Here is a 63,305-nt window from a genome sequence, read left to right as displayed (position 1 = left end):
TAGATGTGCTCGGTACCGTCGCTGCTGCCGGTAGATGTGCTCGTTACCGTCTATATCCTCCGCGGTTTGAACCAGGTCCTCACGCCGCCATTTTAAACTCATACATCCGCATGGGTTCGCGCCCCCACCTCCTCGGACATGCGCAGAGAGAGAGCGGTCTCACTGTGGGAGTTGTAGTTTCAACCAACTAACCAACATTTATTTATTTATAAATTATAGCTTAATCTCACACTGACGCATTTGCATACATTAATAAAACCTTAAATATATTTATATATTTTATATTTCTGTCTAAAATAAAATTAATTCTAAAAATACTACAAGAAAAAAATTACTGTATATACACATAATTATATAGACCCTTTAATGACCCACGTCACGAATGACGTCACAGCTTTAGCTGGAGGCAAAAGAGGAAGCCCGCGGCCGGACAGAAAGGCGAAAGACTGAGGGACTAGGCTCTATCAACTTTTCTAAAATGTCGTCCTGCTGTGTTTTTGGATGCCAGAATAGGAGGAATGACATTGGCGAACGCAAATTAAAGTTTTATAGGATTCCACCGAACACTCGTGCTCAGAGGGAACGAAGACAGTTGTGGTTAAATGCACTGAGGCGAAAAGACTGGACAGAGACGATCAGCTGCAGTCAATTCCAGCCATTTTCAGTACAAAAAATCGCTAATATTCTATTTGTAAATAAAAAAATATTCAATTCAATTCAATTCAGCTTTATTCCAGACACTGGGTCCAAATACACACACCATAAGAACAAGGACACAACAAGACACAAAAAAATACAATCAAAAACAATAACCCGTTAAATATGACGAGAAATACAGGGAATATTGGACGCGCATCGCGAGGTGCATTTCCTTGAAAACGACCGATTCATGGATTATATACCGACTTCAAGACATGTTTTGGACAAAATAGTTTACTGGCTTGTTTTGTCTGGATGTCCAAGGTTGGATTATGGCCGTTTTTGTGGAATATTTTCATCCGTGTGTAATAATGAACCCGGTAATGTGAGTCGCGCTGTGTACGTTAAAGCCGTGTATAGAGAAAGGATGGATGGATATTCGTTGTTTGTCGGACAAATGTGTTTTTCTCACCCGCTGTGGTAATCACACCTGAAAGTGGTTTATACCGGCGGTTTCATGAGAATCTAAGCTTTCCATCGGCGTATAATGTTTATATAATCACGTTTGCAGCCTTCGGACATTCTTTAAATTCCTATGCAAATTAGTAAGTGTACCGCCGGCGGTACACTGAAGTTTAACGGGTTAAAAATGCTCGAGTTTGCAGCGCAAACTCCCAGCGCAAACTAAATACTCCCAGTCCTGCTTGACTTCTCGCTCCGCTTTTGCCTCCAGCATAAGCCCCGCCCACAAAAACGTCACAATGTTTGTAAACAAATAAAGGGTCTATATATGATATTTATAAATTATATATATCCATAATATAATATCTATTCTTCTGTCATTATATATTGCAAACACGTGTATTGTTAATGAGCCTAATTTGTTATTATAATGCAGTAATATAATTCATATATTATTTATATATTAATCCACAGTTTTTATCAAATAAATGTTATAGTGATAGTAATTCTATTACAAACAAAACAATATATCATATAGTATACTTGTATATGTACATTATATATACATTCTATAAATGATTAGCTATAACTTGTGTTTCAGTTAAACTCGTGTATATTTATTATTTATGATATTCACGTTGTGTTGTTACGTTTACATGAGATTCAGCTTTAAAAAGGTAAAAGAAGCTCAAAGTTTGGAAACGGACCAAACAGTGACAATAGAAGGAAGTTAAAAAACAAACCGTGGGTACGAGTTAAACCAGCTCTGATTAAACCAGAACACTTTTCCTTCAGCTCAACGGTCAGAGCGGGATTTGCTGATCCATTCTCAGCAGAGCTGTGGATCCTTTCAGTGGAGGACTGGGGTTAAAATGGGACCTTACAGTAGAGGACTGGGGTAAAATGGGACCTTACAGTAGAGGACTGGGGTTAAAATGGGACCTTACAGTAGAGGACTGGGGTTAAAATGGGACCTTACAGTAGAGGACTGGGGGTAAAATGGGACCTTACAGTAGAGGACTGGGGGTAAAATGGGACCTTACAGTAGAGGACTGGGGGTAAAATGGGACCTTACAGTAGAGGACTGGGGGTAAAATGGGATCTTGCAGAGGGGGACTGGGGGTAAATGGAGCAGCGTGGGGCAGCAGATGGCTCATCTCCAGCTTCAGCTCTGCCAAACAGGAACAGGTGCTGCAGAAGAAGAAGCCGGGGCCTGGAGGCAGCAGGAGACCCTGACCAGCTGGCAGCAGAACATGGAAAGACTTGGCAGTAGAAAAAAGAGAAACCGAAGCAGGCTGACGGAGGCCGGCCGCCTTTAAAGCCTTTTCCATGAAAACACTTGAGAGCAGCTGCTTCATATCAAACCCACGTTTCACTTCCTGCTTCAGACAGTTCAGCTTCTGAACAGCTTCTAGGGTTAAAGTTAATCGCTGCAACAGAAAAAGAGTCATATGTTTATGGAAACCATCCTGACAATGTCAGCGGGAGTGAAGGAAACATTTCAATGTTCTCTGCTGTGGTTAGCTTAGCTTAGCATAAAGAAGCTGTTAGCATCTCTGCAGCTCCACACTGACATGTTTAATTATGACTGGCTCTGTAAAGTAGCTGCTCAGTGAATGAAAGGAGACCGAGTGTTTGATCGCTGCAGCTTCCTTCAGCTCATCCCCCTGAGATCACTGGTCCTGGATCAGCAGGAGGCCAGAGAGCCGATCAGTTATTGATCAGCAGCCGTGAAGAGATGTTTAACAGCAGAGATGAGCTGAGAAGATGCAGCACCAACACACACAACAAAACAACACACAAACACACGACCGACACTTCTAGAACCACACAGTTTGTAACAGCACATGGACCCTACTGGGCAGCCTGACATTCATTCCATATATTTATTGACATCCAGCTGTTCATTCATTCACTCATCAGATATTGATTCACTCACTTTTAGAAATTACTCTGTAGCAATAGGAATTGCTTATGTGTTGTTTGTTGCTACCCGGACGCAACTGAGTGACGCATCTGATGAGAAATGTGCCCGCTGAGTTGTGTAGCTGCAGTTAAATAAAAGTTCCCTGTGAGGGTAATGCTCAGCCGTCCAGTTTGTATAGTCAGTGTGAGACAGAACAAGCTGTAACACTCTTCCACATGTGTTGTATTCACTTATCTATCTCATCATTTATTTTTCATAATAGGTTTCAGGAGATGAGGAGTAAGATGTTTCTAAGATTTACAGAAAAATGGTCTGTTGATATTTGGTATAAACCAAAGTTATGAAGTTACTGTCTTATAAAAGACAGATACAGTGTGGAACCTGATGTTAAGTTAATTGAAGTAAAAGACAGAGATCCCTGAGTGCTCTGCTGTGCTCAGGAACGTTTGCTTTAGAGACTGGAGGTTTGAATGCTGCTCCATGAGAAGGACAGGCTTGTTTGCTGTGTAATTTAGGAGATGCTGACAATCAGGTTCATTTTGTGTTTTACTGTCCTTAAACGAAGATGTAAGAGAGGTACTTTTCAGTAAGATGTCCTCTGTTATTTTGATTTCTTTTGGTTGGATGACCATGAAAAATTAGAGTTGTTTTAGAAGAGGGAACCCTTTTCATGGCAAAATTTTTTGTCAGGCCTGGGATAAAAGGCACCATGTTTAAGGACGAAGCAGCAGAATACTGTGTTGTTTTGATGTATCGTTGCAGTGCTGGTAATACTGGTGTCTCGTAAACCCATGAGGGTTGGGCAACACTTAGTGCATGACACAAAAATAAAGATATCACTTAATCATTACTTCGTTGTTTGACTCGTTTGGTTGTATACTGATTGATTGATTGATTGGACAGTAAACGTTGTGCTTTCTGAATGCACTCTGGCTGCAGGTCTGTCCTGATGAACTGTGGCTGTAATTAATGTAATCAGATTAAACCATTGCTGGTCTTTATTTCATGGATGTTTCTAATCAGACCTCCGCGTCCGTTAGACTCCAGCTAACGAAGCCTTAACGAGGCTGAATTAATTGACTGCTGTGAACGGTAATTAGTGCAGTGACAAATTAAAGGAAGCAGAGCCGATGCTTCCTAACGATCCTACAAACCGTTCCATCCTCAGATAGTTTAATGCTCCTGGATGTCTTTAAGGTGGACTTCTGTCCAGACAGAAAACCTGAAGGTCTTCTAGTGGAGGAGGAACACCATAACTTTACTTTTTAAATAGTTGTAATTTCTCATTAAAACTTCTGTCAGTTTATCAAACAAGAAATCAGCAAAGTTAATTTACTGTAAGAAACTTAAATTTTTCACTTTTAGAATCATTCATTGGTTCATAAAACGCTGATCCTTAGAAACTGATCTGTAGAATCTGATCTTCTACAGATCGACTCCGTGCTCCTCAGTTCTGTGAAGTGAACGTTTGTTTCTCTGATGTTTGGCTCCTTCATGCTGGGCTGATCTCTGGTCCTCCAGAAACATCTTCTGATTACTACCAGGTTGGTTTAACTGACTTCAGAACAGTCAGACTGGGACAACTGAATGCTGCTGATTGATAATTTATCCCTGATAGAGATCAGAGGTGGAGCTGTCTGATTTACTGAATTGGTTTAAAAAATCAACAGAATCAACTGTTGTTACTGTCAGAGTGTCAGATTATCACAGAAATAAACATAAAAACAGAAAGAATAGTATGACTTTTGAGCCTTCCAACCTGCCCTCCAGCAGTAATCCAGAAGTTATCTGAATTCAAAAACTGTTTTGATGTGTCTTTCTTTCAGAAAAATGAACAAATCTGAGATTAAAATTCAGACTTTTTATTAAATCACTTTATTCTACATGGCTCATTTAAAATCTCCAAAATAAACTGTTTGGTCTAATTACATCCAGCAGAACCAGAACTTCCTCCTGGTTCTGGTTCTCCAGGAACAGAATCAGCTGAGACCAAAACATTCAGAGAGTTTCAGGCTGAACTGCAGGCAGTGTTCCTCAGAGAGACTGAGAGGAAAAACCACTAATAAACTCAGCAGAAACAGGAACAGAGGAGCAGGTTGTGGAGATCCATTCAGCATGGAGGAACATCTACAGATGGTGAGCAGAGTAGAGAGGAAACGTCTGGAGAGGTTGATTATTTCTGGTGAATCAAACTTCTCTGTGTCTCTTTGTGGTTTTTATGCCTCTTATTGTGATTGTTTTGTGTCACTGTGATTGTTGTCTGTCCTCTGTGTTGTACTTCTTGTAGTCATGCTACATATTTTGTCACTGTTTTGGTCCTGTAGTGTTAGTGTCTCATTACAGTTGGTCAGTTGTCTTTGTTTTCAGCCTTTGTGTTGTTGGTCTGTGTGTGTGTGCAATTGTGTGTTGTGTTGTGTGTACTAGCACACTTCCAGCAGCTCCCCGGGCCTCTCCACTCTCTCAGGCCGCTCAGGGTTACCGGCGGCAGGCTACAGACGGAGACTTTCCACTGAGCCGTGAAAATAAGGAGCGGTGGGGGAAGCGCTTGCTAACGTAACTTTACCGGAGCCTTCGGTACCGGGAATAAAGTCGGTAATACAGTGAGCAGTGTTTCCTCCGGTGCTGCTTTCCGCTCCGCCGCTACCACTAGCTTCACGGCTAACTTACCGCCGAACTCCCCCGCCGCCATTTTGTATTTGTTTAAAGGCTGGAAGTTGTTAAGTGTAAATTCACTAACTGCCATTTCAGCTTTTCATCAACTCTCACCGCTGCAGACCCGCCTCCCGCTGTCTCCACCACCGTCAGTGGCTCTCACTCCTGGCACTCTGCAGTTACAACTCCTCATTGGCTCACTTTCCCGCCCCTGTCGCCTCCTGCGAACAGTTTCGACCAATCACCGCTCGTATTTTGTCCAGTGGGCGGGCTCAGCAGCAGAGATGGAGGTGGAGGTCAGACAGAAAATGGAGAAACAGAAGAAATAGAAACCTGAGAAATAGAGTCTTATTTATGGAGAAATATAGTCTGATTTATGGATAAATAGTCTAACTTTGGAACAAACTGTCTTGTTTTACCTGTCAGTGGTTAAAAGCTGCAGATCTGTGGATGTTTTTTTCTTCTTCTATTTGTGCTGTTTTCCGTCTGAGAAGCTGCTGACTGAAACAGGAACAATCCTCCATGTTAAAGATTTTACTGTTTAGTTCTACATTAAAATCACTTTCTGAAGAATAAAACAGTCTGAGAAAAATCTAAATGAAAACGTTGCCCAGAGATGTTCTTAGGATTTAATCAGACTTTCTGTTCCAATAAATCACAGGAGAAATATATGTTTTTATTAATGCTATTAGCTTTAATTTTAGTCACTGAACCTTTAAATATTCCAGCAGAAGAGATCCCAGATTAAAACTTAATCCAGGCAGTCACAAAACAACCACAAAAAGACACAAAACCATCACAAAAGACACAACACAGCCACAAAAAACACAAAACAACCACAAAAGACACAAAAAATCATAAAAATACACAACACAAACACAAAAACACAACACAACCACAAAAAGACACAAAACAATCATTAAAAATACACAACACAACCACAAAAAGACACAACACAACCATAAAAAACACAACACGATCACAAAATACACAAAACAACCACAAAACACAAAACAACCACAAAAAGACACAAAACAATCACAAAAATACACAACACAACCACAAAAACACAACACGATCACAAAAATAACAAAACAACCACAAAAACACAAAACAACCACAAAAAGACACAAAACAATCACAAAAATACACAAACTGACAACAGAGACAAACGTTCACTGTCAAAATGACATAAAATGTGACTCTTACTGGGCATAACAGTGAGTTTGACATTATATCTGCATTAGCGTTTTATTTAAAGAGTTTAATTGAAATATACAAAAAGATGCCTCAACAGAACAAAACTAAGAACAAACCAGCGACAGAAATGACATTAAGAAGCAGAAATCAGCATGCAGACGTCAGGAAGCAGCTCTGGATTGCTGGAACGGCTCTTTTCTGGACATGTTTCTCGTAAATCTGTTATTCTTTAACCACATGGTGTTTCCACTTTCCATCTTATTTCCTCTGCAGCTGTCCGAGGCTGTTCCCATGTCTTTTTTTTTAACCGCTTCTTAATACTCTAAATGTAAATGTGCTGGACTGTGACAAACAGTTTGTCCCCAAAGAGGCTTACTTGCAGACCAGGACACTTTTCATTCTAATTTCATATTCCAAGACTTTTCTCCAGAAAGTAGAGAAATAATGCAGAACTACGACTGAGCTGCTTCTGTTCAAACATTTAATGACTCTTTGGGTTACAACAGGGGTGTTACACTCTCATAAAGTTCTTCTCATTCTCATTCTCTCATCTCATTCTCATTCTCATTCTGTCATTCTTATTCTCATTCTCATTCTCAAACTCATTTTAGTTTAGGGGCCACATTCAGCCCAGTTTCATCTCCAGTGGGCCAGACCAGTAAACTTACAGCATAAAACCGATAAATAACCACAACTCCTATTTTTTCTCTTGTTTTTGTGCAAAAATTACATTCTGAAAATAGTCTCATATAAGGACTATCTTTTTACAAAACATCATGAACAACCTGAAATTTCTTAAGAAAAGTAAGTTCAATCCCAGCAACATTCAGCCTCCGTTTATCATTTCCACATTTAGTCATCTGGAACTGATGTTATAGTATTTTATTTTTAAAAAGACAAAAAACACCCAATAAAACAAGACAAAATATTACAAAAATGAGACACAAAACAACAAGAAATGAGACAAATGACACAAAACAAAAAAAATTGACAAAAAAGTTTCAACGTGCCAAAACTGGACGAACAAATGACAAAAAATGTGAAACAAGACAACAAAAATGATGCAGAAAACCAAGAACAAAGCAAAACACAAAATGAAACAAAAGGAAACACAAATGGACAAACACAAGAAACAAAACGACAAAAATGTGAGAAAAACAATAAAATCAGACAAAAACAACAAAATAAGACAAAATATTGCAAAAATTAGACACAAAACAACAAAAGAACCTGTCATGGTCTAGAAATGATTCTAAATTTATAGTTTTACTAATTTACAATCTGCTGTTAATGTCTTCTCTGGAGTTTTTACACTTTGAGGGCCGGATTGGACCCTCTGGAGGACCGCTTTTGGTCCACGGGCCTCATGTTGGACAGCTCTGGATAACAATATAATGAGAGGTATTTAGATTTTAATTTAACAAATGAACTCTGGAAAAGTTTGTGTTCATGTTCTACTTTTGTTCCTCAGTAACTGGAATATGAAGTGTTCTGTGTTCTTTTCAGCACCAGTGTTCCCTAAAACACGTTTAAAGTCACTGTGAGATGAAGGTTCTGAGCTGTTTTGGATTTAGTCTGCTGAGGATCTCATAGTTTTATATAACTTCATATTTTTTTGTCCTGAAAACATGGACAAATAAAAGTGAAGGTACTGTTCTGACGTTTAGCGCTGAATGAATCAGTGTTTTTCCTAAAGGCCTACAGAGTTTTATTTGGATTATAAATAGTTTTAAATAGAAAATGACTGACTAAAGTGAAGACAGTCATAGTTTACTCCCTAATGAGGATGTGAGTTTGTTATTACAGATGTAGGATTCAGACGTCTTGGAGCAGAGCGACATGAAAAATAACTCAGACTGTGATCTTAGTGGAAATGATCATTTAATTTCATTTCCAGTGAGAAGTCGATTGTTTGGTTCTCTGTTCTTTTGTGCTTTGTGTTGTTGTCTGTTTGTATGAAGTCTGTTGGACAGATAAAGTCTGACTGATTGATTTATCATAAATATTAGCTCATGTCATGTTTTCATTTTCATGTTTGTGGGTTTTCTCTTGGTTCTATTGATAATGTTTGGATTAACTGCTTAGTCAAAGTTTTACTATTGAGGTTATATTGGAAAATAGGATGAGATATGCACTGTCAACTTACACTTTAGCTGTAGAAAACCAACAATAGATTAATATTTCAGTGTATTTAGACCTCTGTCATCACCTTGTCTTTGTGTAGTTAGTTGTCAGTTTTGGATAATCACATGAGAGAATCAGGGTTAATGTAGACTTTAGCTGCACATAAGCTGTCTGTCTTTAATATTCTACTTTTATCAGACCTCTACAGTCCCTCTGTGTTGGGTAGTTGTAGTTTTTTGTCAGAAAATGTGTAAAAACAAGACTTTAGGCAGAAACTGGCTGGAGCTGCCCTGCTCTCTGCGCATGCTCAGTGTGCTCTCTGAGCTCCATCCGGGAACTTCAGAATTACCATTGACAGCCGAAGCGCAACTTTTCCCCAGGCAAAGTGAAATCAAGCCGCGGACTCGGACAAAATATAGTCCCCGTTTTTCAACTTAAATTTACCGAAAGAAAAGCGAACCCACCGCCCGGTAGGACCCGTCGACGCTCAACCGAACCCCGGAGAGGACCCGTGCCAGGCCCGAGCTCCGTCCGCCCGGTTTGGAGCACTTTTGGAGACGGGCGGAAAGTGTTGTGATGAGTCCTGGTCGGTAAAAGAAGCGAGAACTTGCTGCTCAGTCGGAGTCTTTCAATTGTTATTGTCGCTTTTAAAAAAGCTTTAATTCACTTAAAGTTCGGCTCCGCGGCGCTCAAAGTGCCAGAAAAGTGTTTCCTCGGAGAACATGGAAGTCCAGGGCCTGCAAGAGGCGCTCCAAGTGGAGATCCAATGTCATCAGGTAAGTGAAACATCGTGTTGTTGGAGAGAGTGAGCCGGAGGAGAGGAGGCAGCTGACGGGGAACTATGCGACATGTCGCCGGCTACCGTCCTCTGGTCACCCGCCGCCTCCTCCGGGGCTCATTGTGTGACTTTTAGCGGCACTTTGAGCATCTTGTCGCGGCTTTTGGCTCTTTGTCGCGGCAGGAATCGGACGATAATGCGGCGCTGCTGCTGTGAGTCGATCCGGACGCGACCTGAATATTTATGAGCAGCTGCGATCATCGCCGCTTTGTTTCCTCCCGGAAAACTTGAGACTTTTCTGGATCCCGGTTCTCCTCCAGCCGACTAGTTGCACCGATGAAGCAGGAGCCGCAGGTAAAGCTCCGGGGTTCTCCGGCGGACTGTGGACAAACTTTACCGGGGTTAATATGTCTGTTAGCCGGCTGCTCTTTATTTCTCAGCTCCGTCATATTGCTGAAGTTTCTCGGTGTCACAAAGCAGGAGCCTGTCCTCCCAGAGCCCGGCTGGCCGGGCTCCAGAAGGATGGAGCTCCAGGAGGAGAGACCCCCCGGGGCTGCTGTGGCCGCTGAGGATGCTCCTCTCTGGGCTGGAGGCTGTTAGCTCCGCCGCCCAGCTGCTGCTCTAAAGTTGTGTAATGTTGAAAAATGTTAGCGTCCATTTTGAGCAGGTCGACATGTTTCTGTGGGGTCGTAGAGCAGCTAAATGCCGCTAACCAGCTGCTGCTGGAGCCTGGCTGCCGGTTAAAGCAGCTCAACTAGTCGTTTATTGAGTCTTCAGGATGTTTTTTGTCTCTTTTTTAGCAGCTTTTCTTACTTTATCTTCTGCTGCTGTTATTTCTGAGTGTCACGTGACCGCAGCGCCGTCGCTCATTGGCTGCTCTCCGCTCTCTTACTACCAGCTCCGCCGTCCTGCGTTAACTTTGAGACGGCCTGATGCTGCGCTCAGAGCCGCTGGATGCTGCGGGCTGCCGGCCGGAGGCTGCTTCAGCACCGCGGTCAGCTCCTCACATCCCGGCGGGGCGGAGCGGGGGAGGGTCTGAGAGAGCCGCTCGGTGGGTTAATGTGGACAGTCGGAGGCCTGATCGATGCATTTCTGGAGGAATGCAGCAGCTGATCAGATGTTGTTGTGTTTCAGGTTGTAGTGGAAGCTTCCATTTTGGAGCAAGGGGAGGCTGGTTAGTATGGAGGGAAGTCTGCAGAGTTGGATGCAGGAGGAGGTGATGGAGATGGGGGAGGTGATGGAGGAGGGAGGAGGTGATGGGGGGAGGGGAGGTCCATTCATGCTAACATTTCCATTTTGATTGCTTTGATGCTGTTTTTGGTTGGAGGGGGAGGGGAGCAGCAGCCATGTTTAATCACATCCTCAGTGTTCAGTCTGACCTTTACTGCAGTTATACTCACTGATACTGCAGTTATACTCACTGATACTGCAGTTATACTCACTGATACTGCAGTTATACTCACTGATACTGCAGTTATACTCACTGATACTACAGTTATACTCACTGATACTACAGTTATACTCACTGATACTACAGTTATACTCACTGATACTGCAGTTATACTCACTGATACTACAGTTATACTCACTGATACTGCAGTTATACTCACTGATACTGCAGTTATACTCACTGATACTGCAGTTATACTCACTGATACTACAGTTATACTCACTGATACTGCAGTTATACTCACTGATACTACAGTTATACTCACTGATACTGCAGTTATACTCACTGATACTACAGTTATACTCACTGATACTGCAGTTATACTCACTGATACTACAGTTATACTCACTGATACTGCAGTTATACTCACTGATACTACAGTTATACTCACTAATACTACAGTTATACTCACTGATACTGCAGTTATACTCACTGATACTGCAGTTATACTCACTGATACTACAGTTATACTCACTAATACTACAGTTATACTCAATGATAATGCAGTTATACTGACTGCTATTTCAGAGATTAAACTGTTTTTCAGAGTTAACTCCAGTAAATAATCAGATTTCCTTTTCCTTCTGTCTGCTCTTTGTCCTCCCGTTCCTCGGTTTATTTCTTCTTCTGTATTCTGAGAGCTGATGGAGTCAGCTGGACGGCGGCCGCTAACCGCTCCGTCCGTTGCTCACCTGGCCAGGGAGCCGTGGTGCATGCTGGGAAACACCTGCGTCCCATCAGCAGAAAGTGAAGCAGTGGATTCAGAGACATGAAGCCTCCTCAGATCCCTGGGATAAAGTCCTGTCTCTACACCTCCACCACTCCGTTAAACATTAAGTCGATTCTCACTGATGGAGGAAAACAATGAATTCATCAAATAGAGGAGCAGGAAACCTCTGAGACAAAAAACTAGTTCATTATTTAGCTGTCAGAGTTGTTTTTCTTCTTCCTTCTGGAGCTGGACAGATTCTCCATGAACAGAATGTCCTGACACCTGTAGATACACCTGTAGGTTAGCTCTACCTGCTGAACACCTGTAGAGGATTAAAATGATGGATGTAGATGTTGGTGATTGGTTAAAATACTTCCTGGTTAGCCGTTTATTTAGCTGTATACTATTCCACTTTGAGGATCGCTGTTTTGCTCCCTGTGATGGCGTCTTTCTGTGTTTTTTATTTCCTTATGTTCTTGTTTTGGCTGTAAACTAGATTTCTAAGCTGAACGAGGCTTTCAGGGTCAGATCCATGAATAAGAGATAAACAGAAGTGAAATCGTCCTCATTGAACACAACGAAGCTCCTAAACTCAGTAGCAACACAACCCTTTACCCACAATCCCCCTGTACAGCATCCTGACCCCTGATTGGCTGATTTAACGCCTCGTTATGGAGATCGGAACGGGCAAAAGCATCAGATTATTTATTACTTTCTCCAGCTGTCGGTAGGTCTGCTCTAGAACTTTCCCCAGCTGTCGGTAGGTCTGCTCTAGAACTTTCCCCAGTTGTCGGTAGGTCTGCTCTAGAACTTTCTCCAGCTGTCGGTAGGTCTGCTCTAGAACTTTCCCCAGCTGTCGGTAGGTCTGCTCTAGAACTTTCTCCAGCTGTCGGTAGGTCTGCTCTAGAACTTTGTCCAGTTGTCCGTAGGTCTACTCTAGAACTTTCTCCAGCTGTCGGAAGGTCTACTCTAGAACTTTCTCCAGCTGTCGGAAGGTCTACTCTAGAACTTTCTCCAGCTGTCGGTAGGTCTGCTCTAGAACTTTCCCCAGCTGTCGGTAGGTCTGCTCTAGAACTTTCTCCAGTTGTCGGTAGGTCTGCTCTAGAACTTTCCCCAGCTGTCGGTAGGTCTGCTCTAGAACTTTCCCCAGTTGTCGGTAGTTCTGCTCTAGAACTTTCTCCAGTTGTCGGTAGGTCTGCTCTAGTACTTTCCCCAGCTGTCGGTAGGTCTACTCTAGAACTTTCTCCAGCTGTCGGTAGGTCTGCTCTAGAACTTTCCCCAGCTGTCGGTAGGTCTGCTCTAGTACTTTCCCCAGCTGTCGGTAGGTCTACTCTAGAACTTTCTCCAGCTGTCGGTAGGTCTGCTCTAGAACTTTCTCCAGCTGTCGGTAGGTCTGCTCTAGAACTTTGTCCAGTTGTCCGTAGGTCTGCTCTAGAACTTTCTCCAGATGTCAGTAGGTCTGCTCTAGAACTTTCTCCAGTTGTTGGTAGGTCTACTCTAGAATTTTCTCCAGCTGTCGGTAGGTCTACTCTAGAACTTTCTCCAGCTGTCAGTAGTCTGCTCTAGAACTTTCTCCAGCTGTCGGAAGGTCTACTCTAGAACTTTCTCCAGCTGTCGGTAGGTCTACTCTAGAACTTTCTCCAGCTGTCGGTAGGTCTACTCTAGAACTTTCTACAGTTATCGGTAGGTCTACTCTAGAACTTTCTCCAGCTGTCGGAAGGTCTACTCTGGAACTTTCTCCAGCTGTCGGTAGGTCTACTCTAGAACCTTCTCCAGGGGATGTTCTCCTTTCCTGCTTCCAGTCTTTAAGTTTAGTCTCACTTAGAACATTCCAGGTCCTTGAAGTCCACAGAGGAGGGTCTAGATTTATCACTTTTTGATGGAGTTTTCCAGAACTTCATCAGTCCAGGAGATAGAATCAAGACATTTAGGAGGAAAAACACATCTGAGTTCTGGTAAAAACGGACCCTAGATCAGTTTATATCCATCCAGGAGTCTCAGTCTGAACACTGGCCCTGGTCTGTGATCGGAACCATTTTATTCTATTATTTTATTCAATTGTTGACTCATTTTCAAGCAATTTAGGACAATTTTGCATTTCATTTTCAGCTAATTTCTTGGATCATTTTTGAGTCTTTTTCTCAAATTTTGAGTTATTTTCTTTAATTTCGGAAGCATCTTGGACTAATTTTGTGTCATTCTGCAAACCTTCAGTCAGTTTGGATCATATTTAAGTCTTTTTTTTGGTGAATTCTGATTCATTTTGGACAATTTTCTGGTCCTTTTCAATCAGTTTTCTGTCAGACTTGATCTTTTCTTGTCATTTTGATCATTTTTGAGTCATTTAGGACAGATGTCATGTTATGTAGGTGTGTAGGTCCAGGTGTGTAGAAGGATGCTGTTTTTGTGTGATGAGCTGTTGGGTGGACTCCTCTCCATCTATCTGATCTCCTCCATAGATCTGATGGTGTCTCCAGGCGTCGCTGTTTTAGTGCCAATAGAAGCTTTAGATCCTTTAATCAACACCACTGTTATTATGCTGTACAGAATCAATCAATCAATCAATCAATCAATCAAACAAACAGTTCTGTAGTGATGATCCAGCTGTTCTTCAGCTGCATCCAGAGAATCAAAAATATAGTTCTCTTCAGTTCTCACTGATCCTGAAGACGTAAAGTTAAAAAGAGAAACCAGAGACGTTTGAGTCTCCTGAAAGTATCAGTCCTTTCTCTGCGGTTCTGTTAGTTTATCAGTTTTAGTTGTAGTTTATTTATATTCTGCAGTTTTCTGTCCTTTTTAAATGTAGTTCTGGCTGTTCTGTCTCTGTGTGCAGACTAGGATGTATTATGGGATGCATGCAGTGAAAAATGAAGCCCAGTGAAGGAAAAGGCAGTAGCAGCAGCTCAGGACATGAAACGTTTGATCAGACAGAAGAATCACGTGGAGTTGCCTGGAAACTAAAGCAGAGCGGAAACAGCAGGAGAACGTCTGAATGTTTTCACTGAGTGGCCTTGAATGGATCCTGGTACTGGTTCTCCTCATCAAACACTCAGCAGGTTTCTGGTGGTCACCATGGGAACATGTAGGGAACATAATTGGAACATATAGTGGACATATCGGGAACATAACGGGAACATATAGGGAACATAATGGAAACATATAGTGGACATATAGGGAACATAACGGGAACATATAGGGAACATAACGGGAACATATAGTGAACATAACGGGAACATATAGTGAACATAACGGGAACATATAGTGGACATATAGGGAACATAACGGGAACATATAGGGAACATAACGGGAACATATAGTGGACATATAGGGAACATAACGGGAACATATAGGGAACATAACGGGAACATATAGTGGACATATAGGGAACATAACGGGAACATATAGGGAACATAACGGGAACATATAGTGGACATATAGGGAACATAACGGGAACATATAGGGAACATAACGGGAACATATAGTGAACATAACGGGAACATAACGGGAACATATAGTGAACATAACGGGAACATATAGTGGACATATAGGGAACATAACGGGAACATATAGGGAACATAACGGGAACATATAGTGGACATATAGGGAACATAACGGGAACATATAGGGAACATAACGGGAACATATAGTGGACATATAGGGAACATAACGGTAACATATAGGGAACATAACGGGAACATATAGGGAACATAACGGGAACATATAGTGGACATATAGGGAACATAACGGGAACATATAGGGAACATAACGGGAACATATAGTGGACATATAGGGAACATAACGGGAACATATAGGGAACATAACGGGAACATATAGTGGACATATAGGGAACATAACGGGAACATATAGGGAACATAACGGGAACATATAGTGGACATATAGGGAACATAACGGGAACATAACGGGAACATAACGGGAACATATAGTGGACATATAGGGAACATAACGGGAACATATAGGGAACATAACGGGAACATATAGTGGACATATAGGGAACATAACGGGAACATATAGGGAACATATAGGGAACATAACGGGAACATATAGTGGACATATAGGGAACATCTAGGGAACATATAGGGAACATAACGGGAACATATAGGGAACATAACGGGAACATATAGTGGACATATAGGGAACATAACGGGAACATATAGTGGACATATAGGGAACATATAGGGAACATATAGGGAACATATAGGGAACATAACGGGAACATAACGGGAACATAACAGGAACATAACAGGAACATAAAGGGAACATGTAGGGGACATGTAGCAATAAAAACTGATTGTTCACCTGAATCATTGTGTGACTTTCTTTACTTTTATGAAGCCAGCATGTTTTCCAGTCTTCCACTTCCTTCCTGAATCTTCTGATGAGTTCTTCTGTTTGAATCTCAGCTGCTTCACATCTAGCTGAGTTTGGTTTGTTGTTTCTGAGAGCTGCTCTTCAGGAACAGAGAAGATGTTTTCTGCTTTTTATTTCAGCTGCACGTGAATGCATCAGAACTCAGGGAGGAGGAGCTCTGAGAGGCTTCACTGTCTCCATGGCAACAGGCTGACGGGGCTTATGGGAGATGTAGTGTTTGAAATGAACCAAACAGTGGTTGAAGCATGAGGACTCCTTGCTAGTGTGGTTCTGAGGAGGTCTGAAGGTTCTGAGGAGGTCTGATGGTTCTGAGGGGGTCTGATGGTTCTGAGGAGGTCTGAAGGTTCTGAGGAGGTCTGATGGTTCTGAGGGGGTCTGATGGTTCTGAGGAGGTCTGAAGGTTCTGAGGGGGTCTGATGGTTCGGAGGAGGTCTGAAGGTTCTGAGGGGGTCTGATGGTTCGGAGGGGGTCTGATGGTTCGGAGGAGGTCTGAAGGTTCGGAGGAGATCTGATGGTTCGGAGGAGGTCTGAAGGTTCGGAGGAGGTCTGAAGGTTTGGAGGAGGTCTGAAGGTTCTGATGAGGTCTGATGGTTCTGATGAGGTCTGATGGTTCGGAGGAGGTCTGAAGGTTCTGAGGGGGTCTGATGGTTCTGAGGGGGTCTGATGGTTCTGAGGAGGTCTGAAGGTTCTGAGGAGGTCTGAAGGTTCGGAGGAGGTCTGAAGGTTCGGAGGAGGTCTGAAGGTTCGGAGGAGATCTGATGGTTCGGAGGAGGTCTGAAGGTTCGGAGGAGGTCTGAAGGTTCTGATGAGGTCTGAAGGTTCTGATGAGGTCTGATGGTTCTGATGAGGTCTGATGGTTCGGAGGAGGTCTGAAGGTTCGGAGGAGGTCTGAAGGTTCGGAGGAGGTCTGAAGGTTCGGATGAGGTCTGATGGTTCTGAGGAGGTCTGAAGGTTCTGAGGAGGTTCAGGTTGATTTTAAAGCTGTTTTTCTCCTCTTCTTAAATGTTTTCAGATTAATTTTCTCGGCTTATCAGAAGCAGCAGCAGACAAACAAAGATGCGGACAAACAGCAAAGCAATTAAAACTACAAGTGTTTGGACAGAGAGGCTGAGATGAAGCTGATGGTTTATTTTCTTTCTCCTCAGGCGTCGTCGTGCTGAACGGATAAATGAAGCCGTTATTGAGGGAGTTGCTGCCTTCAGGCTCCGTTCTGAGTTCCAGCTGATTAATCTGCTGAATGGAAATAATGACCGGGTTCCTCTGAACGTCGCTCCACCTGAGCTCAGAGGAAGAAAAGCCTGTGTTTGTTCCAGCCTTCATGGAACAGGAGTTCTTAAAAGAAGCTAGTTTCCGTAGCAACATGCCAAATATAACAAGGCCTGAGCTCAGAAAATAAAGAGACGCTGCCGACGCTCAGAGACACGGAGAAGCTGGAATACAGCGAGAAATAAACCGGCTGGGTGTTTACAGGTCTAAAACCAGTTTAAACCAGTCTACACCTCGTCTAAAACTAGTATAAACTAGTCTAAAATTACTCTCAAACCAGCTGGGTGTTTACAGGTCTAAAACCAGTATAAACCAGTCTGAACCAGTCTAAAGCTCATATAACCTTGGCGATATCAGTCTAAAATGGGTCTAAAACTGGTCTACACCAGTCTAAACCAATCTGAAACCAGTATTAGCCAGTCAAAACTGGTTTAGATTGGAACATGTTGGTTTCTGTCTGGACAGTTTCCAGTTGGTTCCTTTTAGTTTCTGTTGGTTCCCGTTGGTATCCTGATGGTCCCTGTTGATGTCCTGTTGGTGTCCTGTTGGTGTCCTGTTGGAATCCTGTTGGTTCCTGTTGGTATCCTGTTGGTTCCTGTTGGTATCCTGTTGGTTCCTGTTGGTTCCTGCTGGTATCCTGTTGGTTCCTGTTGGTTCCTGTTGGTTCCTGTTGGTGTCCTGTTGGTGTCCTGTTGGTGTCCTGTTGGTATCCTGTTGGTATCCTGTTGGTTCCTGTTGGTGTCCTGTTGGTATCCTGTTGGTTCCTGTTGGTGTCCTGTTGGTATCCTGTTGGTATCCTGTTGGTATCCTGTTGGTTCCTGTTGGTGTCCTGTTGGTATCCTGTTGGTTCCTGTTGGTATCCTGTTGGTATCCTGTTGGTTCCTGTTGGTTCCTGTTGGTATCCTGTTGGTATCCTGTTGGTATCCTGTTGGTTCCTGTTGGTTCCTGTTGGTGTCCTGTTGGTGTCCTGTTGGTGTCCTGTTGGTATCCTGTTGGTATCCTGTTGGTATCCTGTTGGTATCCTGTTGGTTCCTGTTGGTTCCTGTTGGTGTCTTGTTGGTGTCCTGTTGGTGTCCTGTTGGTGTCCTGTTGGAATCCTGTTGGTTCCTGTTGGTTCCTGCTGGTATCCTGTTGGTTCCTGCTGGTATCCTGTTGGTTCCTGTTGGTATCCTGTTGGTTCCTGTTGGTGTCCTGTTGGTTCCTGTTGGTATCCTGTTGGTTCCTGTTGGTGTCCTGTTGATTCTTGTTGGTTCCTGTTGGGTTGCTGTTTGTTCCTGTTGGTGTCCTGTTGGTTCCTGTTGGTGTCCTGTTGGGTTGCTGTTTGTTCCTGTTGGTTCCTGTTGGTGTCCTGTTGGTGTCCTGTTGGTTCCTGTTGGTGTCCTGTTGGTTCCTGTTGGTGTCCTGTTGGTTCCCGTTGGTGTCCTGTTGGTTCCTGTTGGTTCCTGTTGGTTCCAATATGTTTCTGCTGGTTTGATGCTGCTGAATGTGACAATAAGATTCAGTGTCTTTGTGTGAAAAGGAGAAACTCTGTGAAGCAGAGCTCTACCGAGTCAGAACATTGCTTCTGCAGTAGAACTGAGTGTTGCTTTGGGAGAACTGGAGGAACGTTATGTTCTGGAAGATTACAGGAGATGATCAAAGACTTCCAGTTGGAAAGAATGAGAAGCCTGAAGGCCTGATTTCAGTCAGAAAGCTTCAGACGGATTGAATAAATTTACACAGAGAAAGTCTTTGTATGAAACGCTGGTGTTGTTCCAGGAACCTTTGGATCCGTTCAGCGTTTCTGTGGAACCGAACAGTTCAAAGCTGCAGCCGCCGTCTCACAGCGAACACAGAAACGTAATGATGTAACGCAGCAGAAAACTGTGAAACACTCTGAGAGAATCACTGCAGGATTCAGGTTTTATAACCAGCTGCTAACAGACAGTCAGAGGTTTGACGTTAGAACCGTTAGAACTGGAGCTGGAGGCCATGGATTGACATCAAAACATCTGTGGGGCTGAAAATCCAGAGGAGAAAACAGAGTAAAGTCCAGTTCATTCTGTGGAGCTAAATGTGAGAACATTTAGTAGCTGTTATGCTAACATTAGCATGGTACAGTTAGCATGCTAACTATTAGCCTGTTAGCTGGAAAACCAGTTTACAACCAGTCTGAATTAGTCTAAACCAGCTGGATGTTTTCAGGTCTAAAACCAGTCTAAAACCACTAGTCTCAGCTGGTGTTGTTTGTGCTTCTGGTGTCCTGTTGGTTCCAGTTAGTTCCTGTTGGTTCCAGATGGTTCCTGTTAGTTCCTGTTGGTTGAGGCTAATGGGACTCAGTAGTCCAAAACCAGTCACATTAAAACCATCCTTAAACCGGTCTAAACCATCCTAAAACCAGTCTAAGTCCAGTCACAAACCTAAAGCTGTTCTAAGAGTTGGGATCTAACGTCAGCAACACATTTGGTTTTTCTGAATCTCAGGATATTTCTGTTAAAATGTTTTTAATTCTGAGACTGAATCTTTGTCTCTGAGTTATTTTAATCTGTTTCAGTCAGATCTTAATTTTAAACCCGATGTTCTTCTGTTCCTCCATCCAGACCTCATATTTATCAGTATTTTATATTCCTCTACAACCAGCATTTATCTCCACTGTGGATTATTTCCTGGACTGATCGATCGATCAGCTGTTATTGATAACCTGCTGGAATGATTCCTTCTGTTCCTTTTTCAAACTCAGACATGAAAACAAGAAGGATTAAATTGTGTTTTTCTTTTCTCTTTTGCAGAATCCCACGTTGTGTAAAGGCCTCAATGAACTCCAGAACGGACAGGTAGGAACCTGGTTCTGTTGGTCTGGACCAGGTTTCTGTTTATTTACATGTTTGTATATTTACATGTTTGTATATTTACAGATGTGGTCATGTGACTGATACATGGAGTCAGAAACCAACAGCTGTTGAATGGATGAACCTTTGAAAGATTCAGGTTGTTAGGGTTCAGACTGTTTAAGCTGGTTTAGAGAAACTGTTAGCTTAGCTTAGCGTAAAGACTGGAAAAAGGTACTGCTAGCTTAGCTTAGCATAAAGGCTGTGAACAGAAACAGTTAGCTTAGCATAAAGGGCAGATAAAAGTACTGCTAGCTTAGCGTAGAATAAAGACTGTAAACAGAGAAACTAGTAGCTTACCTTAGCATAAAGACTGGAAAAAGGTACTGCTAGCTTAGCTTAGCATAAAGACGGGAAACAGAGAAACTGCTAGCTTAGCATAAAGGCTGGATAAAGGTACTGCTAGCTTAGATTAGCATAAAGGCTGTGAACAGAAACTGTTAGCTTAGCATAAAGGCCAAATAAAGGTACTGCTAGCTTAGCATGTTGCTCTCTGGTTGTTTCTTTCTTATTGTCGGCTCTAAAACACTTTCAACTGAACAAAGTGTTGAACTAATTAAGTTTCCATCGACTTCACTGAAACTTGTTTGATGTTTTTCTCTGATTTGTGATGTTTTCAGGCTGATTGGTTTATTGATCATAGAAAAATAAAATTAAAGCTGATTTACTGAAACCTGATGCCAATTTTAAAAAGTTCTGATCTTTAAGTACCTGCAGAATCCAGATCAGTGATCACAGCGACACAGAGAGTATTGATCAGCTGCTGCACGGATCAATAATAATATCAGACCTTCGTTAACTCTCTTGATGCTGCTCAACTCTGGATCCAAACATTTTTATTCCTGATGTCCAGGTTCAATCTGCAGATACTCAGTTTCATTTAATGTTTTTTACAGAAACACGTAGAATAACTGGAATGTTCTGGACATCTGGACTGTTAAACCACCAGCTAAATAAATACGTCTGGATAAATTAAATAAAACGAATGTTTCACAAAGTAAATGTTTATAAAATAAATAAAACGAAAGTTTCATAAAATAAATGTTTATAAAATAAATAAAAAGAATATTTCATAAAATAAGTGTGTTCATAAAATAAATAAAACCAATGTTTCAGAAAATAAATACGTGTTTATAAAATTAATAAAACGAATGTTTCATAAAATAAGTTAGTGTTAAATTAGATATAGGAACAGTTTAGATATAGTTGATGCAGTGATGACAACAGAACTAAACGGAATGAAGCGGTGTTGTTGTTGTTGTTGTTATAATTTTGAGTTGTTGTTGTTGCATTATTGTTGTTGTTGTGTTGTTTGTTTTTATTGTTGTTGCGTTATTGTTGTTGTTGTTATTGTTGCTGTTATTGTGTGGTTGTTGTTGTTGTTGTTGTTGTTGTTAGTGTCCAAGCACTGACAGTGCCGAGTACCGAACCACTCGTTACCACGACGCCAACACCTCTCAGATTGCAGCTAATCAGATTGCATCGTCTGTCAGAGTCCTCGGGACATCCTCCAATCAGGAGGCTCCATCAAGGGATGATTTTAGACACAATAATTGAAAGCTGCTCTGATTGGACCATCAGTCTGACATCAACATTTAATAAGTAGCTAGAGGGCGGACAGGTGTCCCAGGTGTGTCTCAGGTGTTGCTGTTGTGGTCAGACTCTTCTCAGTGACTCCAGCTGCTGATGGCAAATGTAGTTTTAGAAGGAGAGAGTAGTACACACACATCTGTCTGTCCGTCCACCTGTGTGTCTCACCTGTCCGTCCACCTGTGTGTCTCACCTGTCCGTCCACCTGTGTGTCTCCTCAGAAGCTGGCGATCAGAACTTGTCCTGTCGGTTCAACTAAGCCTCTGTCACTCATCAAACCGTCCAATCAGGGCATCTCCATCTCCGTGGTTCCCGCCAAGACTCCCGTCTCCATGGTGACGGCACACATCAACGGACAGAAGGCGGCGAGTTCGGAGCAGACGACCCCGATCAACCTGCAGACGTTCAGCAGCCGGAGAGCCACAGAGCTGCCCCCCTCCCAGGTACGTCACCTGTACTCACCTGTACCTGTTCTGATTGGCTGGTTCATGTCTGTGAACATCAGATCCAGACCTTCCATTATCAGGTGAACAGGGTGTAGTTTTTCACCTGTTCAGGTGAGTGACAGTGAGATTTCAGATAAAAACAGGTGACAACACCTGGAAATGTTAAGAGGTTCAGAACCAGAAGCTTCAGAGAAACAAAGAGGATCAGAAATTAAAGACACTAACGATCAGTTTAATCAGATTGTTCCACCACCAGCTGTAGATGTTCTACTATCAGCTGTAGATGTTCTACCACCAGCTGTAGATGTTCTACCATCAGCTGTAGATGTTCTACCATCAGCTGTTGATGTTCTACTATCAGCTGTTGATGTTCTACCATCAGCTGTAGATGTTCTACTATCAGCTGTAGATGTTCTACCACCAGCTGTAGATGTTCTACTATCAGCTGTAGATGTTCTACCATCAGCTGTTGATGTTCTACTATCAGCTGTTGATGTTCTACCATCAGCTGTTGATGTTCTACCATCAGCTGTAGATGTTCTACCACCAGCTGTAGATGTTCTACTATCAGCTGTAGATGTTCTACCACCAGCTGTAGATGTTCTACCATCAGCTGTAGATGTTCTACCATCAGCTGTTGATGTTCTACCATCAGCTGTAGATGTTCTACCATCAGCTGTTGATGTTCTACCACCAGCTGTTGATGTTCTACCATCAGCTGTAGATGTTCTACCACCAGCTGTAGATGTTCTACCATCAGCTGTAGATGTTCTACCATCAGCTGTTGATGTTCTACCACCAGCTGTAGATGTTCTACCATCAGCTGTTGATGTTCTACCATCAGCTGTTGATGTTCTCCCATCAGCTGTAGATGTTCTCCCATCAGCTGTAGATGTTCTACCATCAGCTGTAGATGTTCTACCATCAGCTGTACATGTTCTACCATCAGCTGTAGATGTTCTACCATCAGCTGTAGATGTTCTACCATCAGCTGTACATGTTCTACCATCAGCTGTAGATGTTCTACCATCAGCTGTAGATGTTCTACCACCAGCTGTAGATGTTCTACCATCAGCTGTACATGTTCTACCATCAGCTGTAGATGTTCTACCATCAGCTGTAGATGTTCTACCATCAGCTGTACATGTTCTACCATCAGCTGTAGATGTTCTACCATCAGCTGTAGATGTTCTACCATCAGCTGTACATGTTCTACCATCAGCTGTTGATGTTCTACCATCAGCTGTTGATGTTCTACCATCAGCTGTACATGTTCTACCATCAGCTGTAGATGTTCTACCACCAGCTGTTGATGTTCTACCATCAGCTGTAGATGTTCTACCATCAGCTGTAGATGTTCTACCACCAGCTGTAGATGTTCTACCATCAGCTGTAGATGTTCTACCATCAGCTGTACATGTTCTACCATCAGCTGTACATGTTCTACCATCAGCTGTAGATGTTCTACCATCAGCTGTAGATGTTCTACCATCAGCTGTAGATGTTCTACCATCAGCTGTAGATGTTCTACCATCAGCTGTAGATGTTCTATCAGCTGTTGATGTTCTACCATCAGCTGTTGATGTTCTACCATCAGCTGTAGATGTTCTACCACCAGCTGTAGATGTTCTACTATCAGCTGTAGATGTTCTACCATCAGCTGTAGATGTTCTACCATCAGCTGTAGATGTTCTACCACCAGCTGTAGATGTTCTACCATCAGCTGTAGATGTTCTACCACCAGCTGTTGATGTTCTACCATCAGCTGTTGATGTTCTACCACCAGCTGTAGATGTTCTACCATCAGCTGTAGATGTTCTACCATCAGCTGTTGATGTTCTACCATCAGCTGTAGATGTTCTACCATCAGCTGTTGATGTTCTACCACCAGCTGTTGATGTTCTACCATCAGCTGTTGATGTTCTACCACCAGCTGTAGATGTTCTACCATCAGCTGTTGATGTTCTCCCATCAGCTGTAGATGTTCTACCATCAGCTGTAGATGTTCTACCATCAGCTGTAGATGTTCTACCATCAGCTGTTGATGTTCTACCATCAGCTGTTGATGTTCTACCACCAGCTGTACATGTTCTACCATCAGCTGTACATGTTCTACCACCAGCTGTTGATGTTCTACCATCAGCTGTAGATGTTCTACCATCAGCTGTAGATGTTCTACCATCAGCTGTACATGTTCTACCATCAGCTGTAGATGTTCTACCACCAGCTGTAGATGTTCTACCACCAGCTGTTGATGTTCTACCATCAGCTGTACATGTTCTACCATCAGCTGTTGATGTTCTACCATCAGCTGTTGATGTTCTACCATCAGCTGTACATGTTCTACCACCAGCTGTTGATGTTCTACCACCAGCTGTTGATGTTCTACCATCAGCTGTACATGTTCTACCATCAGCTATAGATGTTCTACCACCAGCTATAGATGTTCTACCACCAGCTGTACATGTTCTACCATCAGCTGTTGATGTTCTACCATCAGCTGTAGATGTTCTACTATCAGCTGTAGATGTTCTACCATCAGCTGTAGATGTTCTATCAGCTGTTGATGTTCTACCATCAGCTGTAGATGTTCTACCATCAGCTGTACATGTTCTACCATCAGCTGTAGATGTTCTACCATCAGCTGTTGATGTTCTACCATCAGCTGTAGATGTTCTACCATCAGCTGTACATGTTCTACCATCAGCTGTAGATGTTCTACCATCAGCTGTAGATGTTCTACCACCAGCTGTTGATGTTCTACCATCAGCTGTAGATGTTCTACCATCAGCTGTACATGTTCTACCATCAGCTGTTGATGTTCTACCATCAGCTGTTGATGTTCTACCATCAGCTGTACATGTTCTACCACCAGCTGTTGATGTTCTACCACCAGCTGTTGATGTTCTACCATCAGCTGTAGATGTTCTACCATCAGCTATAGATGTTCTACCACCAGCTATAGATGTTCTACCACCAGCTGTTGATGTTCTACCATCAGCTGTAGATGTTCTACTATCAGCTGTAGATGTTCTACTATCAGCTGTAGATGTTCTACCATCAGCTGTAGATGTTCTATCAGCTGTTGATGTTCTACCATCAGCTGTTGATGTTCTACATTCAGCTGTAGATGTTCTACTATCAGCTGTAGATGTTCTACCATCAGCTGTAGATGTTCTACCATCAGCTGTAGATGTTCTACCATCAGCTGTACATGTTCTACCATCAGCTGTAGATGTTCTACTATCAGCTGTAGATGTTCTACCATCAGCTGTAGATGTTCTACCATCAGTTGTACATGTTCTACCATCAGCTGTAGATGTTCTACCATCAGCTGTAGATGTTCTACCACCAGCTGTTGATGTTCTACCATCAGCTGTACATGTTCTACCATCAGCTGTACATGTTCTACCATCAGCTGTTGATGTTCTACCATCAGCTGTTGATGTTCTACCATCAGCTGTTGATGTTCTACCATCAGCTGTACATGTTCTACCACCAGCTGTTGATGTTCTACCACCAGCTGTTGATGTTCTACCACCAGCTGTAGATGTTCTACCACCAGCTGTTGATGTTCTACCATCAGCTGTAGATGTTCTACCATCAGCTGTAGATGTTCTACTATCAGCTGTAGATGTTCTACCATCAGCTGTAGATGTTCTATCAGCTGTTGATGTTCTACCATCAGCTGTAGATGTTCTACTATCAGCTGTTGATGTTCTACCATCAGCTGTTGATGTTCTACCATCAGCTGTTGATGTTCTACATCAGCTGTAGATGTTCTACTATCAGCTGTAGATGTTCTACTATCAGCTGTAGATGTTCTATCAGCTGTTGATGTTCTACCATCAGCTGTTGATGTTCTACCATCAGCTGTTGATGTTCTACCATCAGCTGTTGATGTTCTACCATCAGCTGTTGATGTTCTACCATTAGCTGTACATGTTCTACCACCAGCTGTAGATGTTCCTCTGCTGTATATTCTCATTGTTCTACAGTAGAACACTGCCTGCAGTTCATCAGTCAGGTTGTGTTCTGAGGAACCCTGAGGAGAAGTTGCAGCTCTGAGAAAAGAGGCGGCAATTACCAAAATGAAAGCAGTGCAAGAATTCATGCTGCAGTTTCCATGGTAACCGCTGAGGCCCCTCCCCCAGTAGGATGAAGGTCGGCAGCAGCTTCATCCTTTATTCTGCTCCAGCTGACGTCTGGGGGCCAATCACAGCCCTCCTTCTGAGCGTGCTCAGTGATGCCCGGCTGTGCTCTGATTTATCTGCATCAGTTCTCATCAGTTCCAGGAATTATTCAGTAAAAACCGTCTTGATTCTGTGATTTTTATGTTCAGTGAATATTTTCTGGTTTCTGAAGATCTATAAACTAAATGTTGAGGAAACTGATCCACAGTTTTAGAGACCGAACAGCAGAATACTAATCATGAATCTATTTTCTGTTTGCAGCTTTAATATGGCTGAAAATGAAAGTAAATGAGGATTCTGCATCCAAATCAAGGCTGTGAGGAAAACTTCCAGCTTTTTGTGGAACATTTTAATTTAAAACCTTCATGGCTTTATTCTTTTATTGGTTGATAATGATGTTTTCTAACGGCAAAACCTTCCAACTAATGAACTTCAAACTGCCTAAAAATGATTCAATGTTTGAAAATAAAATAGAATTAAATTCCTCCTCAGGTCATTAAACACAATTTAAAAAAGAATTATGTTCATTATTTATTTCACACTGATTTTCAATGTTGATGGAGATTTTTGGACTAATTTTGGGTCAGTTTGGATTGGTTTTAGATCTGTTTAGAATGGTTTTATATCCGTTTAGAGTGGTTTTAGATCTGTTTAGAATGGTTTTAGATCTGTTTAGAATGGTTTTAGATCCGTTTAGAATGGTTTTAGATCTGTTTAGAATGGTTTTAGATCTGTTTAGAATGGTTTTAGATCCATTTAGAATGGTTTTAGATCTGTTTAGAATGGTTTTATATCTGTTTAGAATGGTTTTAGATCCGTTTAGAATGGTTTTAGATCTGTTTAGAATGGTTTTATATCCGTTTAGAATGGTTTTATATCCGTTTAGAATGCTTTTAGATCCGTTTAGAATGGTTTTAGATCCGTTTAGAATGGTTTTAGATCTGTTTAGAATGGTTTTAGATCCGTTTAGAATGGTTTTAGATCCGTTTAGAATGGTTTTAGATCCGTTTAGAATGGTTTTAGATCTGTTTAGAATGCTTTTAGATCCGTTTAGAATGCTTTTAGATCCGTTTAGAATGGTTTTAGATCCGTTTAGAATGCTTTTAGATCCGTTTAGAATGCTTTTAGATCCGTTTAGAATGCTTTTAGATCCGTTTAGAATGCTTTTAGATCCGTTTAGAATGCTTTTAGATCTGTTTAGAATGGTTTTAGATCCGTTTAGAATGCTTTTAGATCCGTTTAGAATGGTTTTAGATCTGTTTAGAATGGTTTTAGATCTGTTTAGAATGCTTTTAGATCTGTTTAGAATGGTTTTAGATCCGTTTAGAATGGTTTTAGATCCGTTTAGAATGCTTTTAGATCCGTTTAGAATGCTTTTAGATCCGTTTAGAATGGTTTTAGATCCGTTTAGAATGGTTTTAGATCCGTTTAGAATGCTTTTAGATCCGTTTAGAATGGTTTTAGATCCGTTTAGAATGCTTTTAGATCTGTTTAGAATGCTTTTGGATCCGTTTAGAATGCTTTTAGATCCGTTTAGAATGCTTTTAGATCCGTTTAGAATGCTTTTAGATCCGTTTAGAATGCTTTTAGATCTGTTTAGAATGCTTTTGGATCCGTTTAGAATGGTTTTAGATCTGTTTAGAATGGTTTTAGATCCGTTTAGAATGCTTTTAGATCTGTTTAGAATGCTTTTAGATCTGTTTAGAATGGTTTTATATCCGTTTAGAATGCTTTTAGATCTGTTTAGAATGCTTTTAGATCCGTTTAGAATGCTTTTAGATCTGTTTAGAATGCTTTTAGATCTGTTTAGAATGGTTTTATATCCGTTTAGAATGGTTTTAGATCCGTTTAGAATGGTTTTAGATCCGTTTAGAATGCTTTTAGATCTGTTTAGAATGCTTTTAGATCTGTTTAGAATGGTTTTAGATCCGTTTAGAATGGTTTTAGATCCGTTTAGAATGCTTTTAGATCCGTTTAGAATGCTTTTAGATCCGTTTAGAATGCTTTTAGATCCGTTTAGAATGCTTTTAGATCTGTTTAGAATGCTTTTAGATCTGTTTAGAATGCTTTTGGATCCGTTTAGAATGGTTTTAGATCCGTTTAGAATGGTTTTAGATCCGTTTAGAATGCTTTTGGATCCGTTTAGAATGCTTTTAGATCTGTTTAGAATGCTTTTGGATCCGTTTAGAATGCTTTTAGATGTGTTTAGAATGGTTTTATATCTGTTTAGAATGTTTTTATGCCGGTTTAGAATGGTTTTAGGCTGGTCTGGGTGGGTTTTGGTTTAAGTTTTTCAGCCATAAATGTTTAAATTCCTTGGTTCCCCCTACGTCAGAATTTGCTGCTTTTTAAAGTAAATATTTTATTATTTTATTCAGCTGTTCTGATGATGTTGGGATCCTCTGCTGGTCTGAACTGAAACCACAGGTACCTTATGGTTCTGACTGGTTCTAACTGGTGTGTTTCAGATGCTGGGAACTCTTACTGCTGTTCCCATTAAGGTGCCTCAAGTCAGTTCCCTGCACCGGCTGGCAGGACAAGCAGCCACTGTGCTACCTCAGGTATGGATATTAATATTGTTAATAATAATATTTATATTAATGTGCTGCTTCAGGTAAGCTGCTCACCTGCTGAGTTTTCCAACAGTAAATATTAGTAATAATTTCTATATTTCTGCAGAGACAGCTCAGATAAGCTGCTCACCTGGTCTCTGTGATCAATAATGAGGTTGTAATGATTTAAAGCTGCAGAACCAGATCCATCCAGCAGGAGGCAGCAGAACCACAGATCTGATCTCAGCCCTTTATTCACTTCATTCTGTTTATTAAACTCAGTGTTTCATCAGCCTCATCCTGCAGTTCAAATATTTAGAATATCAAATATTTATTCACATTTTTAGTTCCTTTTTATTATTTACATGACAGATGTCTTGAATGTGGAAGCTTCTGTGTTCCTGGTTCTCCTCTGGTATCGTTCTATTATATTGTGCAGTATTAAAGTGTGTTTGTGTGTGTGGTCCAGGTCAGGCCAAAGACCCAGATCCCGGACAGCCTTCCCCTGGTTCCCCTCCAGGAGCTGCAGCCGTCCGGCCAGCAGAGAACGGCGGTGGTGAGCCCTAAAGGCCCCACGCTGCCCACCGCCAATAGCACCTTCAGCCCCGACCGGCAGCCCAACGGACAGAGCGACGCCTCGCCGTCGTGGGGTTCCGACTCCGGAGGCTCCGCCCAGCACGCCTCAGCCGGACCCGGCGTCGCCTACGCCATCATCGCTGCCTCGCCCGCCGCCGGGAACGGGGTATCGTCGGTCAGCGAAGCCGTGAAGGTGCAGCTCCAGAATAATAGATCAGATTTCTAAAAACATCCTCACTGAGAAAGAAAAGACGTCAGAAATAAAATAAGAATGTTAACCTGTTAACCCTGAGTTCTGACTGCAGGAGGTTTCACTGCAACCTGGAAGTCAAAACTGAGGTCACAAAGAAAAACTGATCAAAGACACGAATAAATAATAATGACTGAACCCGATCAGTAATCAATAATCAATGATGGGTTTCAGGTGATCATCATCCAGCCTCAGACTCCCAGCAGCACCGACGGGCCTCCAGGGGGCGACGTCCCTCAGGATGCCCAGAAGAAGGACGAGGACCCTGAGGTGAGCAGATCATACTACATACATGTACCATGATGTTTACAAGCCTATGGAACATGTATTGGTTATTGATTCTTTATTAAGAGTTCCATCTGCAGCAATTTATTATTTGTTCTTCATTTCCAGAAAATCGCCTTCATGGTTGCCCTCGGCCTCGTCACCACAGAACACCTGGAGGGTGAGTCACATGATCACAGCAGGTCACATGGTCACAGCAGGTCACAGCAGGTCACATGATCACAGCAGGTCACATGGTCACAGCAGGTCACAGCAGGTCACATGGTCACAGCAGGTCACATGATCACAGCAGGTCACATGGTCACAGCAGGTCACATGGTCACAGCAGGTCACATGATCACAGCAGGTCACATGATCACAGCAGGTCACATGATCACAGCAGGTCACATGGTCACAGCAGGTCACATGGTCACAGCAGGTCACATGATCACAGCAGGTCACATGGTCACAGCAGGTCACATGATCACAGCAGGTCACATGGTCACAGCAGGTCACATGGTCACAGCAGGTCACATGATCACAGCAGGTCACATGGTCACAGCAGGTCACATGGTCACAGCAGGTCACATGGTCACAGCAGGTCACATGGTCACAGCAGGTCACATGATCACAGCAGGTCACATGGTCACAGCAGGTCACATGGTCACAGCAGGTCACATGATCACAGCAGGTCACAGCAGGTCACATGATCACAGCAGGTCACATGGTCACAGCAGGTCACAGCAGGTCACATGATCACAGCAGGTCACATGGTCACAGCAGGTCACAGCAGGTCACATGGTCACAGCAGGTCACATGATCACAGCAGGTCACATGGTCACAGCAGGTCACATGGTCACAGCAGTCACATGATCACAGCAGGTCACAGCAGGTCACATGATCACAGCAGGTCACATGGTCACAGCAGGTCACAGCAGGTCACATGATCACAGCAGGTCACATGGTCACAGCAGGTCACAGCAGGTCACATGGTCACAGCAGGTCACATGATCACAGCAGGTCACATGGTCACAGCAGGTCACATGGTCACAGCAGGTCACATGGTCACAGCAGGTCACATGATCACAGCAGGTCACATGGTCACAGCAGGTCACATGATCACAGCAGGTCACATGATCACAGCAGGTCACATGATCACAGCAGGTCACATGATCACAGCAGGTCACATGGTCACAGCAGGTCACATGGTCACAGCAGGTCACATGATCACAGCAGGTCACATGGTCACAGCAGGTCACATGGTCACAGCAGGTCACATGATCACAGCAGGTCACATGATCACAGCAGGTCACATGGTCACAGCAGGTCACATGGTCACAGCAGGTCACATGATCACAGCAGGTCACATGATCACAGCAGGTCACATGGTCACAGCAGGTCACATGGTCACAGCAGGTCACATGATCACAGCAGGTCACAGCAGGTCACATGATCACAGCAGGTCACATGATCACAGCAGGTCACATGATCACAGCAGGTCACAGCAGGTCACATGATCACAGCAGGTCACATGGTCACAGCAGGTCACATGGTCACAGCAGGTCACAGCAGGTCACAGCAGGTCACATGATCACAGCAGGTCACAGCAGGTCACATGATCACAGCAGGTCACATGATCACAGCAGGTCACATGATCACAGCAGGTCACATGGTCACAGCAGGTCACATGATCACAGCAGGTCACATGGTCACAGCAGGTCACATGATCACAGCAGGTCACATGATCACAGCAGGTCACATGATCACATGATCACAGCAGGTCACATGATCACAGCAGGTCACATGATCACAGCAGGTCACATGATCACAGCAGGTCACATGGTCACAGCAGGTCACAGCAGGTCACATGATCACAGCAGGTCACATGATCACAGCAGGTCACATGATCACAGCAGGTCACATGGTCACAGCAGGTCACATGATCACAGCAGGTCACATGGTCACAGCAGGTCACATGGTCACAGCAGGTCACATGATCACAGCAGGTCACAGCAGGTCACATGGTCACAGCAGGTCACAGCAGGTCACATGGTCACAGCAGGTCACATGGTCAGAACAGTTTTTACTGCATGTTGATGGTTTAGTTTAATAACAAATAATAATATTTCTCTCTGTAATAATTCCACTAATAATCAAAGGTTTTATTAATTTATCTGATGGAAGACTTTCAGGTTTTATAACATGAAAAGTCTTCAAGAAATAAATGTTTGGTTCAGTTTTCTGAATATTTTCCATCATGAAAAACAAACCAGAGTTCAAGGAAGCACTGTGGAGAAGAGCATAGAACAATAGAATATAGAACAACAGAACACGGAACATAAAACAGAACATGGAACATGGACAGAATGTGTGTTTATAGAAGTAATTTCAGACTCAGAGTGTTTTAAACGGCGTCAGCGTTCTGAAGTGTTTAAATGTGTGTTTGTGTGATCAGAGATCCAAACCAGGAGGCAGGAGAGGAAGAGGAGAAGCACAGCCAACCCGGCCTACAGCGGCCTGTTCGAACCCGAGGTCTCTGTTCTGTTCAACTTTAATTATAGACTGTCTCCAGACGCTCTACAGAACCCACACGTAGAACCCATACGTAGAACCCACGTATAGAACCCATATGTTAGATCTGACTAGTTGACGTCTCTAATCTGATGTTCTGTGTCTGCAGCGGAAACGTTTGGCGTCTCATTACCTGAACAGCTCTCTGTTCCTGTCAGCTCGAGGTGAGATCATCAACAGAACCTGATCCCAGAGCAGCAGAAATAATCTGAATGATGTGTTCTACATTCCACCTGTCTGAAGCTAAAGTCCATTAAAATGGCCTACACCGGAAATATTCAGAAAGTTACTGCTGGTTCTGGATGGTTTGGGTTCAAACTCCAGCTTCATTTTAGTGTTTCTCACCTTAAACGCTTTGATGCACAACATGGTTCAGAAGTGACCCATATTTAACATGTAGGTCAACTTACAGTTTAATCTAGAACTTTACACGAAAACAACACTTTACACTTTAAACTCAAACTTTACACTTTAAACTCAAACTTTACACTTTAAACCAAGTCTTTATGCTTTAAACTAAATCTTAACACTTTAAACTAAATCTTTACAGTTTAAACCAAAACTTTACACTTTGTATCTTTACAGTTTAAACTAAAACTAACAACTGAACTCAGAATTTTAGTATTTAATGGAATATGGGCCACTTTTGACCCATGTTGCGCATTAAAAGTTTAATGCCGATTAACCTGCTCAACTACCTGCTCTACTGCCTGTTCTACTTCCTGTTCTACTTCCTGTTCTACTTCCTGTTCTACTTCCTGTTCTACTTCCTGTTTTACTTCCTGTTCTACTTCCTGCTCTACTACCTGTTCTACTTCCTGTTCTACTTCCTGTTTTACTTCTTGTTCTTCTTCCTGTTCTACTTCCTGCTCTACTACCTGCTCTACTTCCTGTTTTACTTCCTGCTCTACTACCTGCTCTACTTCCTGTTTTACTTCCTGCTCTACTTCCTGTTCTACTTCCTGTTCTACTTCCTGCTCTACTTCTTGTTCTACTTCCTGTTCTACTTCCTGTTCTACTTCCTGTTCTACTTCCTGTTCTACTACCTGTTCTACTTCCTGTTCTACTTCGGCTGAATCCCAAACCGCCCCTACACACTCCCCCTACACTACCGAGTGTCACTCCAAAAGAAGTCACACTCGCAGCTGTGGAGGGCACCTATTATTGAAGGGGGAGGGTATAAATACGATCGTCAGGAATGGGACGCCCTGTCGCCTCACCGGAAAACGGAAGACGTCATCGCCATGGTAACACAAAGACGCCTACTGTCATGGCTGTAGCGCTGTGGCACAGGTTGCAACTAACAAGGATCGCTGCTGCTTCCAGAAGACGAAAGTGTCCCACTTTTTTTCACTCACATTTTTTCCAATCCTATTATCTGGCATTTCAAATCCAACAAATGAGTGAATGAATTCTGTCAGTTGTGTTCAAATTTTAAGGTGTCAGGGGGTGCACAATTAAATCAAACGTCAGCAGAGAAGATGATTTGTTTCTTTTGTTTTAGCTTTTTTCACCACTCTTTTTGTGATGTTCTGTCAGTGTGAAAAAGGCGTGGGAGAAATAATGGACACATGTGCAACTCACATCGATATGTTTGTTTCCTCCTCCATTTGGACGTTGCACTTCCTGAAAAAGTTGTCCAGAGTGAGCATTGATGCAGACTCGCTATTTAAGGGCTGAACAGTCCACTCTCCCTCCGCACTACGCGGTTTGGGACGGCCCTTAATATGGAGGACCCTCCACGGGAACGCGCAAACGGAGGGGTAGTGTGTAGGGATAGTGTGTAGGGGGCGGTTTGGGATTCAGCCTTCTTGTTCTTCTTCCTGTTCTACTTCCTGCTCTACTACCTGTTCTACTTCCTGTTCTACTACCTGTTCTACTTCCTGCTCTACTTCCTGTTCTACTTCCTGTTCTACTTCCTCCTCTACTTCCTGCTCTACTACCTGTTCTACTACCTGCTCTACTTCCTGTTCTACTACCTGCTCTACTTACTGCTCTACTTCCTGTTCTACTACCTGCTCTACTTCCTCCTCTACTTCCTGCTCTACTTCCTGTTCTACTACCTGTTCTACTTCCTGCTCTACTACCTGTTCTACTTCCTGCTCTACTTCCTCCTCTACTTCCTGCTCTACTACCTGTTCTACTACCTGTTCTACTTCCTGTTCTACTACCTGTTCTACTTCCTGCTCTACTTCCTGTTCTACTTCCTGTTCTACTTCCTCCTCTACTTCCTGCTCTACTACCTGTTCTACTACCTGCTCTACTTCCTGCTCTACTTCCTGTTCTACTACCTGCTCTACTTCCTCCTCTACTTACTGCTCTACTTCCTGCTCTACTTCCTGTTCTACTTCCTGTTCTACTTCCTCCTCTACTTCCTGCTCTACTACCTGCTCTACTTCCTGCTCTACTTCCTGCTCTACTACCTGCTCTACTTCCTGCTCTACTTCCTGCTCTACTTCCTGTTCTACTACCTGCTCTACTTCCTCCTCTACTTCCTGCTCTACTTCCTGCTCCACTTCCTGTTCTACTACCTGCTCTACTTCCTCCTCTACTTACTGCTCTACTTCCTGTTCTACTTCCTGTTCTACTTCCTCCTCTACTTCCTGCTCTACTTCCTGCTCTACTTCCTGCTCTACTACCTGTTCTACTTCCTGCTCTACTACCTGCTCTACTTCCTGCTCTACTTCCTGCTCTACTTCCTGTTCTACTACCTGCTCTACTTCCTCCTCTACTTACTGCTCTACTTCCTGTTCTACTTCCTGTTCTACTTCCTCCTCTACTTCCTGCTCTACTTCCTGCTCTACTTCCTGCTCCACTTCCTGTTCTACTACCTGCTCTACTTCCTGCTCTACTTCCTGCTCTACTTCCTGTTCTACTACCTGCTCTACTTCCTCCTCTACTTACTGCTCTACTTACTGCTCTACTTCCTGCTCTACTTCCTGTTCTACTTCCTGTTCTACTTCCTCCTCTACTTCCTGCTCTACTACCTGCTCTACTACCTGCTCTACTTCCTGTTCTACTTCCTCCTCTACTTACTGCTCTACTACCTGCTCTACTTCCTCCTCTACTTACTGCTCTACTTCCTGTTCTACTTCCTGTTCTACTTCCTCCTCTACTTCCTGCTCTACTACCTGTTCTACTACCTCCTCTACTTCCTGCTCTACTTCCTGTTCTACTACCTGCTCTACTTCCTCCTCTACTTCCTGTTCTACTTCCGGCTGCACTTCCTGCTTGGCTCTAACTGCACTAACTCTGCTCTGCTTCATCCACATGCTAGACTCTGAGGACTTCTGCTGGAAGGTAGGTCACATGACTGCTTCTCAACTGTGAGTTGGCGGTTCATCACGATCCTCAGAAATACAAAACTCTGTTTAGTCACATATTTTTACTCCAGCCTGGTCCAAAAACCGTTGAAAATCTGCTGCAGCTCAGATTAAGAATTATCAATTCACTGCTGATCCTTTAAAAGCTCCTGAGATCAAACAGTCCCATTGTAAAGAATTAAAACTAAGTCTGAGATTAAACTGTGAAGTTTTAGTTTGAGCTGTAAAGTTTTAGGTTAAAATGTAAAGTTACTTTGAGCTGCAAAGTTTGAGGCTAAAGTGTAAAGTTTTAGTTTAACGTGTAAAGTTTTAATTTGAACTGTAAAGTTTTAAAGTTGCTTCGTCCTGACGTCTGTCTGTGCTTTCAGGAGGACTTGGAGCATGACGACCACTGTGCCATCTGTAAGGAGGATGGTGAGCTACAGCTTTGCCACAACTGCCCCCGAGCCTTCCACCCCAACTGCCTCCACCCTCCACTAAAAACGCCCCCCAGAGGCCCCTGGTACTGCCCCAAGTGCCAGAAGAAGGTATTGCACTGGTTGTAGTTACAGAAATACTTTCAAACACATGCCTCATGTATGTAGCTGCTGCCTGCTGCCAATTAGCTTAGCATAAAGGCTAAAAACAGTCACTACAACAGCATTTAGCTGTGTTGAAGAAGCTATGCTAGCTGGCTGATTTCAGCTGTACTGAATAGATGTGTGAGTGGATTCAGTTTGAACATCTGTCTCTGAGCTGAAGTCGAGCTGTGGTTAGGTTAGCTTAGCATAAGGGCTGGAAACTAGGGGGATCTGATAGCCTGGCCCAATGAAAGAGTGTAAAAACAGCAGTTGCAAAGAAGCTACGCTAATAGGCTGCTTTAGATTTACTATGCAGTAAAGGGAACATTTCTCCTCGCTAGCTGTGGTTAGCTTAGCTTAGCATGAATTCTAGAAACATTTCTCTGTCAGAAACAAGCGGTTCTGTTCATCAGCGAGCAGCTTTTATTTCCAGTTTTGTTCCAGTGACATGTAAATCAAAAGCTTTTCTGATCTACAGGTTCTGAACAAAGAAAACATGTCGTGGCCTCAGAATTTCGTCCAGTCATACGTCACACACAAGACAGGTGAGGATTCACGTTCATACATGTTCTGACAGCATGTTGTGTGGTTCATACGTGTGTGTTGTGTGGTTCATACGTGTGTGTTGTGTGGTTCATACGTGTGTGTTGTGTGGTTCATACGTGTGTTTTGTGTGTTGTAGTGCGACAGGAGGAGAAACGGCGGCTGCTGAGGAGAAACACTGAGCTGAAGAAGGAGTGTGTTCACCTGGAGGAACAAGACAAGAAGCTCAACCTGATGCTCCAGGTAAATAATACACCTGTGCAGGTGAGATCGGGTGAATTGTAGGTGATGAGTGGTGATGGAGGATTTCCTGGTGAGTCATTCCAATCTGATGGTTTCTTTCCTCCCATTTCCATTCCTCACTGTACTCTGATAATGTGGTACCTCTGAAAATTTCCAAATCATTTTAGCAAGAGATTATACAATGAGGTTTTCACAAAGTTGTAAGACCTAAACTATACTAGTATGAAAAATATGACGTTTTATTGACATTTCAGACGACACACTAAACTATGACTATTTTCACACTTTGGACAACATACTAAACTTGAAATTGTTCATGTTTCCTTGAATAGCATGCTAAACTTTTTTTGCTAACATTCGATCAGCTGTTTGGTGTCCGAAAACGGAGTTAAACACGGACCAGTGTCAAATGTGTTTCATTCACTTCTGAGAACCATATGTTGATCACTGCAGCATTCCAACTTTTCCTGGTCTATGCTGTAGTAATGCTATGCTAATGCTAAGTTAAAGGTAATGCTAAGTTACAGCTATTGCTCATGTTAAGGTAATAAATGGTAAGCTAAAGCTATTGCTAATATGAAACTTGTGTTAATGTAGCACTAAACAAAAGCTATTGGTAATGTTCAGGAATTGCTAAGCTAATGCTAATATCAGGTTAATGCTAAGCTACAGGTATGCTAATGCTCAGCTAAAACTATTGCTAATATTAGGCTGTTAAGGTAATACTAACTAAAGCTATTACTGATATTAAACTAGTGTTCAGGTAATGCTAAGTTAAAGCTATTGTTAATATCAGGTTAATGTTCAAGTAATGCTAAGCTACAGCTATTGCTAATATTAGGCTAATGTTCAGGTAATGCTAAGCTACAGCTATTGCTAATATTAAGCTGTTGTTAAGGTAATACTAAGCTACAGCTATTGCTAATATTAGGCTAATGTTCAGGTAATGCTAAGCTACAACTATTGCTAATATTAGGCTAATGTTCAGGTAATGCTAAGCTACAGCTATTGCTAATATTAGGCTGTTGTTAAGGTAATACTAAGCTGAAGCTCTTTCTAATGTTAAGGGAAAACTAAGCTAAAGCTATTGCTAATATTTGGATAATGTTCAAGTAATGCTAAGCTAACGCTATTGCTAATATTAGGCTGTTGTTAAGGTAATAAGCTGAAGCTCTTTCTAATGTTAAGGTAAAACTAAGCTAAAGTTATTGCTAATATTGGGCTATTGTTCAGGTAATAGTAAAGTTAAAGCTATTGCTAGCATTAGGCTATTGTTCAGGTAATACCAAGCTCAAGCTTTTGCTAGCATTAGGCTAATGTTCAGGTAATGCTAAGCTAAGCTAACGCTAACATGTCCTCCCCCCTGCAGCACTGCGTGGACCTGCGGGACCACCTCTTGGGGCAGCAGAGGGACACTCAGGCGTCTCTGGAACGCCTCAAAGCTCTCATCAGGCTGATCCAGCGCGACCAGCTGATCCAGGTCACCATGACGACCACCGCCACCATTGCCGCCTCGCTGCTGTCCCCATCCTGGATCAAACCCACCAGCGCCGCCACCGGCCCCTCGGCCCCGCCCCTTCAGAGCAGTCAGGATGACGTCACTAACTAGCCCCGCCCCCTGGCCGTTTGTGTTGAATATCCGGACTGAGAGCCTCTATCTCCACTGAGTATTTTTAAACACCTACAGTGCTTACGAGATTTCTTTTTTAAGTTCTTTTCTATTTATTCTTGGCCTTAATGTATTTAAAAGTTAGAGAACAGCGCCGCCACAGGCCCAGAAGATATTCCCTTTTTCTAACCATTGTTCTGGTGTAGTGAGAGAACGTAGAGTAGAACTAGTAGAGAACTGTACAGATCTATCCCTCTGTCTGCCATAAGAATTCAGGTGTATGGAAATGCATACGAGCCTTCAAACAAAACAGAGAATAACCTTTTTCAGTATTAATAGAGTCAAAGAAAAAGTATTTAAGATAAAAGTACAGAAATTAGCATTTCTAGTGGAGATTTTAGTATTTTCATGCTGATGCCTGATCACTGTACATACGTTTATTATTCTCATTCTTCTCATCTTTACTGGAGTCACACAGCTGGAGTTCAGTCAGAAAGCTGCTTCTCTGCCTCAGAAACCAGAAAAAACACCTGAAATATCACAGTTTAACAGCAGAGAGCATCCAGGTTTCACTAGTAAAACTTTATCTGTTAAATCAGCGGTGTCAGACTCATTCTAGTCCACATTCCAGTAAAACCACAGCATAATAACCCAGAAAAAACCTATAAAGAACCTATAAATAACCACAACTTCTAAGGGTTCCTCTGTTTTAGTGAAAAAATGTTCACATTAAAGGAATTATCTTTTCACTAAACATCATGAACAACCTGAAATTCCTAAAGAAAATATGTTCAGCCTCAGTTTATCATTTCCACATCACAACTTCCAGATCACAGAGTGTCTACAAAGGAACACAACATTTAGTCACCTGGAACCAGAGAGGATTTACTGGAGGATCACAACCACAAACATCAGACCAAAAAACAACAAAGACAAGACAAAATATTACAAAATGAGACACAAAACGACAAAACATGAGACAAAGGACACAAAACAAAACACAAAAGAGACAAAAATGAAAAACACAAGAACCAAAACAAACAAATGAGACAAACAACACAAAGCAAAACAAAAAAGACAAAAAATGACAGAAAAATGGACAAATGACACGAACAAGGCAAAAACGACAAATTAAAACACAAAATGACAAAAATAAGAAAAAAACACAAGCGAGACGACAAAAACGAGGAACAAAATGACAACAGTCAGACGAGAAAAGAAAACAAAATCAAGACAAAATATTACAAAAATAAGACACAAAATGATAAAAGTGAGAAACAAAATGAGAAAAGCGAGACAAAAACAAAAGAAACAAAAAATTAGACAAAAAGTTACAAAACAAGAAAACAATGAACAAAAACTAAACACAAAACTGACAAAAGCAAGAAACAAAACAGCCTCTGGAGGGCCGGTTTCAGACCCTCTGGAGACCCAGGTTGGACCCTCACGCCTCGTGTTTGACACCCCTGGTTTAAAGGTACAAAAACTCCTGGAAAGTTATTGAAGCAACATGAATGTTTGTGGCTGTCTGAGCTGTAAATCCTCCTGACCTGTGATCCACATATCGATGAGGAGCTCCAGGGTTGAGGTTCCTGCAGCAGAGAAGCTCCTGAGGCCCAGCGTGGTCCTCCCTTTAACCAGAACAGAAAATATGCCAAAAAACTCTTTGTTTTTCTGCTGGACTCCATCTCCTGTTTTTTTATCCACTTTCTAACAGCTGTGACGAACACTGCCTCAACTCATCGTCTCGTCACGTTTGTCTTTGTTGCGTCGTTTCAGGACAGAAATGCGACGCCTCCGTGGAACTACAACACTCCGACTGTCGGTGGACCGCCTGGTGCTGTCGGTTCCACCCGGTTCTGTCGGTTCCGCTCGGTTCCATCAGTCCATCCGTCTCGCTCGTCTTCCTGTTGGTCTGGAGGCGTCTCACTTCCTGTCTGACTCATCCTGTCCTCACCTGTCGGCCAGGTGCAGCTCTGCTACCTGCTGATGCACAAACATGAACAAATGGTGGAAAGATGCCTTCAAGAAGAAAAGATTTGATTTAGAATCAAAGATTTGATTTAGAACCATATCAGAACCAGTTCCGACTTTCAGACAAACACCAAGAAGAACCAACAAACACCAACAAAGAAACACCAACAAACACCAACAAAGAAACACCAACAAAGAAACACCAACAAACACCAACAAAGAAACACCAACAAACACCAACAAACACCAACAAAGAAACACCAACAAAGAAACACCAACAAACACCAACAAAGAAACACCAACAAAGAAACACCAACAAAGACCAACAAAGAAACACCAACAAAGAAACACCAACAAACACCAACAAAGAAACACCAACAAACACCAACAAAGAAACACCAACAAACACCAACAAAGAAACACCAACAAAGAAACACCAACAAACACCAACAAAGAAACACCAACAAACACCAACAAACACCAACAAACACCAACAAAGAAACACCAACAAAGAAACACCAACAAACACCAACAAAGAAACACCAACAAACACCAACAAAGAAACACCTACAAGAACCAACAAGAACCAACAAACACCAAAAAACATAAAAAAGAACCATTAAGAACCAACAAACACCGACAAACAAACAAGAACCATTAAGAACCAACAAACATCAACAAACACCTACAAAATGTTTCTGAAAGGGGGGAGTCGGTCGACGCGTTGAAAGACTAGTGATCTGTTCAAAGACTTGCGATGCATTCAAAGACTCATGATGCGTTCTAAGACTCGCAATGCATTCCATGACTCATGGTGTGTTCAGGTGTTTGTCTGTAAAGTCCGCTCTGCTGCTACAAACTGAAGCTCCTTAAGTTTGTGCGTCTTTAGTCCAGCAGTAAACTCAACAGACAGCAGATGTTTGGTTTGAAACATCTGGTTTCCGTAAAACTGCAGAGAAAAGATCCATCAGCTGATCTTCAGGGTGAGAACATGAAAGAAGAAAAACATCCAGAACCTCCAGGGTTCCTCTTAAAGCTGCACAAACCTCCAGACTTCAGCCTCAAACCAACACTTCATCACCTCCATCTTTAAAATGCACAAGAATCATTCATCTGCTGTTCAGGTTCCAGAGTCTGGAAGAGCTGAAGGTTCCACAGAACATCACAAGCTTCTTCATTCACCTGCAAATGACTCAGATTAAACACAATAAACTCTTTTCTCCACTAGAAGCTTCAATATTAGAAGCTTTGACTCATTTTTTTGTGTTTTCGAGGATTTGTTGTCAGAATTTTTGGAGCATTTTTTTTTTTTTAAATTCCCATAAAATTTTTAGTTACTTTGGAGACATTTTGAATCATTTCTGGAAAAAAATCAGTCATTTTTTGACAGATTCAATTATTTTGGACAAATTTTTAGTAATTCCTTAACCAAATTTCAGTCATCATTTGGCAAATTTTTGAGTCAAAAAATGTCAAGAAAAAGTTTCATTATTTTGAACAATTGTTTCTGAACTATTCTAGTTCCATTTGGAGTCAGTTTTGTACCATTTTTTGTAATTTTGAACAAAACTTTAGTTATTTTGGATCATTTTTTGTTCATTTTGAAACAGTTTTTAGTCATTTTGTTTTTGAGTCAGTTTTGACCAAACTTTGAGTCTTTTTGGGAGAATCTGGGCTCACTTCTAGACTAAATGTTAGTTTTTTGGGACATTTTGGACAAACTTTGAGTCTTTTTCTTGGCTTTTTTACTCCTTAAATTGGTTTCTACTGAAAGGTTGCGTATTTCCTGTTAGATCCGGACACTGTGACGCTGTTCTGTTGGTTTATTTGTTATAAACCTTCCAGACTCTGGACCTCCGGCTGCCTTCTCTCGTCCCGGTGGTCTGAATGTGCCATGACTGAAGCATATCCATGAAGATCATATCTCCCAACCTCCTCATCGTTTCTAGAACTCTTCTCCGGGAGAAACTGTGCAGTGCTTAAACAGATCTATTTTAATACACGACACGACATTTGAACAAAAAGAACATTTTATATTCTTTTATGAACGTCGGGGTTTTCTATTCCTTTCTGCATTCTGACTTTAGCTCGCAGCGTTCGACGTTTTGTTTTTGCCACAGAGGCGACGACGCGACGGCCGTGTTTAGAGGAAATGTCTAGAAGTGTCTCTGGTTGGAGCTGTCCAGTGGATAGTGTGTATAGGAAGTGTTTGTCTGAATATGCCAACGTAGTTTCTCTTCTTTATGACGCAGGAAACAGCTGATTAAAGATTAGTCTCACTTTTGTACCAAGTTCTTACGAAAAATGGATCATTAATAAAACTAATTCAAGAACAAATGTGCGACTCCACGCTGCTTTATTACCAAATATTTCATGTCAAATCCACGTTTTGCTGAACATTTTGATGAATTCTCTTGTGCTTTTGGTACATTTTATGAATATTTGATCTTAAATCCACGTTTTTTTGTACATTTTTTCACATGGATCAGATTTAACCAGACTAAATGATCAGTAGAAACATGTTTTATTTGACATTTTGGTCAATTTTATTGTTACTTTTCTCATCCTTTAGTAATAGTTTACAGACTTTTTTTTCCCAATTCTTGTTTTAATGTCTTCAGATATTTTATTCATATTTTTGGACATTTTGATGAATTTTCTCGTTTTTTTGGTCCATTTTATGAAACAACAGAACTGCTTCAGGTGCTCTCAGTTCTTTAAAACATGTTAGAATCTGGAGAGAATTTAGTAAAAACCAATGAATAAATTATGGAAACAAATCAGAACCAACATTAATAGAAATTCACTTTGAATCCAAACCTGTCAATTAGGGATGCACGTTTTCCATTTTCTCTTTAAATGTTAGTTGGAGCCCTTCAGAGTCAATAGTCGGTTAATCGTTTGGCCTCCTCCGTGTCTTCAGGTCTGTGGACACCTCCGTGTCTTCAGGTCTGTGGACATCTCCGTGTCTTCGCGTCCGTGGACATCTCCGTGTCTTCAGGTCTGTGGACACCTCCATGTTTTCAGGTCTGTGGACACCTCCATGTTTTCAGGTCTGTGGACACCTCCATGTTTTCAGGTCTGTGGACACCTTCATGTTTTCAGGTCTGTGGACACCTCCATGTTTTCAGGTCTGTGGACACCTTCGTGTTTTCAGGTCTGTGGACACCTCCATGTTTTCAGGTCTGTGGACACCTCCATGTCTTCAGGTCTGTGGACACCTCCATGTTTTCAGGTCTGTGGACACCTCCATGTCTTCACAGTCTCTCTTAATGAACTAAATCCTACTCTGAAGCTAAATCACATCACTAAACATCTAAACTCTTCAGAAACCAGCAGAGAGAAAAAGAAACATGGAGATACTTCATGGTCTACAGGACGACCAGATGTTTGTTCCACAGCTTTAACATCTGATGAATCATGTTGGGGATGATGGTTCCTTTCAGTAAAACCAATCTTTATTTTGCTGGTTTCCGTGGTTCTCCCTGACAGAAGATGTCTCTGAGTTCTGCCTCCTTCATGATGTTCTGGTTCCTCAGAGCTGCAGGACTTCCATCATGGAGGTGAAATGTGAGTGCTATGGTGACCTCAGATAAATGTGCTGTTTGTTTGAGAAGTGGCAGCAGGAAGAGGCTGTCCTACTTTATCTCATTAAGCAGGTCACTCATCAGGCTGAATAATCAGAGTTCCTCTAAATCTCTGCTTGGATTTCAGTCTCCTCTCTGAAAACCAGCTCGTCCTCGGGGAGCTTCTCTTACATCATGTCATAATAGCTGTTTGGATTTCATTTTCCTCCCTCGCTTTATGACATCTCCTCCTCTCTTTCCTCTCACCAGGTTACCATGGCGACACATGGTAGTATCTGCCTGTTGCCAAGGCTCGTCTCCACACGAACACGGCATCCTCCCACGGCGATGTGACGGACCGCGTCTCATCACGCTTCACCAGGAGATCAAACCACCTGCAGCGCTGCAGAGACGCCACCAGGTGGAGCTGTAGGCCTGCTGATTGGACCAGAGGATGGACCTATACATACATATCTACAGATATAAATGAAGATGCAGCTCAGGGAACCTCTTCTTTCTCATCAAACATCACACAGGCCTGCAGGTGTTTTTATCACGAGTTAAACCGTCATTTTTCTAACATAAACACTCTAAATTCTGGGATTTCAGCTCCTCCACTGGGAATCTGTTCTGGTTTCTTTCCTCTCTGATGAGAAACTGAAGATCGTGGACGAAACCAGACATCTGAGGAAACTTTGATCCACATTTGAAACATTTCAGAGAAACAGCTGAAGTCAGGAGAACAGTCTGGTTCTGTTTGCTCTCAATCTAAAAATAACTCTATAATACTAAGAATCATGATGGAACACTAAGAACACTCCAGAACAGCTTCTTCACCTGGTTCAGCTCAGGATCACCTGTTTACCTGTTTACCCGTGTGTACTTGTGTGTACTTGTGTGTTTTGTGTGTTTTGGTCCTATTACTGAGGATTTTGTCATACATGCTGTGGTCACGTGTTAAAATGAACACGTCTGGTTGTTGCACCTGCTTGACGTGTCATCAGACTGGAGTGTAGCTCCGCCCATCTCCATCTGAGCTCTGAGCTGTGATTGGTGGACAGGACGGTGTTGTTTATCTCAGCTTTGGTCTCCTCCACCTCCTCCAGATCTCTGACCTCGTCTCCTCTTTCAGCTCCAGACGTTCTGCTGTGAATATTTCATGAGCTGATGTGATCCATGGAGGAACCGGACACCCAGCAGAGCCCGGCTCTCCGGGTTCCTCCTTCAGGTCTGTGGGTCCAGGATGGTCCAGGTTCCTGAGAGAACGTCTCATTTATTAGCTTCTATTTCTGTCTGCTTTGGTTTTCAATTCAATTCAATTTTATTTATATAGCATCAATTACAGTCAAATTGTCTCAAGACGCTTTACAGAACCCATATGCCTGACCCCCAGAGCAGCCCAAAGGCGACAGTGGCAGGAAAACACCCTTTTAACAGGGAAGAAACCTCGAGCAGAACCCGGCTCTATATAGGGGGGACCCATCTGCCCCTCTCGGTCTGGATTCCATAGAATCATTTCCTCCACAGTCGACCTGAACCCGGTTATTTAAACGTGATTAATAATCTGCAGCGGAAGCAGAAATGGACCTGGTTCTGGACCTGGTTCTGGTCCTGGTTCTGGTCCTGCTGGTGGTCCATATGGACGTTTGGCTGCTCTGCTCTGCGTCACAGGAAGAGATGAAACCCGAGCGGCCGTCTGTTCTCAGACTGTCTGCTGCTTTGTGTTGGTTGGAGACGGACCCGGCCCGGCCCGGCCCGGCCCGCCTCCTCTCTGCCTGAATGCATCGACGGCGTCTCAGGGAGGAGCTGGAACACTGCAGTGGAAAATGAAACTGGAGGAGACGGCGATAAGCCTCGTCTGTCTGCCGCTAATCAGCAGCAGAACCTCAGAGGTTCTGGTTCTGTTCAGAACAGCCGACTAGACCGGCCTTCAGCATCTATTCACTCAGTTCCAAAAGGTTCTGATCTGTGTTGAGTCTTTTATAGAATCATGGAATTACTGCAGAATAAAGACAATAAAGCTTCTGGTTCTCCTGGAAAACAGAACAGATGACTGATGCTCAAACTGCTGCTGGTTTATCTGGAACTGATCTGGAACTTATCTAGAAGCTATTCAGAATTTACGTAGAACTTATCTAGAATTTATTTAGAACTTATCTAGAACCAATTTAGAACTTATGTAGAATGTATCCAGCTGAGGACACATCTTCTGTTCAGGACCTCAGAAGCTCCAGCTTAGGGTTAGAACCGTGTTCTTAGAGCTGCTCCAGACCAGAACCGTTCAGTTCCCTCAGATTCTCTGATTGTTCTTCTGCTAAAGACCTGCAGGTGAAAATGCAGTGACGTTCATACAGAGCAGTTCCTGTGGAGTCATTCTGTGGAGGAGAAGCTGGATCTTCTTTAAACAGCTGGATTCTCGTCATCTGTCTCACAAAAACCTCTTTCCATATTCAGCATCATTTGTGGTGAATCCTGTAGTTTTGAAGCCCAAAAATCCAAACCTCAACCTTTCAGTGACTGAAAACTCTTAATGATCCTCCCACCAGACTCAGGTGTGTGCTGGTCAGAGCATTGTTAGCTAGCTAGCTTAGCATCGGCCTCAGATTTAAGGTGACATGTTGGAGAAATGTGAATGTGTCGTGGTGAGATGCTCGAATTGTTTGTAGACTCAGGTTTGTTTAATCCTGAGTTTAAACCTGAACCTAATCTTAAACCTATCCCTAACCTAAGCCTGACCTAACCTTAACTGAACCCTAACCTAACCCTAATCTAACCTTAACCTAATCTAATCCAACCTAATGCTAATCCTACAGTTGGTTTATGGTTTTTTTATGGTTTTGTTTTTTTGAGGGACATTATAGAGAGGTGTAAGTATCCCCTGTGCCTGGCCACACCCCCTAATCTAACCCTAACACCATCTCTAACCCTAACCTAACCTAAACTTAACCTAACCCTGACCTTGACTTCTGCAGGTGTTTCTAGAACCACTGGTGGATTCAGAGCTCTGTTCCAAATGTTTCATTTTCATCTGAAGTTCTGCCATCTAAGCCGAGCTAAAGCTAAAATCCTGCATGAATTCTCCAAACAATAATCTCCAGGTGTTTTCTTTTACATTTGGTGAGACGTTCAGCCTGTAAGCTGCTCTCTGATGCTAACTGGAGACAGACGAGATCAAAACTGGACATCTGCAGTCGCTCTAACCCAACATGCTGCTGATGAAGTTCTCTGTCGCCCCGGCAGGAATAAAAGGTGAAGTCTCAGTGCCTCCAGAGCCGGTGCTGCTGTTGACGCCTGCAGTCGTGGCTCTGCTAAAGACCACGTTATGAAGACTGGGCTTTACGAGCGCCCACCTCTTCCTCTGGGCGGCCGGCCTTTGCATCATTTACATAACCCTGCCCCTTACCCTTTGTTTCTCCGTGTCTCCGGCTTGTTTTCTGCGCTGTCGTCACCCCGGCCTGCAGCGAGGCCGAAGCCGGCCGGCCGGCGAGCCTCTAATGCTTCCTGACAGCAGACCGGCTCTGCTTGTGTAACGTACTGTAAGGAGGCCGGAGACACCGCGCTAAAAATAGGAGCTGTGAATAATACGGCAAAGTCTTCAGGATGTTTGGACACGCTTCTTCAGAGGGACAGAACCAGAAGCAGAACCCTCTCAGCAGCTCTGGGGTCATGTTCTCCAGAGGATCACTGATCTTTTCTCGGAGCAGGTTCATGTCTGGCAGGTTCTCCTGAACCAGAACACGATGCCAGCTGGAGGTCCAACATCAGGACCATCCATCACTTCATAGACTCAACACAGGTGTGTTCACCTTCCACATTCTGGGGAGGAGCATCACCTGAGGAGACCCTGAGGTTCCCAGCATGCTCCTTCAGCTGCTGGTGTTTGGACTAACAGCCTCCTCCATTAGCTTAGTGCTGCTCAGAGGGGATTTGGGAGGCAGCATTTTGCTAAGGCGACCCATCGACAGCCCATCACGCACATCAGCAGCAGGAACGTAGAAATGTGTCATCTCTATTTTAAGGCCGCTGCAGACTAATATTTATCCAGAAGCAGCAGAGCAGCGTAAGTGCAGGGCGGGAAATGGGAGCAGAAAAAGATGAAAGTCTGTCAGAGCAAACAGCTGATTAAAGCTCTCACAGATCTGCTAAAAACTGAGAACATCCAGCTGCTTCACAGAAGACGTCATCTCAGCTGCTTCTGGTCAAGGATGAAGGTTCAGAGGGTTAACCGGAACACTAACCCTGTGATGGAGGGTTTGGGTCTGTCCAAACACGTAAAACATCTAAACAGGAAGTATCCGTCCTCTCATCACTACTCATCCTCACCAAAACCCAAAACGAAACTGTTACTTATTTAAACCGACAATTCAGAAAAGTTTGTTGCTTTGCTTTTTACCTGGTTTAAATAAGTAACAGTTTCGTATAATATATAACGACAAACTGAACCTAATACAACCAAAACCCAAACACTAGTAATCCTACTGACCCTATGCAGCCGGGTGGTAATGGGATTATTATTACAGGTGATGGTGCCTTGTTTTACTCTGGCTGAAAACGGTTTGATTGGTTGTGAGCGTGTCTGGGTATTTTTGACCCCGCGGAGCATCCCCCCAAACAGGTGGCATCACTGCTCATCAGACTCCAGGTGGCTTCTTTTCGTCTCTCAGCGAACAGGAGGCAGAGCGGGGATTCTTCTGGTTTGGCCGAAGCCAGACTCAGCAGCCCAGGCAGGAGGCTTGGAGAACGGGGCTGAGGACCCATAAGCCCCGCTGTCAGACGGTGAGCGGGAGGACGGAGGACCGACTGTGGGAGCAGTTTGTGAGCAGCTGGATAGGAGGCTAGCGTGGCTAATGCTAACCCAGCGGCTAGCGTCCGTCAGACTGGAACGTTTCACCGCACTCAGTGTTTGTGGACCAAACAGCGATGTTGTCGTTTCGGACTGAACACGGGACTGTGAGCAAACTCAGCCGTGTGGCCGCGCGCGCGTGTATGCCTGAGTGAGTCATCACAGAGCATAATTGTTATTATTATTGTTAATAATAATAGAGCATAATTCTATTGTATTGACTTTGTGGGTTTTGAAACGGTGGGATAACCTGAAAGGGAAATATTGCTGTTTATTGTGTGACAGAGGGATTTAGTTTAACCTCAGAACTGGTCATTAGGACCATCCGGGGTCACCATCTGAACAGACTATAACTAGTTTTGGGAAAGTTTACGGCATTTCATTTATGTTTTCTTGACTCATTGGTTGTGTATATATTTCTGTGTTGTGTTAAATCCGGCCTCTCTTTAGTTAATTTGGCCAAAAAGTAAAACCTTCTCTGGGTCTCATTTTATTTTGGTATATTTTGATATCTATTATTTATGTAGTAGTTTCGTTTAGCTTTACAAACCCGAGCACCCACCAATCTAGGGGTGATCACCTCAACAGAGAGGATGCATACGGGTGCTACACCTACTAACCCTACTAACCCACATTTACACCTGACCATGTCTCCTCTGAATGATTGATCACAGACTAACAGGTAAATCGTCCCGTTAATGATGGATGAGCAACAGTCAACTCTCCGGTTACAACAAAACACCAGAGAGAGAGAGAGAGAGAGTGTAGGTGTGTGTGTGTGTGTGTGTGTGTGTGTGTGTGTGTGTGTGTGTGTGTGTGGCCTGCAAGAACACAATGCAAAGACACAAAACAACAGAGAATCACAGATCTGAGTTATCAATGAAGTTGATCAGTTCTGATTGGTCGTTCTGTGTAACTGAAGGTTGACTGGATGTTTTTAACAACATTCACCAAAAAATCAACCAAAATCCAGTGAAATTGACTGGATTTTGGTTGATTTTTTGGTGAAATGAAATGCAAAACAATTCTAAGGAAACATGACAGCAAAAAAATCCATGAGTCCAAGAAAAGAAAAGAAAAAGAGATGAGCAGAAAACTTCCAACAACGATATCCAACTAAAATATGCTCATTATTCTGATAATATTAAATATATCCAGTAAAATACACAACTGGTTTTCAGGTTGTTTTTAAAGCCAGAAAATGAACAAAAAGAGGAATAATCAAACAAAAATGACAAAGAAACTAATGTAGAACTAATATTATTAAACGTTATATATTCACTCTCAGCCTGGATTATAGATTATTATTTATTATATATATTCAGTCTAAAACTGGACTTCTGTTCTACAGAAACCTGCCTCTCCAATCACAGGTGTGTAGTTCAAGGACCGTTGGACAGATGAAATGGGTCCAGGTGTTCACGGAGGTCTAGATGTTCATAGAGGTCTAGGTGTTCATAGAGGTCTAGATGTTCATAGAGGTCTAGGTGTTCATAGAGGTCTAGATGTTCATAGAGGTCTAGATGTTCATAGAGGTCTAGGTGTTCATAGAGGTCCAGGTGTTCATAGAGGTCTAGATGTTCATAGAGGTCTAGGTGTTCACAGAGGTCTAGGTGTTCATAGAGGTCTAGATGTTCATAGAGGTCTAGGTGTTCATAGAGGTCCAGGTGTTCATAGAGGTCTAGATGTTCATAGAGGTCTCGGTGTTCATAGAGGTCTAGATGTTCACAGAGGTCTAGGTGTTCACAGAGGTCTAGGTGTTCACAGAGGTCTAGGTGTTCATAGAGGTCTAGGTGTTCATAGAGGTCCAGGTGTTCATAGAGGTCTAGGTGTTCATAGAGGTCTAGGTGTTCATAGAGGTCTAGGTGTTCATAGAGGTCTAGGTGTTCATAGAGGTCTAGGTGTTCATAGAGGTCTAGGTGTTCATAGAGGTCTAGGTGTTCATAGAGGTCTAGGTGTTCATAGAGGTCTAGGTGTTCATAGAGGTCCAGGTGTTCATAGAGGTCTAGGTGTTCATAGAGGTCCAGGTGTTCATAGAGGTCTAGGTGTTCATAGAGGTCCAGGTGTTCATAGAGGTCTCGGTGTTCATAGAGGTCTAGGTGTTCATAGAGGTCCAGGTGTTCACAGAGGTCTAGGTGTTCATAGAGGTCTAGGTGTTCATAGAGGTCTAGGTGTTCATAGAGGTCCAGGTGTTCATAGAGGTCCAGGTGTTCATAGAGGTCCAGGTGTTCATAGAGGTCCAGGTGTTCATAGAGGTCCAGGTGTTCATAGAGGTCTAGGTGTTCATAGAGGTCTAGGTGTTCATAGAGGTCCAGGTGTTCATAGAGGTCTAGGTGTTCATAGAGGTCTAGGTGTTCATAGAGGTCCAGGTGTTCATAGAGGTCTAGGTGTTCATAGAGGTCTAGGTGTTCATAGAGGTCTAGGTGTTCATAGAGGTCCAGGTGTTCATAGAGGTCCAGGTGTTCATAGAGGTCCAGGTGTTCATAGAGGTCCAGGTGTTCATAGAGGTCTAGGTGTTCATAGAGGTCCAGGTGTTCATGGAGGCAAGGGCGGACTGGGGGGTAAAAGTGTCCCGTGAGACATGGACAGACCGGCCCACTTCATGCGTGGTGTGGCAACCAACCAGCCATCAACACAAATTTCATGTTCCTGAGTTAATCACTGAAAATAGAAGCAATTTGGACCATAATCGTATAAGAATAATAATTAACCTTAAGCTTTAAGTAGGTTACTGTAAAATAATTGCAGGTATATTGTGATTTTATAGCATGTCGATACAATAGAATTTAGCTTACCTATTTGCCAGTCTGTTAGTGACACCACCTGTCTATACATGAGTAAACCACAAGAGGGCAGCTTAATGACAACAAGTTCATTTCACAAAGTTTGTTTTATTTAAAAATAGATGAACAATATAGATGTAAATATTATTTCTATATATATTATAGATAAATAACAAACTACACAGCAAGCATCTATACAATGTGATAACTTATCCTTTATATAAAATAACAACTATACAGCAACTATACAAACAACTCTATACAATATAAAAACTTATAGTTAGTTATACCTTAACCTTTGTCAGTTGTGTTAAAATGTTCACCACCTTCCACAATGTGGATTACAGTCCTCTCCGGGGTCTCCTCTGGAACACATGCCGGCCTATATGGGTAAGAGACAAAACATTACATTAGCTATAATAACACATCATCCCGTCCTGAAACCTTGGTTAAAACTAATAGGTCACATTTTAAATGTTAGTTCAAGAGTCTGTAACAATAAGTCATTCACTGATTTAAAGATCAGTAAGTAGCTAAGTCACACACTAAAAGCATTGTGAATAGAAATATTATTCCCGCATTCAGTGAACAGTTTCTGCAGGAGCTCACTTTTCTCTGCCACTCCGTTTATTATTTTGTCTGGTAAGTAAATGGTGGCTATTTTGGACTCCAAAGGCTAGCTAGCACTGTGCTAACAGGCTAGCTAACGCTGTGCTGAATTAACTCACTTTAACCAAATTGACATTTTCACCAAAGCATCAACAAGTACCAAACATAAGTTACTTGCACGTCACTCCTCCCCCTAACGCTGCTCGTGCTTGTGCCTGGGATGGAAAGTTCTGGACTCTTTCCAGAAACTTCTCCCGAGCGACCGCCAAATAAATCAGTTGTTTTCATGTTTGTTGTTGCGTGGTCTTGAAGGGATTTTCTCTTTTTGTCCCTCAGCTTCTCAGCGCCACCTTTTTGTTTTTGGGATTTTTTTTTCCATATTTTGCACCGACTCGCATCCATCCAAAGCTGCCGTTAGATGTCCGTCTCCTCTGTGTGTGATTGACAGGTGACGGCAGCTGCAGAGTGAGGGAGTGGGTGGGACTTAAGCGCCGCAGGGATGAAATGTGATTGGTTATCAGCAGCAATCACAGGTAAACCAGCCTATGGTATCAGGAGCTGTCCAGCTGTCAGCCCAGCCTCCTTGTGGAGCGGACCATAGCGCTGTTGGCGGTGTCCCGCTAGACCTTTTTGTTCTCGTGGTCCGACCGGGCCACAGCCGCATCGGCCCCCCGGGGATATGCCCGGTATCCCCGAACGTCAGTCCACCCCTGCATGGTGGTCCAGATGTTCTAACCCTTCTCTTTTTGTCCTACTCTGTAGCCACTTTGGGTTCTGTCTCGTTCTGACTTTTTAAAGACTCTCCTGCAGGTTTAACTCTTTTTCATTTCCATAAATCATGAATAAAACATGATTTATGCACCAACCAGTGTTCTTCCTGCTGCTCAGCATCCAGCAGGGTTCTACATGAGCACATGTTCTACGGAGAACCCACAGAACAGACCTGATCCACAGAACCATGTGTTCCATCAGCACAATTCAAATTTAGGTTTCAGGAATCTGTTCAGAAAAGCTGATAGTCCAGAAAGCAAAAATAGTTCAGAGACACCCTCACCCCTTCATCTGTCCTCACCCCTTCATCTATCCTCACCCCTTCATCTATCCTCACCCCTTCATCTGTCCTCACCCCTTCATCTATCCTCACCCCTTCATCTATCCTCACCCCTTCATCTGTCCTCACCCCTTCATCTATCCTCACCCCTTCATCTATCCTCACCCCTTCATCTGTCCTCACCCCTTCATCTATCCTCACCCCTTCATCTATCCTCACCCCTTCATCTGTCCTCACCCCTTCATCTGTCCTCACCCCTTCATCTGTCCTCGCCCCTTCATTTAAACTCACCCCTTCATCTGTCCTCACCCCTTCATCTGTCCTCACCCCTTCATCTGTCCTCACCCCTTCATCTGTCCTCACCCTTTCATCTATCCTCACCCTTTCATCTATCCTCACCCCTTCATCTGTCCTCACCCCTTCATCTATCCTCACCCCTTCATCTATCCTCACCCCTTCATCTGTCCTCACCCTTTCATCTATCCTCACCCCTTCATCTATCCTCACCCCTTCATCTATCCTCACCCCTTCATCTATCCTCACCCTTTCATCTATCCTCACCCCTTCATCTATCCTCACCCCTTCATCTGTCCTCACCCCTTCATCTATCCTCACCCCTTCATCTGTCCTCACCCTTTCATCTATCCTCACCCCTTCATCTATCCTCACCCCTTCATCTGTCCTCACCCCTTCATCTGTCCTCACCCCTTCATTTATTGATAATTGGAGCTCTTTTTGGGGAAAACCTGGTCTGATTAGGAGAGACGGCATCCATCCCACTTTGGCTGGTGCAGCTCTCATTTCTAGGAATATGGCTGATTTTATTAGTACTCCTAAAGCATGACAACCCAGAGTTAAGACCAGGATGCAGAGTTGTAGTCTTACACACCTCTCTGCAGTTTCCTCACAGCTGTCACCCTCCAGTAATTCAGTTAATTCAGTTAATTTATTGAGACTGTGTCTGTCCCCCGACCACCAAAATTCAATAAATTAATCAAATCAAAAATATACAAAAGAAATAGTAACCACAAAAATTTAATAAAAATTAATACCACTATTTCAACAGAGCAAAGAGACAGGAAAATTAAATGTGGTCTGTTAAATATTAGATCTCTCTCGTCTAAATCTCTGCTAGTAAATGAGTTGATAACTGATCACCAGATTGATTTGTTCTGTTTGACTGAAACCTGGTTGCAGCAGGAAGAATTTGTTAGCCTAAACGAATCAACTCCCCCTAGTCATATTAACTGTCATATTCCTGGAATCACAGGCCGAGGAGGAGGAGTAGCAGCAATCTACCATTCTAGTTTAAAATTGAACCAGAGGCCTAAACCTGATTACAGCTCATTTGAAAATCTCACTCTTAGTCTCTCTCATCCAAATTTGAAAGCTCAGAAACCAGTTTTATTTGTTGTTATATATCGTCCTCCTGCTCCTTATTCTGAGTTTTTATCTCAATTCTCAGACTTTTTATCTGAATTAGTGCTCAGTTCAGACAAAGTTATTATTGTGGGTGACTTTAACATTCATGTTGACATAGACAGCGACAGCCTTACAACAGCTTTTAATTCATTATTAGACTCAACATGTAAATAAACCAACTCATAGTTTTAATCACACTCTTGACCTTGTCCTGACTTATGGCATAGAAATTGAAGAGTTAACAGTATTTCCCCAGAACCCTCTTCTTTCTGACCATTTTATGATAACATTTCAATTTAAAGTAAAGGATTGTTTAGCAGCTGAGAACAAATATCATTACAGTAGGTGTTTGTCTGACAATTCAGTATCTAAATTTAAGGAAATAATACCCTCACTGTTTACTTCAGCAACATTTACTGATAAATCAGAAGGCAATTATTATTATTTTACCCCCACAGAAGTGGATTATTATGTTAATAATGCTTCAGCCTCACTGCGTACAACTCTTGATAGTGTTGCACCTGTAAAAAAGAAAGTTATATCTCAGAGAAGACTTGCTCCTTGGTATAATTCCAGCTGTGGACTTTAAAGCAGGCATCCCGAAAGCTGGAAAGAAAGTGGTATTCCACTAATTCAGAGGTAGTGTATGTGGCTTGGAAAAATAGTCTAGTAATCTATAAAAAAGCTCTTCATAATGCCAGGACAACTTATTATTCATCTTTAATAGATGAGAACAAGAACAACCCTAGGTTTCTCTTTAGCACTGTAGCCAGGTTGACAAAGAGTCAGAACTCTGTTGAACCTTGTATTCCTTTAGCTTTAACCAGTAACGACTTCATGAGCTTCTTTACACATAAAATAGTTCTGATTAGAGATAAAATTAATCTGGCCCTTCCTACAAATGTCACAGATGCTTTTGAATTGGCTGTTAGACCTGATGAATCTTTAGAATTCTTCACTCCTATATGTCTCTCTGAACTAATTTCAACAGTTTCTACATCCAAACCATCAACATGTCTTTTAGATCCTATCCCAACTAGACTCTTCAAGGAGATTTTACCTTTAATTAATTCTTCAATGTTAGATCTGATTAATCTCTCTCTAGTAACAGGCTATGTACCACAGGCTTTTAAGGTTGCTGTCATCAAACCTTTGCTTAAAAAGCCCACTTTAGATCCAGATGTGTGAGCTAACTATAGACTGATATCCAACCTACCATTTCTCTCTAAAATTCTGGAAAGAACAGTTGCAAATCAATTATGTGAACACCTACAAAGGAATAATTTGAAATGTTTCAGTCAGGCTTCAGAGTGCATCATAGCACAGAAACAGCTCTAGTGAAAGTTACTAATGACCTTCTCATAGCATCAGATAATGGACTAGTCTCTATACTTGTTTTGTTAGATCTTAGTGCAGCGTTTGACACAATCGACCACAACATTTTATTACAGCGTCTAGAATATTCAATTGGCATTAAAGGAACAGCACTGGATTGGTTTAAATCCTACTTATCAGATAGGTTCCAGTTTGTGCATGTCAACAATAACTCTTCTGAGCAGACTAAAGTTAATCACGGAGTTCCTCAGGGTTCTGTCTTAGGACCGATACTTTTCACATTATACATGCTTCCTTTAGGCAATATTATTAGGAAGCATTGTATTAACTTCCATTGTTATGCAGATGACACACAATTGTATTTATCTATGAAGCCAGATGAAACTGATCAGTTAGCTAGACTGCAAGATTGTCTTAAGGACATTAAAACCTGGATGACTTTTAACTTCCTACTGCTAAATTCAGACAAAACTGAAGTCATTGTATTTGGCCCCAAACATCTTAGAAACTCGCTTTCAAAGCAAATAGTTACTCTGGATGGCATCACATTGGCCTCCAGTACTACTGTGAGGAATCTTGGAGTTATTTTTGACCAGGACATGTCCTTTAACTCACACATAAAGCAAGTCTGTAGGACTTCCTTTTTTCACCTGCGTAATATTGTAAAAATCAGGAACATTCTGTCTCAGAGTGATGCAGAAAAATTAGTTCATGCTTTTGTTACTTCCAGGCTTGACTATTGCAATTCCTTATTATCGGGTTGTCCAAATAGCTCTCTCAAACATCTACAGTTGATCCAAAACGCTGCTGCCAGAGTACTGACAGGAGTTAGCAAAAGAGATCATATTTCCCCTATACTTGCTTCTCTTCACTGGCTTCCTGTTAAATCCAGAATAGAATTTAAAATCCTTCTTCTGACATATAAAGCTCTTAATAACCAATCTCCATCATATCTTAAAGATCTGATAGTACCTTATTATCCTAGTAGAACTCTTCGCTCTCAAACTGCAGGCTTACTTGTTGTTCCTAGAATTTCTAAAAGTAGAATGGGAGGCAGAGCCTTCAGTTATCAGCTCCTCTCCTGTGGAACCTGCTCCCAGTTTGGGTTCTGGAGGCAGACACCCTCTCTATTTTTAAGACCAGGCTTAAAACGTTCCTTTTTGACAAATCTTATAGTTGGGGCTGACTGGGTGACCCACAGAGGTTCGGCTTGTGTCTTCATTGCACAGCTGACTCCCTCTTGGACGTCCCTTCGTTCTGCCTCTAGTCATGCTGCTATAGGCCTATAGGCTGCTGGGGGACTTTTCTTGACGCACTGAGCCCTTCTCTATCTACCTTTACATTTAATATGTATACCGTTATTGCAGTACATTCACTCTGTTTCCCCCTGTGCTATTTCTCCGAGTGTCCCTGGTCCCAGAGCTGGATGCTTCAGATCTGCGGTCGATGTTCCACCAGCTGGTCCAGTCTCCATCATGTCCACTGTGGGATGCTGCTACTGACCTTCCACCAGCCCTCTGCTTCCAATTCCCTTTTTCCACGAGTCAACTCTGCATCGCCTTCACTATACTGTTATGCTAACTTACATACTGTTTGAATTTTACTGCTAGCTATATATGGAGTATGTTTAATGTCAGAGCCGTACATCATAAGAGTAAACTATGAGTCAGTTTTCAATGTTAGCTTATACTTTGTCTGTGTCACATATCCTGTCATGCATGTATTCAAATGTGTGTTGTGTTTTCCTTGCTTTCTCACCCCTCCCTCTTCTCCCATCCCTCCCCCTTGCCCTCTTCTGTCCTTCTCAACCCGCCCGGCCAGCAGGCAGATGGGTCCCCCCTATTTGAGCCGGGTTCTGCTCGAGGTTTCTTCCCTGTTAAAAGGGTGTTTTTCCTGCCACTGTCGCCTTTGGGCTGCTCTGGGGGTCAGGCATATGGGTTCTGTAAAGCGTCTTGAGACGAGTTGACTGTAATTGACGCTTTATAAATAAAATTGAGTTGAATTGAATTGAATCTATCCTCACCCCTTCATCTGTCCTCACCCCTTCATCTATCCTCACCCCTTCATCTATCCTCACCCCTTCATCTGTCCTCACCCTTTCATCTATCCTCACCCCTTCATCTATCCTCACCCCTTCATCTGTCCTCACCCCTTCATCTATCCTCACCCCTTCATCTGTCCTCACCCCTTCATCTGTCCTCACCCTTTCATCTGTCCTCACCCCTTCATCTGTCCTCACCCTTTCATCTATCCTCACCCCTTCATCTATCCTCACCCTTTCATCTATCCTCACCCTTTCATCTATCCTCACCCCTTCATCTGTCCTCACCCCTTCATCTGTCCTCACCCCTTCATCTGTCCTCACCCTTTCATCTATTCTCACCCCTTCATCTGTCCTCACCCCTTCATCTATCCTCACCCCTTCATCTGTCCTCACCCCTTCATCTGTCCTCACCCCTTCATCTGTCCTCACCCCTTCATCTATCCTCACCCCTTCATCTGTCCTCACCCCTTCATCTATCCTCACCCCTTCATCTGTCCTCACCCTTTCATCTATCCTCACCCTTTCATCCATCTCTATACTCACTACATTAATAAACACTCTTGTATTGTTTCAGATTAAAGTGTTTTTACAGTTCTTAGTGTTCTACTATGAGCTTCTCCTGCAGAACCTTCTCTGGTGTTTTTTGGTCACGTGATGCTGCAGGTCCTGAAGGTCTGTTCTGGTCCACGGTTCTTCAGCAGAACCACCAGACGATCTCCTGTTTGTGGTGATTTTCTGTTCCTTCATTGGAACTTTAATGTTTGAGGTTCTGTGGAGAACAATCTTCGAATATTTGTGTTTTCTTTAGATTCATTTTTACGACCTTTTATGGAACGTTTAGACCAAAATGTTCAAATCCAACCTTTAAACGTTTCCTCTCATCAGAACCCAACGTTCTGTAGAGCTTCAGCTTTATTAGTTGGATTGTAGAACATTTATTAGAGAACATCTATTATAGAACATTTAGTATATAACATTTATTATCAACCATTTATTACAGAACATGATGGAACATTTATTATGGAACATTTAGAACAGAACATTTACTCTAGAATGTCCATTAGAGAACATTTACTACAGAACATTTATTACAGAACTTGTTTGTTTTTAAACTGTACTTTTGTAACTGTGCTTTGAGAACATTTATTGATTATTGATCTATCAGATTCTGCTGCTCTTCCTGTTACCATGGCAACACCACCATGCAAACAGCTCAGCAGCCAATCACAGCTCAGCGCTGCAGAATCTGCAGGAGAACCCTAGTGTTCTCCATAGAACCAGGCTGTACAGTGTGTCTGTAGAACCTCAGTGTTCTCCATAGAACCAGGCTGTACAGTGTGTCAGTGGAACCTCAGTGTTCTCCATAGAACCAGGCTGTACAGTGTGTCAGTAGAACCTCAGTGTTCTCCATAGAACCAGGCTGTGCAGTGTGTCAGTAGAACCTCAGTGTTCTCCATAGAACCAGGCTGTACAGTGTGTCAGTAGAACCTCAGTGTTCTCCATAGAACCAGGCTGTACAGTGTGTCAGTAGAACCTCAGTGTTCTCCATAGAACCAGGCTGTGCAGTGTGTCAGTAGAACCTCAGTGTTCTCCATAGAACCAGGCTGTGCAGTGTGTCAGTAGAACCTCAGTGTTCTCCATAGAACCAGGCTGTACAGTGTGTCAGTGGAACCTCAGTGTTCTCCATAGAACCAGGCTGTACAGTGTGTCTGTGGAACCTCAGTGTTCTCCGTAGAACCAGGCTGTACAGTGTGTCCGTAGAACCTCAGTGTTCTCCATAGAACCAGGCTGTACAGTGTGTCAGTAGAACCTCAGTGTTCTCCATAGAACCAGGCTGTACAGTGTGTCCGTAGAACTCAGTGTTCTCCATAGAACCAGGCTGTACAGTGTGTCCGTAGAACCTCAGTGTTCTCCATAGAACCAGGCTGTACAGTGTGTCAGTAGAACCTCAGTGTTCTCCATAGAACCAGGCTGTACAGTGTGTCAGTAGAACCTCAGTGTTCTCCATAGAACCAGGCTGTACAGTGTGTCTGTGGAACCTCAGTGTTCTCCATAGAACCAGGCTGTACAGTGTGTCTGTGGAACCTCAGTGTTCTCCATAGAACCAGGCTGTACAGTGTGTCTGTAGAACCTCAGTGTTCTCCATAGAACCAGGCTGTACAGTGTGTCTGTAGAACCTCAGTGTTCTCCATAGAACCAGGCTGTACAGTGTGTCTGTAGAACCTCAGTGTTCTCCATAGAACCAGGCTGTACAGTGTGTCTGTGGAACCTCAGTGTTCTCCATAGAACCAGGCTGTACAGTGTGTCTGTGGAACCTCAGTGTTCTCCATAGAACCAGGCTGTACAGTGTGTCAGTAGAACCTCAGTGTTCTCCATAGAACCAGGCTGTACAGTGTGTCTGTGGAACCTCAGTGTTCTCCATAGAACCAGGCTGTACAGTGTGTCTGTAGAACCTCAGTGTTCTCCATAGAACCAGGCTGTACAGTGTGTCTGTAGAACCTCAGTGTTCTCCGTAGAACCAGGCTGTACAGTGTGTCTGTAGAACCTCAGTGTTCTCCATAGAACCAGGCTGTACAGTGTGTCAGTAGAACCTCAGTGTTCTCCGTAGAACCAGGCTGTACAGTGTGTCTGTGGAACCTCAGTGTTCTCCATAGAACCAGGCTGTACAGTGTGTCAGTAGAACCTCAGTGTTCTCCATAGAACCAGGCTGTACAGTGTGTCTGTGGAACCTCAGTGTTCTCCATAGAACCAGGCTGTACAGTGTGTCTGTAGAACCTCAGTGTTCTCCATAGAACCAGGCTGTACAGTGTGTCTGTGGAACCTCAGTGTTCTCCATAGAACCAGGCTGTACAGTGTGTCTGTGGAACCTCAGTGTTCTCCGTAGAACCAGGCTGTACAGTGTGTCTGTGGAACCTCAGTGTTCTCCATAGAACCAGGCTGTACAGTGTGTCAGTAGAACCTCAGTGTTCTCCATAGAACCAGGCTGTACAGTGTGTCTGTGGAACCTCAGTGTTCTCCATAGAACCAGGCTGTACAGTGTGTCTGTAGAACCTCAGTGTTCTCCATAGAACCAGGCTGTACAGTGTGTCTGTGGAACCTCAGTGTTCTCCATAGAACCAGGCTGTACAGTGTGTCTGTAGAACCTCAGTGTTCTCCATAGAACCAGGCTGTACAGTGTGTCTGTAGAACCTCAGTGTTCTCCATAGAACCAGGCTGTACAGTGTGTCTGTAGAACCTCAGTGTTCTCCATAGAACCAGGCTGTACAGTGTGTCTGTAGAACCTCAGTGTTCTCCATAGAACCAGGCTGTACGGTGTGTCTGCATTGCGTCGCAGCTCGCCCCTCCCTCCCTCCGTTCTGAGTCTCTCCGGTTCTGCAGCTTCTCTCCTCTTCTTGTCAGCGGCTTGTTGTTTTTGCGCAGCGGCAGAAAGACGCACTCGGAGCGGCTCGGCGCTGCGGCTCCTTCAGCTGCGTCCTTCTTCGGCTCCACAATGATTTGGACAGATCGTCGCTTCTCGCCGCCGCTCCGCTCCGTCTGCAGCCGCCTCCCGCGCCTCCTCCTCCCGCTGCGGGCTGCTGCGGTCCGCGCTGAAAGCCGAGAGGATCCGGATGTGGACCAAGACTACATAGTCTATTAATATTTCAGAGATACTGTAAAGCGATATCAGCGTGAACAGGAGGCGGTGGGCGGCCGAAGGACGACGGAACGCGTTTCCAGCTCTGAACTCAGGTACCGTTTCTCCTCATTTGATCAGAGAGGCTGCTGAGGTTCTGGTTCGGTTCGGGTGAATGTGTAGAATCTGTATGTGCCTCTAACGGAGGGAAACTGTCGCTGGTGCGCGCAAAGCGGCGGCGCAGTGAACTTGATGTATGCGGTAAAAATGAGCAGCTGCAGCGCTGCATGTTTTTCTGCTGCATCTCTGCAGAGACTCGGAGCTGCTCAGACTGGATGTGTTTTATCCTCTGCAGGTGATGAAGAGCTGAAGGAGATGATAGTGATGATGATGAAGGAGCAGGAGGCTCTACTCAGCTCTTAGGAGCTTCTGATCTCCAGCTGAACCTCCACCCTCCACCAGCAGCAGGATGACCGTGGTGTCCACAGAGAACATGGACGAGACCTCCACCCTCCCGGGTCACCCTCAGGACCCGTATCCGCCCGACGACGACCACGACGACCACGACTGCTGCGAGCGCGTCGTCATCAACATCTCGGGGCTTCGCTTCGAGACGCAGCTCAAGACGTTGGCTCAGTTTCCGGAGACGCTGCTCGGGAACCCCAAGAAGAGGATGCGCTACTTCGACCCGCTACGGAACGAGTACTTCTTCGACCGGAACCGGCCCAGCTTCGACGCCATCCTGTATTATTACCAGTCAGGGGGTCGGCTGAGGAGGCCGGTCAACGTTCCACTGGATATGTTCTCAGAGGAGATTAAGTTCTACGAGCTCGGCGCCGAGGCCATGGAGAAGTTCCGTGAGGATGAGGGGTTCATCCG

The 63,305-nt window shown here is 43.0% G+C and overlaps 2 protein-coding genes and 3 long non-coding RNA genes across 8 annotated transcripts in view; 3 read left to right on the top strand and 2 right to left on the bottom strand.

Annotated features, from left to right (window-relative positions):
• Positions 1-9,582: 9,582 nt before the first annotated feature.
• On the top strand, positions 9,583-43,497 carry LOC110964052 (PHD finger protein 21B). Of its 4 annotated transcripts, none has more exons than XM_051952202.1 (14): positions 9,583-9,780; positions 20,368-20,412; positions 22,281-22,499; positions 29,164-29,256; positions 29,717-30,016; positions 30,248-30,343; positions 30,467-30,518; positions 32,793-32,869; positions 33,018-33,072; positions 36,186-36,208; positions 36,600-36,758; positions 37,270-37,336; positions 37,474-37,577; positions 38,947-43,497. In XM_051952202.1, the coding sequence occupies exons 1-14, from the start codon at positions 9,727-9,729 to the stop codon at positions 39,184-39,186; spliced, it is 1,584 nt and encodes a 527-aa protein (XP_051808162.1). In that variant the 5' UTR covers positions 9,583-9,726; the 3' UTR covers positions 39,187-43,497. The 4 variants fall into 4 exon arrangements, with proteins under 4 accessions (XP_051808162.1, XP_022068334.2, XP_051808170.1 ...); XM_022212642.2 differs by having other exon boundaries at positions 22,278-22,499; XM_051952210.1 differs by having other exon boundaries at positions 9,583-10,136.
• LOC127535256 (uncharacterized) lies at positions 12,856-17,099 on the top strand. The gene is made up of 3 exons (XR_007944092.1): positions 12,856-13,335; positions 13,533-16,961; positions 17,038-17,099. It is a non-coding gene; the product is annotated as an uncharacterized LOC127535256 (long non-coding RNA).
• LOC127535258 (uncharacterized) lies at positions 34,925-36,032 on the bottom strand. Its single transcript, XR_007944093.1, has 3 exons — positions 35,908-36,032; positions 35,164-35,295; positions 34,925-34,971 (listed from the first exon to the last, which is right to left on the bottom strand). It is a non-coding gene; the product is annotated as an uncharacterized LOC127535258 (long non-coding RNA).
• Positions 43,498-59,770: 16,273 nt separating the features above from the next.
• On the bottom strand, positions 59,771-60,839 carry LOC127535249 (uncharacterized). Its single transcript, XR_007944075.1, has 2 exons — positions 60,715-60,839; positions 59,771-60,623 (listed from the first exon to the last, which is right to left on the bottom strand). It is a non-coding gene; the product is annotated as an uncharacterized LOC127535249 (long non-coding RNA).
• A 2,056-nt stretch (positions 60,840-62,895) lies between these two features.
• The window catches only part of LOC127535204 (potassium voltage-gated channel subfamily A member 1-like), a 2,358-nt gene continuing 1,948 nt past the window's right edge, over positions 62,896-63,305 (top strand). Inside the window, exon 1 of the mRNA XM_051952426.1 lies at positions 62,896-63,305. This exon is cut by the window's right edge and continues 1,948 nt beyond it. Coding sequence (XP_051808386.1) covers positions 62,896-63,305 — 410 coding nt within the window.

The sequence above is a fragment of the Acanthochromis polyacanthus genome, chromosome 1, assembly GCF_021347895.1.
Source record: "Acanthochromis polyacanthus isolate Apoly-LR-REF ecotype Palm Island chromosome 1, KAUST_Apoly_ChrSc, whole genome shotgun sequence".
Taxonomy (NCBI): domain Eukaryota; kingdom Metazoa; phylum Chordata; class Actinopteri; family Pomacentridae; genus Acanthochromis; species Acanthochromis polyacanthus.
This window is presented reverse-complemented; position numbering and strand designations above follow the sequence as displayed.

What these genes read in the sequence shown, in the direction of transcription:
- LOC110964052 (XM_022212642.2), top strand. Translation starts at nt 9,727, where the DNA reads ATGGAAGTCCAGGGCCTGCAAGAGGCGCTCCAAGTGGAGATCCAATGT. An exon ending in AGAAGGACGAGGACCCTGAG is followed by an intron (nt 30,344 to 30,466) that starts GTGAGCAGATCA and finishes CTTCATTTCCAG; the next exon opens with AAAATCGCCTTCATGGTTGC. An exon ending in CTGAGGACTTCTGCTGGAAG is followed by an intron (nt 36,209 to 36,599) that starts GTAGGTCACATG and finishes CTGTGCTTTCAG; the next exon opens with GAGGACTTGGAGCATGACGA.